The sequence below is a fragment of the Canis lupus genome, chromosome 35 (genome assembly GCF_003254725.2).
Source record: "Canis lupus dingo isolate Sandy chromosome 35, ASM325472v2, whole genome shotgun sequence".
Lineage (NCBI taxonomy): Eukaryota > Metazoa > Chordata > Mammalia > Carnivora > Canidae > Canis > Canis lupus.
In genome coordinates this window covers 8,032,280-8,093,227 of record NC_064277.1, presented here as the reverse complement: position 1 = coordinate 8,093,227, position 60,948 = coordinate 8,032,280, and the positions used below count along the sequence as shown (strand labels likewise).

The following is a 60,948-nucleotide window of genomic DNA, read 5'->3' as shown; positions in this document are numbered from 1 at the left end:
TTATTTCAGCCTATGTAACACCTGGCTGAAATTTTGCACATACAAATGCCAAGGACACATGGGCACGAATGAGCCTAAGTGGGCAAGGTACCTAACCTTTAACCCTATTTCTTCATTTGTTGGAAAGAGACGATAAAACCCTTTCCCCAGGTTGCTAGGATGACCTCAGGTGGCAATGCACGGCAAGGTGCTTTGCAAAACACTGGTGGCAGGTAAGAATAGAGATAATATACTTCTACTACCGTTAATATTATTCCGCGACTGTGTCCCGTCTCTCCCAACCTCTCTAAACCGGAATAAATTCCAGCGGGTCTAAGGAGAAGTAGGAGTTTCGCTCAGCCTTGCAATACCGGCAGCAGCTGCCCTCACCCAACATGGCCGCAGCTGCTTCCCGCAGTTCCCGTCTCCGGCTACGCTAACGCAGCTGCCCGCCGCGGAGACTCAGCTCTCCCCCGCGCGCTTTGATGACGTCCCGAATCCGCGCCCGGAAGGCGGGCAGCGCGGGGCTGCGCAGGCGCAGGGCAGGAGGCGGGTGGGCGGAGCAGGCCGCGATGAGTGGCGGAGGGACGGAGACCTCTGCGGGTGGTGAGGCCGCCCCGGGCGGCGGCGACAAGAAGAGGGAGTCGCTGGGGACGGCGGGCTCGCCCGCGCATCTCATTATCAAGGGTACGGAGTGGTAGGTGTGCGGCTGCGGGCGCGCCCGGCGCCACTCCACGCCCCGGCGGCGCCCTCTGACCCTGGCCGCTCCCAGGGCGCCCCCCCCCCCCGCCCGGGCGGCCCCGCCTTCTGGAGGTGGGAGCGCGGCCGGCGTCCGCAGGGCTTCCTGCGCCAGGTGCCTCCCGGGGACGCCAGCCGACCCGGCCCCTCTAAGCTTTTTCGAAAAAGCCGCGGACGCGAGTCGCGGCCCCGCCCCCCGCCCCCTTCCCAGGCCGGGGACCTGTGGGCGCGGATCCCCCCTGGACGCCGCCTGACGACCGCTCCGCGAGCCCGGGAGCCGGGACGGGCCTGCGCCCCGCTGCGGGTCGCTCAGCGCCAGGGCGGCTTCGGGTGGTCCCGCCGCCGTCGGCCCCTGCGTCGTCGACGGGCAGTGACGCGACGTGCGCGACAGCATCTTGAGCCTTACGGCGCCCCCACGTGCGCCCACGGCTGCGTGTCTGGTCGGCCCCGCGCCGGCCGGAGGTCCCGCCCTGGGTCCCGGTAACAGGGCCTTGGCCGCTTGGATGCTGCGCTTTCTCATCCCCATCGTTCCCCCTCCCCCCTCCTCCTCCCCCTCCCCCTCCCCTCCTTTCTCCTCCTCCCCCTCCCCCTCCCCTCCTTTCTCCTCCTCCCCCTCCTCCTGCTCCTCCCCCTCCCCCTCCCCTTCCCCTCCTTGTCCCCCTTCCCTTCTCCTCCTCCTCCCCTTCCCCTTCTCCCCTCCCCCTCCTCCTGCCCTTCCCTTCCCCTCCTTCCCCTTCCCCCCTCCCCCTTCTCCCCTCCCCCTCCTCCCCTTCCCCTCCTCCCCTCCTCCCATGCTGATCCCGTCTGTCCCAACATCTTGCGGCGTTGAGGCCCCCGTAGGATGCCAGAGTCCTTCAGCGCTGCCAAGGAAATGACGCCCTCCGTCGCTGCCTATCTCACCTAAACCTCCCCTGTGGGGATTGTCGACAGCTCCAGCACAGCTGGCTGGGGCTGTTTCTGAGACTTCAGGTTGCCTCTTAAACCTGATTAGGAGTGTGGGAGTGGTGCGGGAGTGTTAGCGCTAAATTATAAATGTGTATATGTGCGATCTAAGAGAACTGCTCTTTATTTAAAAAAAAAAAAAGTTTTAAAAGATTATTTATTTATTTATTTATTTATTTATTTATTTATTTATTTATTCATGAGAGAGAGAGAGAGAGAGGCAGAGGGAGAAGCAGGCTCCATGCAGGGAGCCCGCCGTGGAACTCGATCCCGGGTCTCCAGGGTCACGCCCTGGGCTGAAGGCGGCGCTAAACCGCTGAGCCACCAGGGATCCCCTAAAAGTATTTTTAACTGCAGTGGAATACATATAACGTAGACTTCCCTTGACCATGTCTAAGTGTACAGGTCAGTGGCTTTGGTACATCCACATTGTTGTGCAGCCATCACCCCATCCATCTCCATAACGTGTCGTCCTCCCAAACTCATTGTACCGGTGAAATACTGACTCCCAAACTCCCCTTCCCGCTAGTCCCTGGCAACCACCTAAGTTTTACTTTCTCTGTATGTGACTACTCTGGGTAATTCATGTAAATGAAATCATACGATATTTGCCCGTTTTGTGACTGGCTTATTTCACTGTGCGTAATGCTCCCAGGGTTTATCCATGTGGTAGCATGTGTCAGAATTTCTTTCCTTTTAAGAGCTAAAATCCTATTCCGCAGAATATATAGACCACATTTTATGTATCCATCTGTGGATGGACCAGGTTGCTTCTACCTTTTGGTTACTGTGAATAATGCTGCTGTGACCATAGGTATGCAAATATCTGTTTGGGTCCTTGCTTTCGGTTCTTTGGAGCATGTACCCAGAACTGGAATTGCTCCATCAAACGATAATTCTATTTTTAATTTTTTGAGCAATCGCCATGTTGTCTTCCCTAGTGGCTACACTATTTTACAGTTTCTCACAGGGCCCAAGGGCTCCAATTCTCTACATCCTCACCAACACTTTTTTTTTTTTTAATTTTTTTATTTATTTATCATAGTCACACAGAGAGAGAGAGAGAGAGAGGCAGAGACACAGGCAGAGGGAGAAGCAGGCTCCATGCACCGGGAGCCTGACGTGGGACTCGATCCCGGGTCTCCAGGATCGCGCCCTGGGCCAAAGGCAGGCGCCAAACCGCTGGCCCCCCTCCAGGGATCCTACACTTGTTATTTTTTATCTTTGGTAGCAGGCCTCCTAATGGTTCAGAAGTAGTGTCTGGTAGTTCCGATTTGCATTTTCCTAATGGTCATTGATGTTGAGCATCTTTTAATGTGCGTATTGGCCATTTGTATATCTTTGGGGAAAGGTCTGTTTGTCCTTTGTCCATTTCTCAATCATGTAGTTTTTTGTTGTTGAGTTGTAAAAGTTCTCTATGTAAACTGGATATTAACTCTCTTGTTCATGGATGACTTGCATATATTTTCTGCCATTCCATGGGTTGCCTTTCACTCTGTTGATTGTATCCCTTGACATAGTTTTTTTATTTTCACGTATTTTTTAAAGGTTATTCAAGTAAAGTTTTTCAAATTAATTGAAAATGCTTTTATTTTAGAGTATGTCTAGAATTTCCTTGGCTTTTTAAATGGGACCATTCACTCTTTTCATTATGAAAATCCGTTTTTAGCTCATCCTTATTTGAAGACCTTCGGTTGTGAACAGATGACTGTTGCTTTTAATTGCCAGAGTCTAGTGAAAAGGAAACCTATATAAATGATTTCACTACTTGTACTCTGGGTCTTTAAGGGTTTCTGGCCCGTGGTTTGGGTGTTAGGAGGTAAGGACTAGGAAACAGGAAGGGATTCCTGGACATTGGAGTGTCTGGTCAGAGTCTTGAAGAGTAAAGTGTTAGCACTTAAGAGGGCAAGGGTGTTTTGGACTGAGTTTGGAACAGCATGAGCAAAGCCAAAATGTGGAGGCCTCAAACAGCATGCCACGTTTGCAGAACTACATGTATTGCTACGACGTGACACTGAGAGAAGTGGAGTGTGGTGGAAATCAGACCATAGCAGATTTCTTGCCTTTTTTTAAGGGGATTGGACTTTTTCTTGAATGACAGAAACTATCTAGCAGTAAGTATGAGAATCGTGTGGTTAAATTTGTATGTTAAATAAAGCACTCATGCAGGTAACAGTGGTTCCTCATCTTGTGGATTGGGTGTTTGTGAATTAATTTGTCTCATTGGTAAAATGAATTTGTAACTCCAAAATCAGCGCCGATGGTGCACATTTGTAGTTGAGACCGAACAAGGCAGTGTTTGTTTTAGCTCTTATACCATAAATAAGTGTCCTGTTTGCTTTTTATTTAATGCCATATATTTCACATTTTTGTGCTTTTTGATGGTGATTTTTCATTTTAAAATGATTCCCAAGGTGTGGTGCTGAGTTTTCCCTGATCACAAGAAAGCTACGGTATGCCTTACAGAGAAAATATTGTATTCTAGAAGTTTCTTTCAGGTATGAGTTACGGTGCTGTTTGGTGTGAAGTAAATATTAATCAGTCAACAATCTAGAAAAAAGAAAGCGGTTCACCAATTTGTGTGTTTGCCATTTCGGAAAGTGTCAAAGTATGTGATGAAGTGATGGGAAAGCAGCTAAATTTGTGGATTTCTGGAATGATTGAGAGAGCGTAGTGGACAGCATTATGGTGAAGCTGAAAGGCACAGAAATTTATAGTCAGTTGGAAGAGATCAGGAAAATGTTAAACGCTTCTGGTCTAGTGCTGGCCGCACTTTCAGACGTGGTGTAGTGTGAACCAAGTTCCACTTGCGGGTGAAGTAGGTTATGCAAGTAAAAATACCAGGTAAGTGTTATACAGGAAACATTGTGGAATTGGAAGAGCGTTTTGGAGCACTAAGACTGACATGTTTTACAAGGATGTTGGTAAACAAACCTGTGTGATACAAATGGCGTTTTAGTTTGACAAAAACGTGACTAGTGGTGTGCAGGAAACTGATCCTGTATTTCCTCTTGGAGCAGTAGTTCAGTGCTTGCTAGTTCAGTGTTTGAGGCAGCTCTATAAACATTACTGCTGCAAGCGACTCGAACTCTGTGTGAAGTGGGTTACAGAGAGGTGTGACTAACTGTTCACATAGTCCTAGTGAGACAAGCAGGTGCGGAAACAGGAATGGATTTGAGAAGTAGTAAGGAAGAGCATCATCTGGTGATGCAAGGGATGCTATCAGAAAAAATTGCAGTAAATTGTTCCATATGATATTACATTAAAGGCCTGGAAATTCAGGGCCAGAGGAGAAACTTCTTTTATTGGGTAATGAGAGAGCTACAGTTGACTGTTTCTCCTTGTTCCATAGCCACAGCGCATATTGATCTTCCGTGAAAGTGCTTATCTCTGACTTTTGTGTAAAGGGATGTTTGTCCAACTCCCACCTTAGAGGAGGAACATCTGGAGGACAAAAGATTATGTCCGACAACAAAAGAATGCTTTGCACATAGCAAGGTTAGGGTTGAACTTATGTGAAAATCTGTAGCTTTTACATTTACACTATCAGACTTGGAGAATTTGTAGCCCTTGGGACTCCTGCATTGTAATGTGCTTCCTTGTTGTTATAGTGTTATAAAAAAAACTAGTTAGTGGCTTAATTTCTTTTTTTTTTTTAAGATTTTGTTTATTTATTCATAAGAGACACACAGAGAGAGAGGCAGAGACACAGGCAGAGAGAGAAGCAGACTCCTTGCAGGGAGCCCAGTGCAGGACTACATCTCAGGACCTCAGGATCATGACCTGAGCCAAAGGCAAACACTCAACCACTGAGCCACCCAGGTGCCCCAGTGGGTTAATTTCTGTGGTAATGTGTTTTTTCTCCCCAGATCTTTACTCTCTTAAATTTTGGGGCACAGTCAGGTTTTTAGAAGGGATCACTATCTTCTTCCAATTATCCATTATCAATTCCAGAATTGAATTCTCTCTCCAAAGGCCACGAAAGTTCTCATTATATCAGGCTGCAGAAGATCTCCCTCCCCAGTTCAGCAAAGCTTAATGGCTTCTCCATTATGTAGAAAATACATGTTAACCCATATATCTTCTGTAGATGATATAAGTAATTTGGTCTGAGATACTCACTGGAAGAGAGATGCAATTTCAGGACAATATAGTGAGTAGTATGACAGAATTGCCCTGGGTGCTTTGGGAGCAGAAAGTAGGGGCACTCCTTGAAACCTAGGAGGAAGCTGAATAGAACAAATGAAAATTTCAAGGACATGTGATGTCTGAGCAGTTTTGAAGGAAGATCAGGGATCGGGGGAGGGTTCCAGAGCATGAACTGTGGCAAGGATGCATGAGCAGCATGATGTGTTTGGAGAACTGCAAGTAGTTCAGAATTGCCAACATCGGGGAGAGGAGGCCGGAGCCAGACATGGAGGACCAGATGTGGCTACTAGGAGGTTTGAACCTCAGCATGTTAGCCACTTGTGTTTCAGGGACACTGGTGTTTATTTAAATGTAAACAGATACTCTCTGCCACATAGGTTCTCTTATCAAATAAGGTCCATAAATTTCTGCATACTGTAGCCCTCACTTGGGCATTAATAATTCATATAAGTAAACTATAGGCTCTCAAAGTGTGAGGTAAAGGAACCTCTCTAACCTGATTTTATCTAATGTTTCCCAAACTTACCTAAACATAGACTCAATCTAATCTAATCTTCTTTCTTTCTTTCTTTCTTTCTTTCTTTCTTTCTTTCTTTCTTTCTTTCTTGAAGTATTATTTTCTTGTAGAGGTGTTCTGGGTAATGAATCATTGGAGGACTTAAGCATAAGTAATACTCTATTTTTTTGCTTAGCATACTTGCCAATATGTATCCTATTAAAACTCCTTAAATATAGAATTGAAATACTGCCCCATTGCCTGTCGCAAAAATAAAATTTGGAGGAACAGGTTATGACAGTCAATGAACATGAATGGTATATGTTCTTATTTGTAGATTTGATTTCCTCCAGGGGTTTTGAGTTTTTTTTTTTTTCTTAAACTATATAGTTTTACAAAGTAGGATGAATAGAATAGAACCAAAAACAGTTAAAATTCACAACTTTTCCCCTTAATTTTAACTTTTTCAGACTTCTCAAAAAAAACAGACCTACAGTGAACACTCACCACCCATCTTAATAAACATTCAGAGCCCACTAGAGTACCTTGCTCTAATTGCATTGCTCACCCTCCTCTCTGAAGGCAAGATTTGGATTTGCTCTTTATCATTCTCATGCATTTTTTCTAGTTTTATTGTTTCTGTATGTGTCCCAAAAGGAAGTGTCTTGCATATTTTTAAAATTTATATAAATGGCTTATCCTTCTGAAACTTGTTTTTGTTGAACCTTATATTTGTGGGACTTATCCACGTTAATAAATGTAACCCTAGTGTATTCATTTTTACCAGCTGATTTATAGCATTCTATTATAGGAGTATGTTAGATTGTTTCCTTTTTTTTCTTTCCACATCACACATGTCATAGTAAACATTTACATATGTCTTCCATTTGTGTGAGTTTCTTTCTGGGGTACACATGTAGACATGAAATTGCTAGGTATACATGTCCTGAGTTTTATCAGTTATTGCCAAATTGCTCTCAGAAGTACCTGTACCAATTTACTGGCAATGGGTGAAATTTCTTCTCAGTCCGAGTCTAAGCTAGATTTTAACCTACATCTATTCATGGGAATTGGGAAGAATAAAACAAACTAGAGATGCTAGAGATTGTGCCACCCAGTGTGGATTAACTCTGAATTTCATTTTGTTTTTATAGACCTTGGAGAAATTCATTCAAGGCTTTTAGATCACAGACCAGTTATTCAAGGTGAAACCCGTTATTTTGTGAAAGAATTTGAAGTGAGTATTTGAAACTATTTTGTAAAAATATTGCCCTAGTTGTTAGTATGTTAATATACAGAAGGGGAATTCTCTGGTTTTTAAATCTCTGATTTCCATTCATGTGTTCATAAAATAGGCAAAGTAAAACTCCTTAAGAGGCATTTACCATTCATGGAAGGAGCATAAGACTAGACAGCAGGAGACCTGGGCTCAAGTTCTGGTGCCTCTGGGGTATTTAGTATCTGTTGAACTCAGTTTTTTCGTCTATAAAATGAGAATATAGTGGAAGAAAATATTTTAAAGACTGATGGATATAGGTCTTCCAGATCCATTTTCTATATTTTTTTCTCAGTTGGAGCATCAGCACCCACCCAAAGCACTCAGGTTAAAACAGTAGACTCATCTTTGGCTGTTCTTTCCCAGTTAAGGCCCACATTCAATGACCATTTCTTTTGGATATTACTCATAACTCACCATCCCTTCTGATTTGTGTGCCTGCCTCTTACCCAGTCAAATCCAGTCTTTACCATGGTGCCAGAGTGCTCTGACATTTTTTCACTTTTTAAAATCCTTTAATAATATTTGCTGTCTACAGGATGAAGTCCAAACATTCTTCTATGACCTGACCCCTACCTTGCTGGCTTTACCATCTGCCACTTGACATTTCATGTTGTGCTCCAGCAATACCGATGGCCTCAGCCTGCCATCCTGTTTCGTTTTGCTGTTGTTTTACACATTGGTTCATTGTACATTAAACAATAACATCCCAAGCTACTGTCAGATAGATGGCAAATGACGTTGCACAAAAATGTATGTAAGCTGGGGTTCTATTTTCAAATAAGACTCCAGCCAAAAAGGAAATCTAAACCTGCCAAAAGGAAAGAACCTTTTCATAAATCCTTTAAAACTACAGAAAGCCTGTGGTGCGGAGCACTCAAGATAGAGGAACAGAGCTGTTCAGTAGACTCTTGTGTAAAAATCTGCGTAATACCTAACTCTCACGGTTGTTGTACAGATTGTATGTATGTGTACACAATGCCTGTATGTGTCTGTGTGTATCTTAGAATATCATCTTTTACCTAGGAATAAATAAGGAAATGGGATCTTTGGTGTGATATGGATAATCTGGAACACACAGAATATTATCCAGACGTGATTCCCTTATCATGCTCTATGAAGATTATTAACAGTTCCTTAGTGAGAATAAAGTCTAGCCATGGCATGGCTGGGTTCTGTGCTTATGAGTCTCTCAAGGCTAAAATCAAGGTGTTGGTCAGACATCACTCTTTGGAGCTCAGAATCCTCTTTCTAATTCACATGATTGTACCAAGACTCAGTTCTCTGCCCCAGTACAGTAAAGTTCCCATTTCCTTATTTGTTGTCAGCCAGGGGCCCCTCTGAACTCCTAGAGGCCACTCCACATTCCTTTGGCATGTGGCTCTTTCCATCTTCAAAGCCATAAATTGGGGGCCTGGTTGGCTCAGTCAGTAGAGCATGTGACTCTTGATCTTGGGGTTGTAAGTTTGAGCCCCACATTGTGTTTTTCTTAAAAAAAAAAAAAAACAAAACAAAACCATAAATCAGTCTCATTCAAGTGATGTCCCTTCCTCTCATGCTTGTCAGGAAGAGCCTAGAGTCTGTAAAGGACTCACCTATTTAAGTCAGACCCACTAAAGATAATCCCCTTTTCTTAAAGTCAGCTGATGTGGGACCTTAATAAATCTGTAGAATATATATATAGTAGCACCTAGATTAGGGTTTGATTGAGTAACAGAGAAGGTGTGTGAACACTAGGGGTGGGGTCTTGGGAGCCATCTTAGAATTTTACTGCCATAAGCTCTTGTAACTACCCAATATTTTTCTTGTTATATGTTTGTTGCCTGTCTTCCTTCGTTAGAATAGAAGTACCATAAGAGTTGGAACTCTTCGTTGTATAAATATACCTTATTTTCCATTGTATTAAAAATGCCTAAACCAATGGCACTTGGGTGGCTCAGTTGGTTAAGTGTCCAACTCTTGATTTTGGTCTCAGATCATGATCTCAGGGTTGTGAGATCGAGCCCTGTGTCAGGTTCCATGCTCAGCGGGGAGTCCGGTTGGGATTCTCTCTCTCCTCCTCTGCCTCTGTCCCTCTCCCTACCCCCACACGTGTGCCTGATTTAAATAAATAAATATTTTTTTAAAATTGCCTAAACCAATGTCTGATGTATTTTGGGTGCTTAATATGATTCAAAAGAACAATCAGCAGAGCCTTGACTAAAACTTGAGTTTTCTGACGTCTAGTGATGTCATAAGTCATCTTTTTCGTAAGTGTGAAAAGTTACACATTGCTAATTGGTGGCTGCCTTATCCATAGGATCTGTGTCGTCATACTTACATCACTGTTCTTTAAATAATATAGATGATTTATGTGAAAGGGCCATCTATATAAGTGAAACTGAGTGTTGAATGGAAAATGAAAGAAGTGTTAGATTTATGCTATTGAATATCTTACGTTCAAAAGCTCACTTCCTGTTGAAGCCAACACCTGTTTTCACTGGGATAGAAGATAGTTGCCAAGAGAAGATGAGCTTGGGTCTGAGAGGAGAGGAATTAACTGTGTTTCACAGTGTGTGAAGCCTTCCGAGGTCTTTCTGGAAAGGAGGGTATGTTGAGGAGTGGGAAAAGAACACGGACCTTGGAGCTTGATATCTCTGGGTTCAAATCCTGCCCCCCTTACTGGCTCTGATAACCTGGTTTACTAAGGCTTAAGGTGCCTACTTAAAAATGGGAACAATGACATATACGATACTGTTTTTGTGAAAATAAAATGGTATGTTATTTTTAAAAATCCCTGACACAGAGGTGTTAAATGAATGTTGTAAACTGTTATTATTAAGAGAGAGATTGTAGCAAGTACAGGAAAATAAAAATGGGTTAATTCAGATTTTGTAAGAATTTGAATGAGGTTGGGTTCCATTTTAGTAATTTTAGGGAAAATAGAGACTTGCTAAGCAAATGGCATAAGCATTATATTAGAAAAATGTTTACTAGAAAATAAGATTACCACACTGGGCATGACAGAAACAAGCTTATTCTGTGTCTCAAGCAGTTATTTTGTGTGAGACATAATGTCAGGAATCAGTGCTGTACTGGTGAAGAAGACTGATACAGACCCACCCTTCACAAAGCATTCTCATATTGTCATTAAAGACTGGCTTCTGAAGGTCTCAAAAATATCTTGTCAGCTAGGTTTAAGTGACTGAATGTAATATAACTCCTTTTCTTTCTATTTTTTTAAAATTTACTTTAGAGTGCGAGCAGTGGGGGGAGGTGGGGACAAGCCGACTCTGCACTGAGAATAAAACCAGATGGGACCCCCAAGATCATGATGTGAACCGAAACCAAGATGACATGGTTGGACAGTGAGGAATGATGAAGCAGAGTTATCAGGACTTCTTATAACTTTCATCTCTCTCAAATTTAAATGTAGCTCACCTTAAGAAAACGTGGCTGATATTTCAAACTAAAGTTGTTTATAGTTTTTATATTTCAAAAAGTTAATGCACAGGGGAACGATCATCTTTTTCTTTACAAAATTTTATTTCTAGAAGAGGGGAATAAGTGCCACATGGTGGCAGCATTACTTAAATTATTGAAGTTCAGTTATATTTAAGCTCTCTTTTTGTTTGTTGGTGTTTCTGGACAGTTGACTGTCTTTCTCCTGACCTTATACAGATCTTTTATATCCTTGATTCCAGTGGACAGAGATCCCAGTAGGGCCTTTTCAGTGTGCATCAGTTTAGTAGTGGGTAATGACATTGTCAGCTGTACCATTAACATTCTAGCCATATAGGAAATGTCATGGCCTCTCTCATGTGGAACAGAGGAAAGACCCATGATAGTGGGCACTTCTGAAGTGCTTTTGGAGTATATGGTCCTGTACAAGTTCCTTACTACCTTTTTTTTTTTTTTTTTTTTTTTTTTAGTTTCACATGTCTCTCTTTTAATGGAAAAACTTTTTTTATTGAATTGTAGTTGATACACAATGTTACACTCATTTCAAGTGTACAACATAGTAATTCAGCAAATCTCTGCATTATGCTGTGCTCCCCACAAGTGTAACATCACCATATCACCATACAATGCTATTACAGTACCTTTAATTATATTCCCTGGGCTGTACCTTATATCTCTGACCTGTTTTTTCATTTTATAACTGGAAGCTTCTGTCTCCTGCTCCCCTTCACCCATTTTGCCCATCACCCCACCTCTTCCCCTCTGGTTGCTTATTTCATTTTTAGCAAATTTTATTCTTTGAATGCTTTAATTGCATACTTACTGATTACCTAGGTATATCAGTAAGGACCGTTTTCAGTTACTAATAACAGGTACTTGAAAAATAGTGTTGTTTTAACAAGTTTTTATGTTTCTTTCACAATACCCAGAGCATAGGACTGGAGTGGTTGCTCTATGATGTCAGCTTTTTCTTAACTTTGCCTTCCACCTGCCTGGAGTGTTCTTCCTATCTTTGTGCTTACAGGGTAGCCTTGGGATTTCCAACCATGAAATCTGCATTTCATGTAGCAAAAAAGAAATGGGAAATAGCAAGCAGTCTCTATACAGGCATATTTACCATTCCAAAATAATATTTGGAGATTGATAGGAAGAAAGGAGAATGGATCCAGAACAAATGAATGTCAAGGAGATATAAAAAAAAAAAAAAAAAGAGAGAGAGAGAGAGAGAGAAAATCTATATCTATGAAGTTTACAGTTTAGGGAGAAAAAAGACATGAACAATGAATTTTAATGGTGGATTTATTATAAAATAAGCACAAAGCACTTGAGATCTTAGAAGGAAACAACTCCAGAAACAAATCCCAACAGAGCTGGAAGGAAAATATTCTTAGAGGGGGTGGTATTTAAGCTAAGAAAGAAAAATGGATGTTAGCCAATAGGAAAAAAAAAGATGGAGAAAATAATTAAAATTAGAGGCCAAAAAAAAAGTATTCAAATAAGTACAGTAATTACAGGAGCCAGGAGGGATTATGTTGATGAGTTTGAATGTGGATTGAATAAGAAAATCCCTTAAAAGGCAGGACAAACTAGAATTTCACTTGACATCCTGATCTCTCATTTTTTGTTAGATTATTAGAGTAACTGTTAGATTATTAAGTATCAGGATAAAGTGTGCCCTACAAGGCATGTAATAAACATATCATACACACAGACAATATGGTTTTAAGCCTTAGGGGACTGACCATTTTAATGTTTGAAAGAAAATTTTAAATTATTGTGTTGGTCTCTCATTTCTTTTCTAATAGTATCAAATTATGTCTTAAATATAAATATTATAGTAATTGCACTAATATTATTAATAATTGGTAGTTTGTTTAGAGGGAGAGAGCCTGTGCAGGGAGTGTTGGGGGAGGGACTGAGGGAGAGGGAAAGAGAATCTCAAACAAGCTCTATGCTCAAAGTGGAGCCCGACATAGGGCTGGATCTCATAACCCTGAGATCATAACCTGAGCTGAAATCAAGAGTCAGATGCTTAACTAATTGAGCCACCCAGGTGCTCTTATTGGTAGCATTTTTTTTTAAGATTTATTTATTAATTTATTTATGATAGACATAGAGAGAGAGAGGCAGAGATGCAGGAGGAGGGAGAAGCAGGCTCCATGCTGGGACTGGGGCCAAAGGCAGGCACTAAACCGCTGAGCCACCCAGGGATCCCCTATTGGTAGCATTTTTAAGCACATAGTGGCAGGCACTGTTTTAAGTACATTACATGAGCACTTGTTATTAATTTCAACTTACAAGTTAACTGTGTGTGTAATATTATGGGGTGTTATACATCAGAAGCCAAGCTTCATTAATGCTGAACTTTGTTCTGAGAATTTATGCCCCAGAATATATGTGTATATATACACAATTAAATGGTAAAGTCCTTGGATTGAACCCCACATCAGGCTTCCCATTCAGTGAGGAGTCTGCTTCTCACCTTCCTCTCCCTCTGCTCCTTCTCTGCCTCTCTCTCTAATAAATAAATATTTTTTTAAAAAAAGATTTTATTTATTTATTCATGAGAGGCAGAGACACAGGCAGAGGGAGAAGCAGGCCCCACACAGGGAGCCCAATGCGGGACTTGATATCGGGACTCCAGGATCACACCCTGGGCCGAAGGCAGGTGCTAAATCGCTGAGCCACCCCGGGATCCCCTAAATCTTTAAAAAAATAAATGGATGTTATAGCTTTCCTTTTTTAATAAGTGTCAACAGTGCACCTTGGTCAAAAATATTAGCATAAAAACAAGCACATACCAGAGAGTAAGTTTAACAGCAGAGACTGTTTTTAATATCCTGTCTTATGTAGCACTATCATTGGGCCTATTTATTCTTTAAATGAATGAGGCTGAAAACTCCCTCTCTACAATGTGAGACTACCAGTTTCCCTGCTAGAAGAAATAACCCTCTAAATAAGTGGTTCTTTTAAAATTTTTATGGAAGTATAATTGATACACATTACATTACTTTCAGATATATAAATTAGTAATTCAACAAGTCTATACATCATGCTGTGCTCACAAGTGTAGCTACCATCTGTCCCCATTTAATGCTATTACAATACCATTGACCGTATTCCCTTTATCCTTGAGATGTACTCATTCTCAAGTGGAAGCCTGTATTTATTACCCTCTTCACTCATTTTGCCCATCCCGTCCTTACCTTCCCCCCCAGCAGCCATCTCTGTTTTCTGTATTTATGGGTTTATTTCTACTTTTTGTGTTATTTTTAAAAATTCTACATATAAGTGAAATCATATGGTGTTTGTCCTTTTTTTTGACCAATCTATTTGTTGGGGAGGAAGGGCAGAGGGAAGAGGGAAAGAATCCTCAAGCAGACTCCCTGATGAGCATGGAGCCTGCCTGATCTGAAGTGTGGGGCTTGATCTCATGACCCTGAGATCACAAGAGCTGGGTGCTCAACCGACTGAGCCACCCACGTGCCTCTGTCCTTTTCTGTCTGACTTATTTCACTAAATAGTACATGCTGGGTCCATCCATGTTGTTGCAGATGGCAAGATCTCATCCTTTTTGTGGTCGAGTAATATTCCAGTGTGTGCGCACGTGTGTGTATGAACACACATCTCACATCTTCTGTGTCCATTCATCTATTAATGGACACTTGTGTTGCTTCTGTATCTTAGCTATTAGAAATAATTTTGCGGTAAACGTAGGGATGTATGTATCTTTTTAAAATAGTGTTTTTGTTTTCTTTGGGTAAATATCCAGTAGTGGAATTACTGAATTGTATGTTGTTTCTATTTTTTTTAAAGATTTTATTTATTCATGAGAGAGACAGAGAGAGATGGAGAGACACGGGCAGAGGGAGAAGCAGGCTTCCCTGCAGGGAGCCCAATGTGGGACTCGATCCCAGGACCCAGGGATCATACCCTGAGCCAAAGGCAGACACTCAATCACTGAGCTACCCAGGAGTCCCTGTTATTTCTATTTTTAATTTTTTGAGGAACCTCTATACCGTTTTCCAGAGTGATTGTACCAGTTTGCATTCTCACCAACAGTACATAAGATTTCTTTTTTTCCACATCCTTGCTAACACTTGGTATTTCTTGTTTTCTGATTGTAGGCTTCTGACAGGTAAAAGGTGATATCCCACTGTGTGTTTTTTTTTTTTTTTTTAATCTCACGGGTTTTGATTTACATTTCCCTGATGGTGAGTGATGTTGAGCATTTTTTCATGTGTCTTTTGGTCTTCTGTATGTGTTCTTTTAAAAAAGGCTATTCAGTCTCTGCCCATTTTTAAATTGAATTATTTGTTTTTGGTGTTGAATTGTATAAATTTTTTTTGTATTTTAGATATAAACATCTTATCAGATATATCATTTGCAGATACTTTCTCCCATTCAGTAGGTTGCCTTTTTATTTTGCTGATACTTTCTTTTGCTGTGCAGAAGCTTTTTACTTTGGTGGAGTTCTATAGCTAATTTTTGCTTTTCTTTCTTTTGTGTAAGGCCAGTGTTAAAGAGATCACTACCTATGTTTTCTTCTAGGATTTTTATGGTCTCAGGTCTCACATTTAGGTCTATAGTCCAATTTGAGTTTACTTTTGTGTACAATGTAAGAAAGTGGTCCAGTTTTTTCCTTTTGCATGTGGCTGTCCAGTTTCCCCAGCACCATTTATTGAAGAGACTGTGTTTTTGTCATTGCCTACTCTTGACTCCTTTGTCATAGCTTGAGCCTATAAGTGTGATTTATTTCTAGGCTCTGTATTCTGTTCCATTGATATATGTGTCTATTTTTGTACCAGTACCATACTTTTTTTGATTATTGTAGTATATCCTGAAATGTGGGATTTTGATACCTCCAGCTTTTTTTTTTTTTTTTTTTTTTTTTTTTCCTCCTCAAGACTGCTTTGGTTATTTGGGGTCTTTAGTGATTCCATGCAAATTTCACTATTATTTGTTCTATTTCTGAAAAATGCTATTGGTGTTTTGATAGGGATTCTTAACTTTATGTCTTATTTTAACTCTGATAGTGTTTCTTAACTTTAATAGGTCATGGTCTCCTTGGAGAATTTTTTTCTCCCAGAAAAATGTATAGAGGACGTATATATTCAATTTGAGTACAATTTCAGGGGGATTCTGGAATCCCAAAGCCCATCCATGGACCTCAGAGTAAGACCTATACTTTGAATAGAACTGCAGACCTCTCTGTTCATGGTCTTTATATTTGAATTGAGAGGCCACTCCTTTGCATCTTGATAAAGAAAAAAAAATGTACCATAAGGAACGCAATAATTTCGGTGTTCTTGATTTATTCAGATTCCAAAGCGATGGGGTTAAGGTGGCAGCAGTTAAGACCTTGGTTTTTTTTGTTTGTTTGTTTGTTTTTTTGCTTCAATCTGTCTATAGAGATAGAGCAACTAGGATAGCAAATTCAAGCAACATCTGTAATAAAACCAGGGGACAAGGTACCCCCAAATACCAAATGACCAAGTCACCAACAGCTAAAAAGCTCCTGTGGAATCAGAAACTGGAAGAAGATGTAGAAGAATGGCCACAGGCCTTATGAAGCCTTGAATGCTAGAAAACTTCAAAATTACCATCAGGAATGCTTGAAGGGCCATTCTGAGGAGAAAGCAAAACCTGGGAGGTGACTTCACAGGCTCTAATTTATAAGTGAGTGGTAGCAGACTCCAGGAAAGTCTAATGGGCTGAAGTTATCTGTGAGTTTGAAACTCACAAACCAAAATACCCTTCCTGAACAAGGCCCTGCACCTTAGAGAAACTAAAGGAAATTGGATACTTTGTAAAACAACGGGAAAGGGGAGTTCTAGAACTTGGAAGTTAGAAAGGCCCTCCTGATCACCCTTCCCCACCTTCTAAAGATAGAAGAAAAGTAATTTCACTGAAAAGTAAGCAGGAGTCAAATCCCACAACAATGTCCTTTAAGGCAATGAGTGTAAGTATGACCACGGAAGGAAGGAAGGAAGGAAAGAAGGAAGGAAGGAAGGAAGAAAGGAGAGAAAAGAAGAGAAAAGAAGAGAAAAGAAAAAAAAGAAAAGAAAAAGAAAGAAGAAAGAAAAAACTGTAACCTGATATTTTAAAGTGAGCTTGGGAAGCATAAGAAAATTATTAGAAGTGAAGAAAGAAAGTGAAGAGAATTATTAAAAGTGAAGAAAGAATCAGAAAAACTCAAAATTGATTGGCTAAAACAAATGGAAAAAAATAGAAGGTAAGGTAAAAAAAATCAGGAAAAAGAAATTTTAAAAATTATTTTGGGAATGAAAACTAAACTAGAAGGAACTCAAGAATGAATAAACACAATGGATAGTCCTTATGTGAAATTTAAAAGACATAGTAAAAGAGAGAAAAAGAATTCAAGAGAAAGGAATAGTTACTGATAGGAAATACAAAAGATGCAATACAATATATGCATGATAATCAGCCCCTAGAGAAGAAAGCAATTGCCAAAGCAATGTAATGTAACAAATGTGAAAACTAAAATTTAAGAAAACTTTCCTGAAATAAGATACTAGTGAAATTCTGTGGAAGGGCACACAGCTGTCAGGAAAAGTTAACCCAGAACAGCCTACCCTGAGAAATTTTTTTAATATATTGAATTTTACAGAAAAAAAATTCTTTTAGGTGGAGAGACAAAATGGCTAAGTTTTTTTTATTAGGGGAGGAAAATCTGATTGTTAACAGATTTATCTGTCTTATGCCAGAAGACAATGGATTTGAACAGCCAGGGATTTTGTCTAGCCTAACTGACCCCTAGCTATAGGGACTACAAATCCACTATTGCTGGGTCTGCAGAACTTCGCAGATATTTTTCAAATTAGCCTTTCCTGAGGAATCTATTACATAATCAACAGAATTTTACGTGACCAAAATGATTAGCAATAGTTGGTAAGCATTAAATATATATTTCTTACAGAACTAAGACTGAATGGTAGTTGTAAGGGAGAGAGTGCAACGTGCACTGGCTCCTTTCTGACAATGCAGACCGTCTGGATCAGAAAGTGGAAGCAGAGGGAAGGGTATATGAAAAGTAGAATATCCTTTCCTGTTGCTTAATAAACATTAACTTAGTAAAAGGATACTGTTTCACATTGGATCCTGAGGGAGTGAGAAAGGCTAGAGAAGATGATCATAATACTAATAGTGCTTATAGTAGGGAACCAGTAGACACTAACCAAAAAGTGGAGACAAAGGGTATTGTGTAAAGTATTAATATAAATGTAACCATGAGAACAAAAACACCAAATTCTATTCAATGCTGAAAGATATACCAAAAAAAATAAATCACATGACCACAGAGAAAAAGATTATATACATTATCTGTGTGTGTGTTTATGAATTTCTCTCATAAAGTAAAATAAGAATAGTCTGTATGTTACCATTTAAGAAGGAAGGAATTGGAAATATGTATATACTTAAATATATATGAATAAATATGACTTAGGGAACAAAGGCAAAAGAGAAAAAGTTAAATTTCCTTAAAACTTAAGCTGTTTTTCAATCATCATTTTGTTGATGCTAGTGTCGTCATTGTCATTTTAGTGAAGTGCCGATAAAGTGAATGGTAGTTCCGTTGATGTTTTGAGAACTACAAAGAAACAGGTAAGAGGGATCTCTGGGTGGCGCAGCAGTTTGGCGCCTGCCTTTGGCCCAGGACGCGATCCCGGAGACCCGGGATCGAATCCCACATCGGGCTCCCGGTGCATGGAGCCTGCTTCTCCCTCTGCCTGTGTCTCTGCCTCTCTCTTTCTCTCTCTCTGTGACTATCATAAATAAATAATAAATAAAAATTAAAAAAAAAACACAGGTAAGAAAGGAAGGTAATTAAAAACCTATTCTTAATTTGTATGTATGAACTTAATAAATGTATCTTTTCATAGCACATAACTTGTTTTGTGGCCTTGTCCACCAGAAGGCCTAGAAATAATGACTGATCAGTAGCAGTGAACACCCCCCTCGTGATCATTCTCTAAATACCGTTCTAAATATTAGTGGTGATTAGAGACCTGCTAATTCTGAGTCCAGAAATGTATAAGGTGAGCTTGGAGCACCAAGTTAGAGTATCAGAAAGCAAAGAGGCTACTAAAGAACATAGAATTTTGTCTAAAGTATTGCAGAATGAACTTGACCGGGCTCCCCCTGGACAAAGATCGAACAGTTTAAACACCAATAAGGAAAAATACTGTAATGGCTTGAAAACTTCAAATATGTTAATTCTGTGAGTCACAGGAATGCATAGAAACAAACAGAAACCTCTAGAGAATATTAGGGAACCAAATCATTTTTTTAAACTGTTAACTAAAAGGAAATAATCAAGTGTTTTATTTTGCCTTTCACATGTAAGCATTCCTCAGAGTAACCAAACAGTTGAGGGGAAATATCTCTTTCCAGAGGTATGCATCCTGCTGAATACGCAGACGGAATGCTACCAACATCCTGCTGCAAGTACACAACCCACCTCTCAAATATTCTTGCAAACAAAAAAACAAAACCCTGAATCTGATCAAGCCTTTCGTTCTAACTACTAATTTACAGGAAAGAACAGACAAAGGGATACGTTAAATTACACCACAGGGATTCATTCAGCCAAATAACAGACTGTGGGAAACTGCAGAATAGATGACTCACTTTTTTTCAACGAGTTGCTAAGGAAAAAGTGATGGAGGAGAAATCTATAGATTAAAAAATATTTAAGAAACATATTGGCCAGTTGCAGTAAATAAGTTTTACTTCGATTTTGGTTTAAACAGGGATAAAAAAAGAACATTCACGGGATATTTGAGGAAATAGGAATATTGCCTTGGAATATAAGAGTATTGAAGAATTATTTTTGAGCGTGTGTGTGAGCATGAGGGAAGAAGGGGACAGAGAGGTGGTCTTCCTGTGTGGTTTTTTTTTTTTTTTCCAAGAGGAATCTTTGTCTTTTAAACATGTTGAAATATTTACAGTTGAAATGATGTGCTGCCTGGGATTTGCTTCAAAAGAATCTAGGATTGTGGGTAGATGTATGGAATGTTACAGAGGGAACAAAATCAGCCAGGAATTGAGAATTGTTGATTGGTGATAAGTTCAGGATTTAGTTTTGATTCTTTTTCAACTGGGTATAACATTTTCATTTTTACTATGGAAGAATTGGAATAAAAATCTGGCCATAGCTGCTCCCTAAGAATGGTTCAAAAGGAAAACACCAGTAATACACCTGATTTATTACTTCTGTACAATCAAGTTTATTATCCTTTTTTAAAGAAACTTTTTATTTTGTATGAATTTTAAACTGACAGTAAAAGTTGCTAAGATAATATAAAGAGTTCTTGTGTTCCCCTCACTCAATTTCTTTCCTTATTAATGTCTTATATTATCATCTAAATGGGTTATGACTAAGAAGCTAACATTGATACGTTGCTATTGATGAAATATCAGTTTATGAGTTTTACTAGTTTTTCCATTATGGCCCTTTTTTTTTTTGTTCTTGGACCTAATCCAGGGTACCACATTGCATTTAGTTGTCTGTCTTTCTTGTCTTTTTTGGTCAGTTATCTCTCTTTCCTTGTTTTTTCATGACCTTTATAGTCTTGAATACTGGCCAGTAGCCTGTAGAATGTCCCCTAGTCTGGGTTTGTCTGATGTTTTTCTTAAGATTAGACTGGGCTTATGGGTTTTAGGGAAGTGCCCTTCTTGTCACATTACATCAGAGGGTACATGTTATCACCATGACATCACTGGTGATGTCAACCTTCATTGTCTTCACTGTGAAGTCATTATTTTTCTCTTTCCCTACTCTGTTCTTTGGAAGCAAGTCACTAAACCTAGCCTACCCTCAGTTGGTGGTGGTGTAGTGTTTAAGTCTGCTTTCTGAAGGGGTGTGTGTCAGGGGTCCTCAAGACTACATCCAGGTTCATGATTGACAAATAGGCCTTAGCATATGGTCATAGTGGTGGGTAGGCTTTATTACAGCAGAAGGATACAGAGCAAAATCAGCAGAGGGAATAGGTGCATGATGAAGAGTTTAGGGAAACCAAGTAGAAGCTTGCAAGGGTGTCCTTCCAGTGGAGTCACACAGAATGTGCTTCATTCCCTCAGCAATGAGCTGTGGCAGCACATGTGAAATGCCTATCAGAGAAGCTCACCCAAGTCCAGGAATATAGGGATTTTATTGGCAGTTGGTCAGGTAGCAGTCTGTGCCTGCATGTATCAAAATTCCAGATTCCCAGAAGAAAAGATGTGTCTTATCATTTATAGAAAGTTTTATACTAGCGTAGGGAACTATTTACTACTGGTCAAGTTCCCAGCCCCTGGCCAAAGGCCAACTTTGCAAGCAGGCCTTTCTAAGGAGAGCAGTTTCTGTATAGGGAGGTATCTACGTATTGTTACCTTTACCACACATTTTTGAGAAAAATAGAATTAGATTAAAAAAACAGCGTAATAATGGGAGCTATTAGATCAAGAGTGTCTACTTTCTTTGCTGTACAGAATGAAATATGTGGCACTTTAAGCCTCTTTTTTTTTCATTTAGTGTTTCTCATGCTCACTTTTAAACATTGCTATAAAAATATTACTCATATTGCAACTTTTGAAGCATTTCATAATAAAAAAATGCCTCCAGGTTGTGACCTCATTTATTGCCAAATAATTGGAAGAAAGCTGTGTAAATTTCATTAATAAGTAATAACATAACAACCAAAACCTGGCAGGAGATCCCAGAAAGTAATTACTGAGATTTAAGACACAGTATGTATTAGTAATTTACTTTCTTTTAATAGGAAAAACGTGGTCTTCGAGAAATGCGAGTTCTTGAAAATTTGAAGAATATGATCCATGAAACAAATGAACATACTCTTCCTAAATGTACAGAAATAATGCAGGACAACTTAAGCCAAGTTCTCCAGAGATGTAAGCCAGCGGTTTTTTTTGTTTGTTTGTTTTTAAATACTTTTTCATTTCAAATGAATGCTATGACAAAATGTATTTCCTTCAGTATTTTGGTAGTAGGTGGGGAGGGAATTCTCAACTGAAATATATAAAATGGAAGCCCTGTCACAGAGAACATTGACTGTCTAGTGATTAATGTATGTTGCTGTTGATGTTAAGAGCATTAATATCCAAAGTGAGATGCGTGCATCTGGGGTACACAAGACAATCAGTCCTTTTAGGATGTGAGAAAATTGCAACATTTTTTGCCTTTTAAAAAAAATTATCCATAAGAAGTTTGATAACTGGGAATTAGGATATGACACAAAACTGCTTTTTCAAACAGGATATTACCGTTTTTAACTTTTAAAAAAATAATCCTGTCATAAATGTTTCTATTTTATAACTTTTTTCTTTAAGCAAAATATTATAATGTGGAGAGAGATTCCAAAAGAATCCTTATTAAACATACCAGACATTAAAATAAAAGAAGTTTTATTAATAACTGATTTTACTCAAGGCCTCCTTGAATCTATATTGACACTATTCAGGTTGTCCAAGGATAGATAAGGCTGGTAAATAATGATGGATTACTGAAAAAATATCTTTCTGGGAGAAAAAAAGAAAACAAAACTAGCCAGTAATATAATGACCTGTGAAGGAAAATAGCAGAGAGAGTTGGTTAATAATTGAATTAAAAGCAGGTCTTTGTATTCAAGTCCAAGTTAGTCTTGTGTACTATAATGCTAAAAGGAGCTTGGAGAGAATTAATGCCCAAGGATTACATTTGGTTTCTTTGAGTGGAACAGTAGAAAGTCTAAAATTGACTGTAGGCTTTTGTACTTTACTTCAGACTGCCCTTGTTTGTTTATACCAATACTTCTTAACCCTGGCTAACATTCTAGATGTTATACTAAAAGTAAAACTTGAATTATTAATAAGAATACGTATTAATGCATTTGAGATACGCCTTGAACTTTCCTTTTCTACACTTTGAGTATATAAAAATAAATTGGGTAAAATTTGGTAAAAATCTGTGGTTACTGTGACTTACTTAATTCTTGGGCTAATGTTCTTATTGATTTGAGGGCTAGCCTCTTAAAAGAAGAGTTCACAATGAAAGAGAAAGATATTACTGGTAGAATGAGATTCAGACTATACATGTATCCTAAAAAGAAGACATGAAACACATAAAATACAAAGTTGATAGTTAAGGTTTTAAGATCTGTGGACTACTCAGGGTGTAGTTAGCTCTATGAAATGGCTTTTGGAGGTGTTTTCCTGCCAGAAGTAAGAAAGGCTTCTTCACTAGGCTTCCACCCAGGAATTTTCTGATAAGTTTTATGAGCATGGGTAGAATGGAGATGATGATCTGCATTAGTTTTAACGATTTACCTGGGCCCAGCTGTTGTTCCTGGGAAATTGCACATTTAAAAATCTGCTATTTTAAGTCAGAGTGCTAGCTTGTTTATTTTCAATACTAATTGATCAGGGAGTTGTACAAAATCATGCAAACAAGCTTATATGGAATATATTCTGCTCTAAGTAGCACTTTACAAGTCTAGGGATGAGTTTTGTTTTGTGCCTGTTAGCACAACTGCCACATTTACCTCTTCCCCATGCAGGGTGAAGAGCTGCGTGCCCAGAATTCTGCAGGTGTGGCCTTAGGCTGGTAGTCCCACATGTTGCACAGAACTAAGTAATTATTGAGCAGTACAGTGGGGACGTCTAGATTACAGGAATGTAGACCCATGAAGGAATCCTCAACTTGGAACTGTTTCCGCTTTGGGCTGGGTAGCCACCCACCTTGCAGAGTGGCTCTGCGTTGGATGACCAGGAGCTTTAGAACAGAAACTGACCTGTGTCTCCTTTAAAATCACGAAATGTATGGGATCCCTGGGTGGCGCCACGGTTTGGCGCCTGCCTTTGGCCCAGGGCGTGATCCTGGAGACCCGGGATCGAGTCCCACGTCGGGCTCCCGGTGCATGGAGCCTGCTTCTCCCTCTGCCTGTGTCTCTGCCTCTCTCTCTCTGTGTGACTATCATAAATAAATTTTAAAACATTTTTTTTTAATTCTTTAAAAAAAATCACAAAATGTAAATGAGAGCTGTAGGAGGGTACAGAAAAAGCAGCCCATAAGGCTGCCCATAAGCAGCCTTTATGTTATTTTCATCCTGAAAACAATAGTAGTGTCTGTACCCGGCTTACGGATTATTTCACAGACTCATGGGCTTCACCAACTTTGTGTCTGGAGATCTCACCATGACCTTGATTTGAGAATAAGAAGGGCAGAGCCTCTGGATTATTCCTTATTCACATTTATTAGCATGCAGTTTTCTCTCATTTCTTGCCTCTCTCTTTTTAAAAAATGACTTTTTGAATCATTATTTGAACAGAAGGATATATGTTTTAAATAATAAGAAAAAAAATGAAAAAGAAGAAAGGAATCAATTACCTTAGTAACCTCCTGAAGATAACATTGCTTAACTCTGGTGAACATCATTTCAGACATCTTTGTGTGTCTCCATATAGAAGGACGGATAGAGAGATGATGGCTGAATGAATTATTAGGAAGATATGAGGGGGAAAGAGTGTTTGATAAAATGGGGTCATACCCTTTTTAAGCTCAGGTATTAATTTTAAAGTTTATTTGAATTTAACAGAACAAACACTTAAAGCTGAGGGGAATACCTTAAAATAAATGTTTCTTTACTGTAAAAGATAGTAGTTAACTAAAAGATCAAAGAAAAATAATTAGAAAAACAAAAAAGTTATAAATAACATTCAGAAGTTAGTCGTGTTGTTATTTCTGCATTGATTGAGGCCCCAAGAGTTGGAGGCGTTAGGAATCTCACTGCTCCTCTCCTGCCTTTCTTCCCCAACTTCTCACTTGTGAATTTTAACTTGATTGAGGTTTATAGTATTTGCTTTCTGTCCTGCAGTTCTAGTGCTGCCAATTGTTTATTTAGCCTTAGACCATTTAGTTCCTTCTGATTTATTAGATCTGTAATGGTATTGTCACAGTTCTGTTTCCTCAGCACTGCAATTTCATTTTTCATTTCATATGATGTGTTTGCTTTCTTTTAATACGCTCATATTGTTATTTTATATAATGAGGTACTTACGGAAAACTATCAGTTTTTCTTTCAGAATAGGTGCTTTGTCTGTCTTATCTGTCTCTCAGCTATCATGTGCTTTCTCCACCCTCCAAATCCATTTCTGTACAAATTAAAGCATATTAGAGTTCTAAGAATTTTGTCAACTCGTTTTCTTTTTCTAACTTTTGCGAGATGAGGTAATTACAGTGGGGTTAGGAGTCTGAGTTCTTGGCCGCCACATTTCACACTTTATAGTATACAGTTCGGATTAGTCGGTTCAGTAAATCATGGAATTTCTTACCTTTTGTTTTTCTTAGCTTTTTATTTATTTTGTGCATTATTTAGGGGACTAAATTTGCTTGGTTTTGCTTTCACTCTGTCTCTACCTAGAAATCTTTAGGAATTCAACAATTTAAAATACTAACCAGTTTTTTTATAGCACTTTACCAGTAAGAATTTTCACCAGTATTTTGTCTTTACTGCCTGCCTCTTCCTCGCTCCATCTCTGTCCTGATTCTGGGGTCCTGGGATTTAGCCCCATGTCAGGCTCCCTTCCTCCCCCTTTCCCTCTCCCTCTGCCACTTCCCCTGCTTGTGTTCTCTGTCAAATAAATAAAATCTTAAAAAAAAAAAAAAAAAAAAAAGGAATGAATGAGAATTCAGCCAACATCTTCTGATACCAAACCAAAATTATTTGCTTATGTATGTATTTGAAGTTTACGTATACACATTGTGGTAGAATGTATTTGCTTCTCTTGTGTGAGGACAGTTGGGATGTTGTTAGCTGTTGTCTGTGGCACAATTTCCATATGTGGTGCTAATTTCAAAAAGTTTTGGTTTAGAGAATATAATTTGATAAATTCTCGATGCTTTAAGATCAGTACAGTCTCCTAAAATACTGAGACAACAGGGGAAATAGCTTCCTACTGAATTAATATAACCAGTAGAAGTGATAGGAAGGTTTGCATAATACACCTTTTCCTCTTAGGGTCTCTAATCATGAAGAAGGAATGTTTGGTATAGTCACATGATTTTCTTGTATTTTAGAAAAGCAAATTGCATGAAATTTAGAAAGTAAACCTTTATTAATATGTGGCTAAAGAATTAAAGTCAGTTAGTTCTAAGGGACTGAAATTTCTAAAAATGGTCATTCTGTCTGAGTATAAAGACAATCCCTATAAGAACAAAAGTGTGCCTCTGTCAGATGTGTTCTAATTAAAAATTTAAAGGACATAACAAATGACAAAATAATGTCATAGTTTTGTAGCTCTTCTTTTAGATTAAGCCCAGAATGATTTGAAAATGATAAAGCACCCAAAGACTACAAAATGGATTTTTTAAAGTTATGTTCAGCGTCAGGGGAAAAAATCCAATCAGGAAATGATAGAACCACTGCTTGGGAAAGATGATGTAATATTAATATGCCACAGAAAGAAGGCAGATCTAATCAGCTCCCATTTTGTTTTGTTTTCATCTTTTCTGTTAGAACAAACAATGATTGGGAACATAATTTTCAGTCCTAAAGTATTATCTTTATATAACTAAAATAAATAGTTACTGATAAAAACATTACTTTTGAAAAGCAGAATCCTCCTCTTTTACCATATTCTCACAGGGAGGGACCTAACATTTTTCAGAAAGGGAAATCACAGTCCCTGCCCTGTTATGGAATTTGTGAGCTATTTGGGGCTAGGTTTGGGTAGGATAGGAAAGCAGAATTATAAGACACTAGGCAAACCTCTGTTGAAGCAAAGGCAAGATAAATGGTAAGATGCACACCTACCTGATAAAGGAATTTCAAATAAGAGAAAAATTCTTCTAGGGAAAGCATTAATCTGGGAGGGCTTTATTATGAAGGCAGTTAACCTTGAACTGTTCTTTGAAGACAAGTAAAACATTTTCATTAGAAGAAAGGAGTAAGGAAAGCATTTTCAGTAGGGATAGTACAGTAAGAAGAAAAATAGTAGTAATCACATTCCTTGACTGCTTACACTGTGTGCAGAACTGTTACCAGGGGCATTAATATTTCAATTATTTGTAAGCTTAATATCTTATTTGATATCAATTCTGAAGTCCTCTTATTAGTTGTTAGGTTCATTTTACAAATGAGAAATTAAGGCATCAGGAACAGCAACAGTCAAGCGCCTGGCACATAGTAAGTGCTCACTCAGTATTTGACAAGTGAATGAAGGAGCAGGCACACATGCTAAGTCATGCAGCTAAGTCCTCAACTGTAGATTTGACTCCAGTTCACTGTTAACCGGCATGTGAAACAATGAAGTAAGTGAGACATTTGTGTATGGAAATACTATGGATTCAGTCAGTGAAGAGGTCTGAAAAACTGATGGATGAAGACCAGTTTGATTGATGAGGTCATAAGAGGAGTTGAGTGTTGAGGAGAGAATTTTGAGCCAAGTTTTTAGAGGTAGTGGTTGGATTTTAAATCCTGCTCTCTGTACTTACTAGTCGTATTACCTTCTCTTTCTACCTCGTTTTTTTTGCCAAAAATCTGTAAAATGGGACAGTGATCCTCTCCTAAGAGGAAAGTGGGATTAAGAAGAATAATACATGGCAGGTACTTAGCATGGGCCTGGGCACAGAGTAATACTCAGTAAATAACTCTAATAATTATTACTAGTAGTTGTGGTTCATTAGGAAGGGAAATCACTCAATGAGAATAGTGCAGGGAAATTTGAATCTGGCAGTGGCAGCCAGGGTGAATTAGCAGATGAGAGAGCAGAAGCAGGAATAGAAAGTTGTGGAAGTGTTGTACATATCAAGTACTGTCTGCAAGAGAGAATTTTGTATGAATGAGGAAAAGGGGAGAGAGAGTGAATGAATCGGAGAGACACTGTAAGACTAAAAATGTAATGATAAATTTTTTTTGGCATTTTACATCTTTTTTGAGAATTCTGAAGTTTTTGTTGACAACTTGTCACTAGAATTAGTTAAATGCTTTTATCTCAAGGCTCAAGAATGATGGTGGTTCTGATTATGACATCCTGAATATATTGGCAAAACTGCTTTTTTTCCCTTCTAGCCACGACCAAAATACTATCATATCAGTTCTTTTGCATAGTCTCTTAAGATCTAAAACAGTCCAAGTTTCCTTTTTTTTTTTTCTTTTCTCCAGGTGAGTCTTAAATATGAGCTGATTGAAACCCATTGTCTGTTTTATTTCAGTGCAAGCAGCTTCTGACTCAGTCTGTAGACTCCAACAGAGGGAGCAGGAACGAAAGAAGGTAAAAGTAGATCATTTGGATAATGGGGCCTATAACTCATATTATTAGCAGTTGCTTTGATTTAAAAAAAACTCTAAATTTGTTTTCTTTATGCAGTGATTTAAAAATATTTAAAAATGGCTAATTCATTGAAGATATGTTGAGGTATGAGCACATGATTGCACCATGCATATTTTTATAAGTCAAATTGCAGACCTTTTTTTTTTCTTTTTCAACACTTCCATCTTTTCCCTGAAAGTAGTGTTCATCTGATGGAGAACAAAGAGTAAGACTTTCATATGGAACAAAAAATACCCACCAGATTGGAAATACACATTTTTTCTTTGAGCCTGAAACATTGATGAGCATGTTATATATATTTCTTCTAGAAAAGGAACCATTCATGCCTGTGAATAGGTTATTTAATGAAAAGTCCTATGAGTATGTGAATCACTTGCTGGGTAGTGCTTTGCTTATTGAAAATATATCTTAAGTAAATTCAGATGTGGACAAATAGCACAAAAATTTAAGTTCCTGTGATAATTTGCTCTTTTCACTTATAATTTCCAAAAAATATATTTATAACTTATTCATTGTTCTAAACTAATAAAGATATATTTTTAAAGAAATGTTGAAAATACGAAATCACTCTGAATGGAATGCCTTTTCTGTATCAACAAGTGTTGCTATCTCCATTTCTCTGGAATGTGTTGTGGTTAATCTACAATAATAGTTCAGATCTGCACTATATAAAAATACAGTGGAATAAATAAAGCTTGCCAGAGTTTGAGTTTCTACCCCCTCAGTTCAACTGTAAATATTGATACAGAGTTTTTAAATGCAACAATTTGATGAATTAGGCCTTCCTGAAAGGACTCAACATTTCAGGCAGGTGGGAAAACTGCCCAAGAGGAGGAGGGTCCTAGCAGGCTGGGTCAGAGAGCAGAGCCACTGAGCATGTTGATAAAATGGCAAGGTACAGCCGTGGCCAGGAAAATTTGTCTGGGTGTAGTACTTGGATAGTGTCCACAGAGCACTTATGCAGGCACGAGAGCTTAACGTGGGCAGTGCCAGACTGGAGAGCAGATATTGTGAGGTGCCACTGGGGAGGAAAGATTTTGGTTTAAGTTTAAGGCTGTTCATACACTCAGGAACTAATGGTCCAGAAGAGGATTCCCAAACCATTAATGCTAGTATGATGTAGGATAAAGTAACAGCTGTTGGTCAGGTTACAAAGAACTTCATAGGATCTTGGCAAAGGGGTAGTAATAATGTGTGAGGAAAAATGGTGGCATTCCAGCCCAATCTTGGTCAGTGAGTAGGAATTCATTTAGTGTAGGGTGAGGGATACAGTGTAAGCAAAGACAAAAGATATGAGAAGTCAGTAGTCTCACATAGCTGTATGTGAGTATCTAAATGGATATTTCTAGAGATGATTGTGGAGAATCTTCAGTGCTACATTAAACAATTTGTTGAGGGCACAAGGAGCATTTCTGGTTTTGAGAAACAGAAACACTCTGATAGAACACTGGCTGCACTGGCTTTTACTCACTGTAAATAAGCAATTCTCTATATTTTCAAAATAAAAATGAACAGTGTTCTGTGTAGCATGTTACTGTGTGATTTAAGCAGATTCATGTGAATATGCACTCATACATTGTTGATCTTTCTTCCTAAGACATTGTCAGAGCAGTTATGATTGTGATAAAATGTCAATTCTTGTCATTCTTGAGCAGAACTAACCTAAAATTAAATTATATTTGGAATAGTTCCTCTTGTCATTTGGAACTTTTTCACATTTGGTATCTTAACTGTATATAAGTATGAAAATGACCAGCTTAGATGAAAAAATATCTAGAGTCTTCTACTTCTGGTAGTTCCTTTTGTTGGCTAGCTGTATGCCCTTACATAAATCCCCTTGAGCTTTAAGCTCCTCATTTGCAAAATAAATACCATTTCTACTTACCAGATAAGTTTTATTATATAATCTATGTGAAACAGCTTTGCAAATTGTATATGGCTCCAGATGGAAGGCACAATTTTTCTCCTCCCAGATCGATTTAAGATGCAGGCAGTCACTCTATGGATAAGAGCCCTGCTGTTGTGTCTCTTAGAATTGGTGAATCACTTGAGAATCCCACCCATTCACAGTTTCATAAATTAAAAGGTACTAAAATACTGTACCACGGTTTGAATAAAAACGGCCTCAGGAAATAAAGTTCTTAGATTATGTTAGTCTTAAATATATTATAGGTATTATGTCAGAGAATATTACTAAACTTTTGAATGTGGAATATACATTAAAAATTAGTATTTTAGAATGTACTAAAGTGTGTTTCACTTAGAATTAGTATGGCATTTATGAAACCTACATGTATAAGAATCCACTCTGATTATTTTCTTTTTTCAAGATAATTTAATAAAATAAACCAGCTGAATGTTACACAAAGTGCATTATCAGAGCTCAGAGAAAAGTAAAAATTCTTTATATTTTGCAGGTCAATCTTTTTTAGTGCTCGTATAGTTAGTAGAACATTTGAAATATGTATTAAGGACTTTCTGGTTTTTGCTGAAACTGACATGGTAGAGATTTCAGTATATATATATATATATATATATATATATATATATATAAAGATACAGACATGAAGCTTCATTTTTCATCTGGCAAATGTGTACAAAGCAAAATTGACCTCTAGCTGCGTTTTACAGTCTAATGTTAATTGTTGCCCTTGGTTATACTGTTGGCTACATATTATATATTTGAATGGTTCTCAGAACAAAGAAAGATGGGAGTAGTAATGGAATAAAATAGACTATTGCCGTTAATCTTTAATTCTTTTATGTCAAGACAATTTGTGGAATTCTGTGGGAAGTAAATTATGATAAACGTCATTCATCCAAATTATACTTCCCACAATTGATACCTAAAAGTACATTCAGAAGAACAATAAATGCACATTCCCCAGTTGTTTGACATGTGTCTTGAAAACTACCCATTAGTACAAAGTTGCATTTTGAAAGCTGGCATTAAAAGTAGTGAAATGAAAATACAACTAGTTTAGAAAATTCACTGACTCTTAAAAATATACCACCAAAGGAAATGAGCTGTGAATATCTGTCAGTAGTTTAAACTTAGGTTCATGCACACATGTCAACTTTTGAAGCCACATTCAACCAGACTAGAGATAATAATAAAGTAAATATGGATCCTTTGATTCATCTTGTCTGCAGATATTTACTAGATTTAGTTCTACTCCTGCATGATTTTTTTCATGAAAGCAACAAAATAGCACATACATTGTTTGTGATAGAGTCTGAAAATACAAAGGAATAGATCAGTATGTAGTAGTCTGTTTAAAGTTGTTACTGACGGCTGTTATTCTGAGACTTTTTACGAAAGTAAATTCTGTTTTATTTATTGGTGTAAGTCCTAGGTAAAATTAATGACAGCGTATTACTGATAGATGTTTGAAAGGGCCTTTTAGGCCTTAGTTGGCTTATTCAGAGTTTCCCTATAGACCAGGGTTTCTCAAACTCTGCCCTATGGACATTTTGGAACAGATAATTCTTTGTTGTGGAGGCTGGCCTGTGCTTTGTAGGATGTTTAGCTGCATCGTTGGCTTTTACCCACTAGATACCTATAGCACTTCCCCCTAACCTGTGCTGTGATGACCAAAAATTTGAGGGACAAGAGGGTTATAATACACCCCCCACCCCACCCCCCAGTTAAGAATCACTTAAAATTTTGTGTTTATTATATATCCCAGAGTTCATTTATAGAACCGTTCCTAGACACAGGTTAGCCTCAGGATTGGCTTCTCTTTGAATGTATCTCTAATGAGATATATGTAAGCCATTTTTTATTACTATTTCTTTCTCTCTTGTAGAAAGAGACAAAATCATCACAGCTAAATACTCTCTGTACATGGTTGTAGCTCATTTATAAACTTTCTCTTCATTTTCTTTTAAAGTTGGCATTTTCTAATTTTATCTTAAAAGCAAATGTATCCACTCATTTAAGAATGAAATTGATTCATTTAGAAAGGACTCTCTGAAACCTGATTTGAGAATTTTTTTGTTGTGGTAAAATACATACAACATAAAATTTACCTTTTTTATTATTTTTAAGTGTACAGTTCTGTGACATTAAGTACATTGACATTTCTCTACAACCATCACTACCATCCATTTCCAGAACTTTTCATCTTCCCCAATGAGACTCTGTACCCATTAAACACTAACTCCCCCTTCCCCCCTCCCTTTATTCTTGGCAACCACCATTCCACTTCCTGTCTATAATTTGAGTAGTCTAGGTACCTGTTCTAAGTGGAATCATACAACATTTATCGTTTTGCCACTGACTTATTTCTTTAATATAGTGTCTTCAGGGTTCATCAGTGTTATTGCCAGTATCAGAATTTCATTCCTTTTTAAGATTGACTAGTATTCTTTTATATGTATAGTCCATATTTTACATATCCCTTCATTTGTCTATGGATAGTTGGGTTACTTCCACATTTTCACTGTTGTGAATAATATTGCTATTATCCTGAGTGTACACCTATTTGTTTAAACCCCTGCCTCCAGTTCTTTTGAATATATACTCAGAAGTAGAATTACTGGATCAAATGGTAATGCTATTTTTAATTTTCTGAGGAACTACCATCCTGTTTTCCACGTTCGCATCATTCTGTATTCCCAACTGCAGTGTGCAAGTGTTCTATTTTCCCTACATCCTTGTCAACACTTCGTTATTTTCTGTTTCTTTGGTAGTAGCAGTCCTAATGGGTGTAAGGTGGTATCTTACTGTGATTTTGATTTGCATTTCCTTTTTTTTTTTTTAAGATTTTATTTATTTATTTATTTATTTATTTATTTATTTATTTATTCAAGAGACACAGGCAGAGACACGGGCAGAGGGAGAAGCAGGCTCTCCATGGGGAGCCTGATGTCAGGACTCAGTCCCTGGACCCTGGGATCATGCCCTGAGCTGAAAGCAGACACTCCACTACTGAGGAACCCAGGTGTTTCTTTTAATGATTAGTGATGTTGAGTATTTTTTTCCTTTGCTTATTGGCTGTTTGTGTATCTTCCTTGTAGAAATGTTCATTCAAGCCCTTTGCCTATTTTTGGATCAGGTTATTTGGTTTTACTGTTGTTGAGTTTGTAGGAGTTCTTTATACATTTTGGATATTAACCTCTTACGATATATATGATTTGCAAATACTTCCTCCCATTCTGTGGATTGACTTTTACTCTGTTGATAGCATCCTTTGATGCACAAAAGTTTTTAATTTTGATGAAGTTCAATTTATCTATTTTTACTTTTGTTGCCTGTACTTTTGGTGGGATAGCCAAGAAATCATTGCCAAATCCAATGTCATGGTGCTTTCCTTCTGTTGTCTTCTAAGAATTTTATGTTTTAGGACTTAGATTTAGATCTTTGACCTATTCTGAGTTTATTTTTGTATGTGATGCAAGGCATAAGGGTCTGTTTTCACTTTTTATTTGTATATGGTTATACATTTTCCCAGCACCATTTGTTGGAAGGATTGCCCTTTTCCTACTGAATGGTTTTGACACCCTTTATCAAAATTCACTCGACCATATATGTGAGGGTTTATTTCTGAACTCTTCTTTTCTGGTGGTCTCTGTGTTTTTCTGTATGCCAGTACCACACTGTTTTGACTACAATAGCTTTGTGGTAAGTTTTGAAATCAAGAAATATACTTTATAAAATGTAGGTTTTATTATTAGATATGGTAAGGCCAACAGATAAGGGGATGATTGCCATAGAAAGATTGTTGATTATAGTTTCCAAGAGGAGGATGCATGTCATACCATGCCACATAGGACCATATGAGGAAGCATCAGGGTTAGTCGGGGGGTGGGAGGCGGAACTGGTTATTTATGGTTTCAGCAGGAAGGGAAATGTAACAGGTAATGTTTAGCAGGCTTAAGATTGGCTAATTTGAATAATTTTAGCACACTCTGGGGGATAGGGGTTGTCCCTAGCTGTCTGGCCTTGTGTAATTAAGACAAGTAGATAGTGGCCAATAAAGGTGGTTGGGGTATAGGCTCTGGATTGATTGACTTATATAAAAGGTACACTCACAGGGGAGTCATGAGTCCTATTTCTAGGAATAGGCTAGCCTGGGAAGGACAGTCTTTCCAGGGTTAGTGAGGCCCCAGATATCAAAGCCTTATGAATACATGGTTAATACAGTGTGAGACCTCCAACTTCCTTCTTTTTTCAGGATTGTTTGGGGTTCTTGGTGTCACTTGAGATTTCATATGACTTTTAGGATGACTTCTCTTTCTGTTAAATAGATGAATTTAATAGATGACTTCTATTCCTGTTAAAAAAATAAAAAACACCAAAACATTATTGGGATTTTAATAGGGATGCCATTAACCCTGCAGATCACTTTGGATAGTACTGACATCTTAACAATATTAAGTCTTCCAATCCATGAACATGAGACTTATGTCTTTATTTTTTAGGAATATTTTCTAGTTATCAGTGTATAAGTCTTTTGCCTCCTTGGTTAAATTCATTTCTAAATATTCTTTTCAATACTATTGTAAACAGAATTTTCTTAATATCCTTTTCGGATTATTCATCATTAGTATATGGAAATGCAACTGATTTTTGAGTGTTAATTTTGTATCCTACAGATTTTCTGAATTTGCTCATTCTAGTAGGTTTTTTTGTGAAACCTTATGGTTTTCTACATACAAGACTATGCTGTCTATAAGCACAGATAATTTTATTTCTCCAATTTGGGTGCCTTCTTTTTTTTCTCTCCTAATTTCCCTAGCTAGGACTTCTAATACTATGTTGAGTAGAAGTGACAAAAGCAAAATTTTGTCTCCTTCCTGATATTAGAGAGAAAACTTTAAGTTTTATACCTTTGGATATAATGCTAGCTGTGAGTTTTTACATATTTGCCTTTATTCTGTTGAGATAGTTACCTTCTATCACTAGTTGTGGAATGTTTTTATCATGGAAGGATCTTGAACTTGGGATAAATATGTTTTCTGCATTAGATTGAGATGGTTATGTGTTTTTTTTTTCCCTTCATTCTATTGATGTAATATATTTTACTCATTGATTCTCATGTGTTTTAAACAATCCTTACATTCCAAGAACAAAATAGTCTATGACCCTTTTAATATGCTGTTGAAGTCAGTTTGCTAGTAATTTATTGAGGATTTTATATCAGTATTTATCAGAAATACTGATCCGTACTTCTTTTTTCTTATATTGCCTTTGTCTGGCTTTGGTCTCAGTACATTGCAGGCCTCATAGAATGAGTTGAGAAGTCTTTCCTCCTAGTCAAATTTTTTGAAGAGTTTGAGAAGGATTAGTATTAATTCTCCTTTAAATGTTTGGTAGAATTCACCAGTAAACTCATCTGGTTCTGGAATGACTTGATTTTTAATACCACATGCTTTCATATTTTCTCTTCTTAGAAAAACTATTTCAAAGTTAGTTGCACTTTGTTTTGAAAATTCGTGGAAGCCCCACATATAAATCCCAAAGTGGCTTATAGTGTGTGCCTGTAGACTTTTTTTTCTGCCTATTCAGGCATATTCAGTTAGTTTTTTTAAATCTCTTAATTACTTTTGAAATTGAAATGTGAAATACTTGTTAGTTTCTGTCATTTTTAAAAAACATTGCCAATCCTAAGAGCCTAATAATTTAGTATAGTTGGTTTAAACGGCATTGTATAGCTTTTAGAAAACTGGAGTTTTACTCTTGATTCTACCCTGTTCTCACTGTGTGTGTGACTTTTGGAAATATGTCTATATAGGAACAGTATATGTACCATATTTGGCACCTAGAACAGACCATTTTTTAACACTCCCCCCAACAAAATTATGTTTAATAATAAGCCTGATATTAAAGAATAATGACAAGAACAAAAATGCAGGTGGTGGTGTTTTTAACTTCATGTATGTAGTCACACCGGTAAAAAAATTTAAAAAGTACTGTCACACTAGAGAAAAAGTAAGAGATTAATAAATTTAAGTACATTGATTAGTTTTGGGGGGAAAAAAACTGTTATTTACGTATTGGTCTATTGTAATGAGTAATAATATTATAGTTTGCTTTTGATTCTTATGCAGATTTGTTAATAACGTCATCAAATTTGACCTTTGACTATTCAAATTAAATAGTATAGACAGATTTATTAATCTAGTTCGACTCACAGTTGATTAAAAATGCTTTTTTAAATTATGATTTTGAAAAATTTCTTTCACATGAAGCAATAGATACATAGTTCAGGAAAGTTTTAAGCATAAGAAAAAGTCTGGAAGAGCTTCATAAAAATCACATGTCACAATAAATTCCAGAAATTGCAATACTGTCTTTGTTCTTTGGCAATCATTCTAGTGGCTCCCAGTATCCCCACAGGATAAAAAATTTTAAGTACAAATAAAAACATAGGCAAATTTAATTATTAAAAAATGGTAATATAGAATAATGGATTTGAACCGATTCACATTTTATCTCCATTTGCTCTACCATCATTGTTTAAGTCAATAAAATTTATTACCCAGGAATTGGAGGGGCTGAATGGCCTAAAGAAAACTGAAATGATTCTGGACTCTTTGGAATTTACTTTTGAAATAAACATGTATAGCCGACTTCATCTTGGTGCAGGACTGGCTATGTAACTGGAAGTCCTCTAAATTAACTCAGTGTAAAATACAAAATTTATTAAAGGATAAACCATAAAAATGTGTTAATTAGAAACATTAAAATTCAACAGTAACCAATTGTTTAGAGCTTTAGACTAAGGAAAGATTTTTGGTTTAGGAGTATTTTATCACCTACATTTTTCAGTATTGTCAGTGCCTGGTGATGATAAAAAACAGTCTTTCATTTGTTTGTGTCATTGATTTAAATTCTATACAGACAATACACCCTCTTATTGCTTGCACCCAGGGCAGAGCTCTCCCACCCTCCTGCTGCTGCTGTGCCCCTGGTACATATTGTATCATTACTGAAGAGGGAAAGCTGCAGACCATCCTGTGTAATGTGACTTCATTTTTTTTTTTTTTTTAATGTGACTTCATTTTGTTGTTGTTAAAGAAATATGTTTGTACAAACATCAGGAAATCATCTTTAGTACTCATGAACTATTAATAATACCAGGAAAAAGGATACTAGAGAAAGGATTTGGTATGTATGTAGGGGAGCTATGACATCCTATCAGACTTGTATGAAGCTATTTGAATATAACTGTAATTAGATGGGATCATTGTTTTTCAAATGAGGGACACCTATTCCAGACTAAATCTCATGTAGGACCCCATTTCTTAAACATAAATGCAGAATTGCTGTTGCTGGAAGTGATGTGCACAGGTGATAATGGTCTACAGCTCCCTTAGTATTTACAAAAGATTTTTCCTTATTTCTGAGAGTTCTTTGTAGGTATGAACAAATTCATTGGTACATCAGGCTAAATCCTTGGATTTAGTGACTTCCTCATGTGTGAACTGGGGTGCACACCGACTTGAGAAGGGCTTCAGTGGAGTTGAGGAAGTATTGTGGCAGACGGTTAGGAGGCGGCATATGTGCTGCTTTCGATTAAGCAGCTGCTCAGCTCCTTGTCATTCTATTCCAGGAAGTTACAGCTGAGCCAGACTGCATTTCCCTGCATTTTGAGTAGCTGTACCCTAGGATAACCTTCACTCCTGTCGGCTTAGAATACTCTCTTAATTTTTTGTCTAGGTGATATGTAATATACAGATAATTGGGGATTTTTCTGCTGTTACATACATTAAAACCTTGTGTGTCTAGGAATGTTAGAAAAATGAATCATTCCATCTAGCCAAGTTTATCACAAAACTGAGGTTTTATCTTCTTCAGGCACACCACTTTTATAACTTTATTTTGGGTAGAAATCTTTAAAAATATATTTCATACTTTTCTAGTTTTCACAAAAAATGCATTAAATATTATAGGCTAAATTTCTTTATGAATTAAGAATTGTTGAGAATAGGCAGTTTTACATTATGGTGAATATGGGGGGTGGTCCTCAAGGAATTAAAGAGAATGAGAGTGTTTCTCTGTACCAAATGCCCTCAAATACTATGTGTTTTAAGTTTTTTTTTTTTTTTTAAGTTTTTGTATCTGTGTTCTCCTTCCCCATAAGGCTGACTATAATTTCTTCCTATCTCATTTATCAGCATTTTTTTTCTAATTTGTGACTTTTAATAATATAGTATACTTTTGGAAACCAGTTAATTAACATGGTTAGAACTGTGTGTAAAGTAAAGTAAGTCGATTCAGGATCAGAAGAGCTTTTCATGAATACTACAGTATTTGTAATTGGACTTGTTGGTATCTTTTTTTTTTCTTTTGATAGTTTAAAAGTCTTACCATATAGTTCTCAACTAAGTTTCAGGTAGATGTTATTTCCAGGTAGTCAGATTTTATTTATGTAAAGATTGTGGTATTGTCAGTATACATGAATGTATAAACTGCCCCTTTTTTCTTTACTGTTTGTTAAGAGGAATGCAAGATTATGTAGCACTTACTGTTCTTAAAACTGAGAGGCTAAGATAAAATAAAAGTGATTTCAAGAACTTGATCAGAAAGCAAAACTAGGGGCAGCCGCCCGGGTGGCTTAGTGGTTTAGCACCGCCTTCAGCCCAGGGCCTGATCCTTGAGACCCAGGATCGAGTCCCATGTCGGGCTCCCTGCATGGAGCCTGCCTCTGCCTGTGTCTCTGCCTCTTTCTCTCTCTCTCTGTCTCTTTCTGTTTCTCTCTCTCTCTCCTCTCATGAATAAATAAATAATCTTAAAAAAAAAAAAAAAGAAAGCAAAACTAGATTTTCAACTGAGTTAGAGAGTAGTCAGCATTCAGCTTCTTTTCATCTGAACTGTGAGGCCAAGAACTGATCTATCATATATGCAAAAGCTTAGAACTACAAAATAAACATAATGATATTTAGTGACATCCTAAAGTCTTTTTTTAGAGCCAGATGGTAAGTAGTAGAATCATCAAGGAAGATTGAATTGAATTTAGGAGTGAGAAGGGGAAACTCACTTTTATTTGAGTTGCCTGTATTCAAATTATTAGAAGAATCTATTGCTTAAATTAAATTACAAAATTAGGAGCACCTAGGTGGCACAGTCTCAAATTAAGTGTCTGCCTTTGGCTCAGGTCATGATCTCAGGGTTCTGAGATGGAGCCCCACATCGGGCTCATTGCTCTTTGAGGAGCCTGCTTCTGCTTCTCCCTCTGCCTCCCCATCTGTGCATGCGTTCTCTCTCTCTCTCTCTCTCTCGAAAAATAAAATCTTTTAAAAAATTTATTAAAATTAAATGACAAAAAAATGGAGAGGATAAAAAGTGTTTGATCTTCCTTTTAGAGGTTTTGCTTATAATTTGTATAATAATGATAATTAATTTTCATTAAGTTCCACAGGCACTGAGCTAGGAACTTGACATGTATTACCCCTGGTCTTCATAAATATTTATTTATTGAGTGTAAAGTATTATTTTCCTCATTTTAAAGTTAAAGAAACTTTAACTTGCTCAGGGTCATGCAGCTGGTAGCAAATGAACCAGAATTTGAAGTGACGTTTATATGCCTCCCAAATCTTCATTTTTCCATTGAGTTGCGCTGGAAAAAGTGCTCTCTAGTGGGAAGTGGAATCAGGGTTGTTGCCTTGTGGTCCAAATCACAGGGTCGGCTGAGCCAATTGTGGTGCATATCTTAAAAGAATAAAAAGAAAAGAAAAATCTATTAAATAGCATCTGAGTGTGCATAATTTTTCTGTACTTATTAAAAAATAATTTACAGCTAAAACAGGATCCTATTTTGAGGAAGTTTATTTTCATCTTCTTCTCTCTTTAGTCTGACTGTGGCTTTTCTCTTAGAATATAATAGTTTTTGCCAAAGTTCCATGAAAAGAGTTTAACAAACTCTTCATGTTTTATTCATCTTTTGGAGAATTACAGTCCATGAAGCTGTAAAGTTAAAAAGTAAAGTTTTGAGTTTTAACCTATTTCCCAAATGTATTGCATCAGCAAACCCCTCCCTAACCCTCTCCCCCTCACTGTAGAGCCTATGTGGATCCCAGGGGTCTGAGGCCCATATTGTAAGGGAATGTTTGACTTTAACACAAACTTCAGACTCACTTCAACCTCTTTTCACTTGGAAAGCCTCTGTGCAGAGGAACAGCTGATCAGATTGGCGGAAAGAGCTCTCACAATAGTTGTTTTTGTCTTGTGAAAGAGACTTCTGGCTACCTGTGTAAACCTTCCTCTGGAAAGATCCAGTTTGCACTTTGAATAGAAAAGGCATAGATCGGGTGTCATGGAGACCTAAGTTTGAATCAAAAACGTAATAGCTGAGACCATGGAGACATGCATTTAGTGTCCTTTTCACCTTAATTTCTTTATCTGTAAAATGAAAATAATGTAATTTTATAAGAGCAGTTTTTAGGAGTAGATGAGATACGCAGAACAGCTAGCAAAATGTGCATTTCATAGATACTTGGAGAACGATGGATTATCCATCCACTTTTCATCATGCTTATCATGTCAGATGAAAGAGAAAATGGAGCAGCAAGGACATTATGACAGCAGGAAAGCAGTTTCCATTTTTTTCCTAGCTATCTTTTTGGTATGACCAAGCATCTGGGCACCAGTATCTGAGTATAGTAGGTGTCCTCTTTTCATGAGCATTTCTAGAATTTATCATGACTTCGGGTGCTTTATAACTTTTTTTTTTTTTTTTTTTTTTTGCCTTATAACTTTTTATGGTATGTATCTGTCACAAGTTTTTTTTTTTTTGTTTAATAGGATTTAGTCTGTATCAAAACTTCTAAAGACATGTATGTGGGACATTTAAAGACAGGGATATAAAGTCATTTTTCATACTCTTCCTGTTTAGCTCCTCTTTGTTGTATAATAATTGAAGATAATTCTTGAAATTGTACTAAGCTTATGTCTTTTTCACTTATACATTATTTTATCTTTATTGTTGTGGTACTCAAAAGAAAATTTTTTCTTCTTCATATTGAAATAGTAAGAAACATCTCAAGAAGAGCTGAAGATAGTTGCACAGATGCTTTTGGTGTTCATTTGCTTTAAGGAACGGAGCTGAGCCAGAAGGGGATGTCTTGAGCTCTCGTCCAACGATTAATAATCTATGCATTTTTAGTGCATCTAAAAAATATTTTATGTAAGACACGTACTTTACTTTCTCATAATAAGGATTTTTTTAGTATATATTCTTTAAGCTTGATTTTAAAATTACATACAGTTACATGGAATTTGAGGAGAAATAAAGGCATGAAAATTTACCTGGATTGTGTTTGATTTTATCATTTAAAGATATTTGACATTATTGAAATTTCAAAAATATGATTACCCATCCATGTTCAGTCATAGTAAGAGAAGCCTTAGATGTTTCTAATTTATTAGTCATGTTCTTGTTGGACATTAAAACTGTAATGCAATTTTAGCATTGTGACTTTCAAATTGATTGCTGTAGTAACCAAATATCAAGAGGTAAAATTATGTTTGTCTCTTCTGCATAGAAGAAAAATTGTCTGGAAAATGTTATATGATTTTCAAATTTCTTTTCTCAGATTCTTAATGACCATTTAATAGCTAGCGAAAAACAGCATATAATCCAGTGGGAAGATTTCATGAAAGAACAACACAGCAAACAGGCTGAAGTGGATGAAGAACACAGAAAAGCCATGGAGAGGCTTAAAGAACAGTATGCCGAGATGGAGAAGGACCTAGCAAAATTTTCCACCTTTTAAGAACTTTAACCACAACGGTGACAAATTAATAAGAGAACATTGAGTTCCCTGCAAAAAACTGTTGCCACCAAACCATTTAGCCTCTGCTTCAAGCTTAGCAATATATTCAGTGGCACTCTTATATCAGAAAAAAGAAAGTTCTACTAGTCTTTAGACTCTGTTTAATAGAAGAAGAGTGCTACATCTTCCCAGTTTTAAGTGCCTATATATGATTATTTGAATGGGGAGGAGTAGGAGGAAAAATGAGATAATTTTTTTTTTCTTTTTGTTAATCAGAATTGGGTCTTTTCCATTGATTATCTCAGAGGACTGTAAGTATAGACTTATTAGAAAAATGATTTAATTCATTCTCACACAGGGTGAATATTAGTTATTGTGGCTTAGAAGACAGATGTAATAGCTGCCTGTCATAACGTCCTTGGCTATATTATAAGAATGTATACAGTATTATTCCATGGGCAATGTGGACAAAAACAACTGTCTTTGGAGCAGAGATCACATTTAAGAGAGGCAAGTGTCAAAACCTTTTCTCTACTGAAGCAAAGATGGCCACGTTGGTCTTTGAATTGCCCATTGGGAAAGGTTACAGATTTTGCAGTACAGCATAATACCATGTGTTTCACTGAATGACAAAACACACTTGTTAAGTTTTGTGGCCTTCCAGCACTTAATATTTTCAGCTTTTAAAATATACTTAGAAGGAAAAGCTTACCAAAAATATACTTGACGTTCAGCCTTTCCAAGAACCATAATCTTGTCCATAGTATTTACCTCATTTTTGTCTGTTTTGCTGTGGGTAAGCTTTGTAAGATAAATAATGTCTATACATGTTTCAACTGTTTAATGAGTAATCAGCAAAATCTGCCAAGGAGTCCCTCTGGAACCATATAAAGATTCTGGCTCTGAATAAACCAGAAGTGTTTGCCCACATGGCAAATGATCCATGTTAAATGTAAATCCTTTTTTAGTGTTTAACGTCTGTTCTCATAAGCAGGTGTATTATGATGAAACATGTACCAATTCTGTCATCACTGTGATCTTTAAAAAATCTGCATTTAATAGTCTAATTAAGGAACTAAGTTGATTTTTTTATTTGCCGTAAACCAAGCAAAATTAAATGCAATAATTTCTGAGACTTATGGCAAATGAATTGGAGGTATGGATAAATCTTTCAAATATTTTTTACTGCTCTTCAGTAAAGAAAGGCACAAGAAAATACCCAACTCTCTTGTGTTATCTCAGTGTTGCTACTGCAGAAAAGTGACAATGCTTACTTGTGTAAATTTATGGCTTACTGTCAAAGCTTCATTCTTGGCTGCATGTTGAAAATGTGATTAAAGTTAATAGAGGAGATGAAATAAGTATTTGAGATTTCTTTCAATAACACTGAACTTCTGCCAACTTTCTCTGTCCGCTACTGTAGGCTTGACAGGTTCATCAATCATTCTCTGGTACCTGGACTAAAAAAAGAGCACTTGCTGACACTAAGGCATGTTGGAATTTTCTTAATTCTCTTTCAGTGGATGGAAAAAAATAAGACCTTACTTCCAAAAATAGCCCACACATGAAAAGGGAGGGGAACCTTAAATGAAAATTCTCTTTGTACTGTAGGCAGTGTTTGGAATGCTATTAATTGCCAACGCACCATTTGAACAGATGTTATAACCAAGAAGTCAGGACTGTGTGTGAGAGCAAATGTGCTCTTAACTGTGGTTACTCCACTTGTGCAGCGAAGGTTTCTGATGGTATATGTTCCTCTCATATGAATAATAAATACCATACAAGGTTGTATATTTTATATGAGGATCTAAAGGACTTCCTAAACCAAAATAAATTGGTAGGCTTTTTGAACCATAAACATTAAGACAGTAAATTCTTCCTTTGTAACCTTGTTAGCTCATCAACATAGTGTATAAATAGGACAGTTGATTTGCCTTCCCCTTAATATTTTCACTTATATTTCACAGTTTCCAAATCATTTTTGATATTTTATTTACATATAAAAATCAACTTTAGTAATTACATAATTTACAACATTTCTGTTTATGCTGTTGAGCAGAGATAATATGGGTTCTGTGTAGCTCACAGGATTATTTTGTAATGAGCAAGTGAAGTAATGTTCTGGCCTTTTAAAGTACTATAGAAATATTTATTTTTAAGGTCTGAGTATTGTCTTTTTTTTTTTTTTTTTTTGACTTACATGTTTGTGGGTTTGTTTTTTTTTTTTTTTCACTTCTTAACCTGTAGATTTTTAAATTGTTCTTGTTGATTTAAGCTTCAGTTGGATTGTGGTTAGAGAATAGGTTGGTATAAGACCTATACATTGAAATGTGTTATCTTATGACCTGTAAAGTATTGTTAATTTTTGTGTTTCATTAGTCCCTAACATAATGGTGTTTTCTAGTTGTTGGGTATCCATTAGACAAAACTTACTCTGTTGTTCAAATAATCCCTTACTTTACTATTGTTTTCCTTCCGTGTAATCCCTGAGATGTGTTGAAATTTCCTATACTAGTGAATTTTCTAATTCTTCCTGTAATTCTATCAATTTTTTTCCTATATTTTGTAGCTTTGTTACTAGATACGTAACAATTTTAGAATTTTTTTTATCTTTCAAGCTTAAAATTGAATCTTGTAGTCATAGCCTCTATTTCTAGTAATGTTTTTATTTCATTTTTTATTGCTTTTAAGTTCTATAGGCTACACACATCAGCTGGTTAGTATTTGTAAGTTAAAAGTTATAACTGGGGATCCCTGGGTGGTGCAGTGGTTTAGCCCCTGCCTTTGGCCTAGGGCGCGATCCTGGAGACCCGGGATCGAATCCCACATCGGGCTCCCGGTGCATGGAGCCTGCTTCTCCCTCTGCCTATGTCTCTGCCTCTCTCTCTCTCTCTCTCTCTGTGTGTGACTATCATAAATAAATAATTAAAAAAAAAAAGTTATAACTGGATTTTTTTTTCTATCTAATACATTTAAATTTGTTGAAACTATTAATGTATTAGGACTCATTTGTATCATCTTTTGTGCTTTTTGTTCTACCTTTTCTGTTTCCTCACTGCCTATTGTGTTGGTTTTTGTTTTCTTTTGCTTTCTTGAAGATTAATTTTTATTTGCTTTTCCCATTTATTCTACCTCGACTAGTTGAGAGGGTAAAACTCAGTTTTTAACCTTTAATGCTTACCAAGAAATTTAACCTGCATAGTTTAAAAAATCTAAAGTTAGTAACTTTACTGTGTTCCTAAACATGGGAGACTTTTGGGCAAAGTTTGATTCCTCAATTAATTAGTGTCTAAAATTTTAATTTATCTCAGTTTAACTCTAAAAATAGCTCTTTTATTTTATATGATCGGTATTTTTTAGATTTACCCATGGTTTATCATTTTATTATCCTTGAAAGTTAGCTGGGTCTACAATTCTAGATTGATGGTTATTTTCTCTCAGTATTGAGTGATATTCTTTAATTATCTTCTTGTTTCAGTGTTGCTTCTGAAATCTCAGTTTTAAGTCTGATCAGTACTCCTTTGAAGCTAATCTGTCTTCTCTCTCAGGTTTACAGTCTGTATCTTTGGTGTTTCATAATTAAAGTCCATATAATAATATGTGTCTAGCTGTGAATTTTTTAATTATTTTAATTCTAGTGTTTTTAAGTGTTTTGAAATTTCTTTTTATTATCCTGTCCACATTTTTTGAGCTTCCTAAACCCGAAAATTAGTGGTTTTCATAAATTCTGGAAACTTTGAACCATTATCTCTTTTAAATATTGTGTATCACTCATTCTATCTGTTCTCTCCTTTAGGAAGTCATCACACCCTGTTCTCTGTATCTCTTTTATATCGTTCCATATTTTCAGTCTCTTTCTTTAGTGTGTTGAATTCTGAATAATTTCTTAAAATCTGTTTTCCATTTCCCTAATTCTTGTGTTCTCACCATCTCTAACCTATTTATAACCTGTTGAGTTTTTAATTACAGGTGTTTTTTTTTTCTTTTAATTTCCAAAAGTGTTGTATTTTTCTTTCTCAAACATTCCTGATCATTTGGGATAGTTCCATTATTTCCTTGTTTTCTTTTCTTAAAATATATTAAATGTACTTATGTTCTATATATGATAATTTCACATTTTTCTCTTTTTGTGGCTGTAAATCTACAATTTGTTGTGCGTTGTTTTATTTGAAACAAGTCTATGGTGATTTGTTTTCTAATAAGATCAGTGGTTGTGAGTTGGTATCCCTCTAAGCTTTATATTGGGAGATTTTTGTTTAAAATATGTTCTTATAGAGAAGATAGTTTTTCTTTTTCTTGAACTACCAGTTTCTTGTGGCATGACAATCCCTGGATCACTTCATTTTCCACTGCCCTTCAGTGCATACACATACATTTACTCACAAGTAGTGTGAACTTCATCCTCAAACATATGTATTGGCATTCCCCCCTTCACAGATCTACTTAGAGTAAGGAAGGGGACATTTGGGTACTTTCTGGTTTACTCATTGAGAGTACTACCTTTTGGGGAGTTCACCAGTCCTGCTGCTCATTTAGGTCTGTCCCTGTTATGAACTAATTGTGCCCCCACAAATCATTATGTTGAAGCCCTAACCCCCAATGTGATTGTATTTGGAGATAGCACCTTTAAGGAGGTAACTAAGGTTAAATGAAGTCACAAGGATGGGGCCCTAGTCCTATAACACAGTGCTCTTATTAAAAAAAAGAGGAAGAGACAACAGAGCACTCTCTCCACTTGCACACAGAGAAAAGGTTCATAAGAAGATACAGCAAAAATTGGCCATCTGCAAGCCTCACCAGAAATCAGATTTTCTGGAATTACGATTGTGGACTCACTGCCTCCAGAACTGTGAGAAAACCGGTTTCTTTTGTTTAAGCTACCCCATCTGTAGTATTTTGTTATGGCAATCAGAAGGGAAGAATACAGTACCAAACTGTAATTCCTGTCCTCTATGCAAGCATGGCTCCTTAAAACTGGGGCCCTTCTAGGATAGTTACCAATTCCCAATCTAAATTATGCTGTGGATTTTCACTTTTTTCTGTCCACCTTCAGTTGTTTACCATTACTCAACCAGGAATAAATGTTTTCTCCAGTGTTTTTGATACTCAGTAGCTAGTGAGATTTCTCTGTACAGAAATGTTAGACAAGTATGTGTTGATTTTATTAAAATCTACCTCCAAAAGAAATGTCCATATTCTGGAATTGAAAAGTGATACTTTTCCTTTTCATTATTGTGCCAAATATTGTCCATTTCATTATTTATTTTCTGTGAACTAATTATTCCTGTTACTTCTGTTGGATTCTTTCCTTTTACTATTTGCAAACTACTGAAGATAAGAGCATAGTAGTCTTGTTCTGAACCTACGTCACTTTTATCTGAATACTTCACTTGGATTCTTTTCTGTTTCGGACATTACTGTGGTTTGTGAATATGTAAATAGATATTATCGATACGTAGATATAGGTGTACTAGATCTGTGGTATTAAACCTGACGTGCCACGAAAACCTGAGGAGTCACAAATGCCTCCAAAATACATCATAAATTCTCATAAGGTTTCCATCTGAACACTTCCATTCACTTTCTGAACTGTTTCTTAATGTATGTGTATTTTGATGTATTAGGTTCTGGTTGCCATTGCAAATTAAAAATAGAGGGTTTTATTGCTTTGGAATTTAGCATAATGACTGCCTTTCCCGAAACTGTACCCTAAGGCTCTTATGTTGCCATTTGATGCTGTAAGTCTGTATCTCAGGATGAAAAATACCAGAAAAAATATTTTAAACATTCATTCCGTTGAAGTTACCATTATAGAAAATATATTTTCTAATAGTTTGTTCTTATTTCCTCAGAAAAGTTTTATGATCATTTAATTAATTTTCAACTCCAATAAATATGGATATTAATATTTTATTGATTTAGGTGCAATTCAAGGTCATAGAATGGAGAGTCAAAAGCAGTCATATCATTTACTTCATGCTCTTCCTTTTCATGTTTAAACTTTAATTGCTAAAAACAGTGCTTTCTTATGACTGATCTGGCAAAATTAACAAAACAGTATTTCCCTTTGATATTTTCATATTTATAAAAAGAGGAGAAACTGACATTTTCACATACAATGCATTGCACAGAGTAGCAAATTAATAAGAACACAACATCTGATCCTCACAAAAATTCAAGATTCAAATGATCTCTGCAGAAATAATCAAAATCAATTTAAGGTAAGTAGTCAATTCACATTTGTATAACCCAGCATATAGCTTACAGTTTACATTGCACATTTAAGTTATTTAATCTTATTTCATCCTTGTAACCAAAACTTACACACTTTGTTCTTTTGGAGGAAAAGTAAAATAGTAGAAATAACAGGGAATATATTGTTTTGCTCACCTAACATTGAGCCAGCAGCATTAGATAGATAAGTAATACTTTTATGTTTTTTAATTCCATAAATGATATCATGAAAATCCACAGTATAGATGTGTCCCCTAATTTTTCTTTACCATTACATAGTTGTTGTTTTTTAAATGCTTCATGTACTACAAAGATTAATGGTCAATATGTAAAATTTCAGTTTTCTAAAATCTTCTGAATTACTAAAGGTATTTACTGTTTCTGACTGTGCCACAGGATAAAAATTATATTAGTGTGGCCAAGGTTAAAAGGCAGATAAGTGCCAGTAGGGAACAGACCACTGTGTGACTTGAGGTCACTGAGAACAGTCAACAAACACACCAGGTCCAAATGGTCTAGCCTTTTCTTAAAGAAGAAAGGGAATACAAGAACCAGCCCTTTGCGATGCAGTTAGCCTTCCTGGCCACTCCATAGCCAACGTGGTCAATACTATACTTTATAAAAATGAAAGTGAATACAGATATGTGATTCCCATTATTCCTATAGAGTAATTGTTTTCCTCCCTTAAAGAAAAAAAAAAGTGTAATTGAGGCCAGATGGGCATGGATAAGTTTAGCTTTCATAGCAAATAATCACCGTGTATGGTTGAAAAATTTGACTATAAAGGAAGTCAGTGTCATCTGCAAATACAGTTTTACTTCTTTCGTGGTATTATATATATAGAAAACTCCTGGCAATTTCAGCAAAATACTGTTAGAACTAATCAACGAATCCAGTAAAGTTATAGGATACAAAATAAACACATGAAAATCAGTTGTTTCTGTACACTAACAACAAAAAAGTAAGAGAAATCAGAAAGTGAAATTAAGAAAACAACGCCATTTACATTGCATCAAAAAGATAAAATACCTAGGAATAAATTTAACCAGATGTAAAAGATTGATAAACTAAAAACTACCAGACATTGATGAAAGAACTTGAAGAAGACATAAATAATTGGAAAGGTAATTCATGCTGAAGAATTAGAAGACTTGAACAATTTATAAAATGTCGGTGCTACCCAAATTCAGTGCAGTCACTGCAGATTCAATGTAGGCCCTAACAAAATTCGCATGGCACTTTTTTCACAGTAACAGAACAACCCTAAAATTAGTATGGGACCACAAAAGACTGAATAGCTAAAGCTATCTTGGGAAAGAAGATCAAGGCTGGAAGCATCATACATCCTTGTTTCAAAGTATGTTACAAAGCTGTAATAAAACAATATGGTATTGGCCTAAAAACAGATAAATCATTGGAACAGAATAGAGCGCCCAGACATAAACTCATATGTATATGGTCATTTAATTTATGACGAAAGACTCAAGAATATACAATGGGGAAAGGATAGTTTTCTTCAATAAATAATGTTGGGAAAAGTGGACTGCCACGTGCAAAAAAAAAAAAAAAAAAAACTAGATCACTACTTTATACCATACACAAAAATTAAAATGGATTAAAGACTTGAATGTATATCCTGTAACCATAAAGCCCCTAGAAGATGGTATAGCAGTAAGCTCTTTGACACTTGATGATGATTTGGATTTGATACCGAAAGCAAAAAGTGAGACTACTTTAAAAAGTTTCTGTACATTAATAAAATGAAAGTTATGGAATGGGAGAAAATATTTTCAAATCCTATCCAATAAGAGGTTAATAATCAAAATATATAAAGAACTACAACTCAATAGCATAAAAGCAAAAATTCAAAAAAAAAAAAAAGAGGACCTGAGTAGACAACTTTCCAAAAAAGTCATACAAATGGCCCACAGGTGCGTGATGTGTTCAACATCACTAATTATTAGAGAAATGCAAATCAAAAGCACGGTGGGACATGACCTCACACGTGTTAGAGTGGCTACTATCAAAAAGTATTGGCAAAGATGTGAAGAAAAGGGAACCTTGTGCACTGTTGGTAGGAATGTAAGTTGGTGCAGCTACTATGAAAAATAGTATAGAGGTTCCTCAAAAGATTAGAACTACCATAGGATCCAGCATTTCCACATCTGGGTATGTATTTACAGGAAATCTTAACACTATCTGGAAGAGATAACTGCACCCTATGTTCATTGCAGTACTTACAGTAACCGAGATGTGGAAACAACCTAAATCCTCAGTGGTTGAATAGATAAAATGTGATCATATACACACAATGGGATGGTAAGCAGCCATAGAGAAGAAGGGTTATTTTGTCATTTGTGAAAACATGGATGGGCCTGAAGAGCATTTTCTACCTATATGTAGAATCTAAAAAAAAGATCACAACAAACTGAACAGATTGGTGGTTGCCAGAGGTGGGGGTGGGGAGTGAATGAAATGGGCAAAGAAGATCGAAAGATACAAATTTTCATTATAAAATTAAGTCATGAGATGTACAGCATGGTGACTGCAGTAAACAGGACTATATTGTGTATTTGAAAGTCGCTAAGAGAATAGTTCTTAAAAGTTCTCATCACAAGAAAATTTTATAACTGTGAAGTGGTGGATATTATTGTGGTGAACATTTGCCAGTATATACATATATCAAATCACATTGTACACCTGAAACTAATGTTCCATGTCAGTTACATCTCAATAAAGCTGAGAGGAAAAAGTCCATATATGAGGTTAGCTAGATTGTATTTAAAAGTTTCTCTATTACATAGATGTAATTCTCAACTTTTATGAAATTGCTTACATTGCAAAAATTACAATTCTACAAAGTATCTTGTAAAGGTTTAATAAAATGCATTCCCTTAAAATATATTTGTAGAGAATTTGAAAAGGAAGCCACAAGGCAAATTACTTTAAAAAAAAAAGTCATGTACTCTGAAAGGCTTACACAGCTTTTTTGAAAATGTATCTTTTTTAAGAAAATAGTTTATGGGGGTGCCTGGGTGGCTCAGTGGTTGAGCGTCTGCCTTTGGCTCAGGCAGGGAGTGATTCTGGGGTCCTGGGATTGAGTCCCGCATCGGGCTCCCCGCCCTCTGCCTATGTCTCTGCCTCTCTCTCTGTGTCTCTCATGAATAAATAAAATCTTTAGGAAAAAAAAAAATGGTTTATATAGTTACAGTAAGATCACTGTCACAAAATTTTAAAAATGTGCTCAATTGCATATTAAATATTAATTTTAAAATTAATTATACATCAATTTATTAAGATGGAAAACATTAATGTTTAACTTTACTAAGCACAATTTTGATGCTAAATGGGATCTGCCCTTCACTTGGAATCTAAAATTTATAACTAAAGCCAGCAGGTGTCACTGTGATAACAGATTTTTTTTTTTCCTCCTTCATCTAAGCAGTTCTATATACCATCTATGAACAAAGATGTGTAAGAGATAATTTAAGTTACATCACTGGACAAAAATACCAAAATGCAGGAAAGTATGTGCTGGATTTCAGGAGAGTTAGGATTACTTTTGAGAATACTTTTGAGAATTATATTCTTTCTTTATTCGTGTTACAAACCTAGATTTCTTTCATTATATTATTGATGTGAGGGTTTTATTAGTGGTAACAGCGTATAGTGAAAGACCCCAGGTGATGTTTTGGACTTTATACTGAAGTATAGACTAGTACACAGATGATTGGGTTTCAGCTGTGTAACCAAAACCAAATCAAGAAACAGCATTCCCAGGAATGTTTTCAGATGAATTTTGAAAAGCCATTGGTCTTTTCCTCCAAAGTAAGGTAGAGTAATTTCTAAATGAATGTTTAGAGACAAAAATATGTAATCAATGGAAAATAATAGGAATTGAAGAGCTGGTTGTGAGGGCAATTTTCCCCTACCTGATATGGAAGCCAAGGTAAAATTTAATGAACATCTGTTCACTGAGCATTGTGTAGTGTCTGGATTTTATTCCAAGAGAAATATAGTCAACATAGTCCTCAATCTTAAAGGAATTTATGATCAAGTTGTGCATATATAATAATAAAATAGATCAAAACAATAATATGAATCAAGGACCATACTAGTATGTCAAAGACCATTTTTGGCATATATATATGTGTATATATGTATGTATGTATACACAGACACACACCCCATTGTATACAAGCAAGTAGTTTAAGCAAATTCCAGGTAGGGACTATCTCTGTGAATTGTAATCAGAGAATCGTTCTATTATTAATACAGGTAGAACTTGAATTCATTAGGATTTAGAGAATGAAAAGGATGGCAAAATATTTCCAGTTCAGTTTAGTTCAGTATGCATTTATGGAGGACCCATGTTCCAGCCACTCTATTCCGGCCAAAGAAGTGAGTAAAGCTTGGTTTCCACCCTTGTTTACTGAAAACACAGGAATGCTCCTGGCAAATTCGATGGGTAACTTGCAGACTCTTCAATGTGGAAGACGGTGATAGGGAAGACTAGGAATTGGAAAGCTCACTGGTTTGAGAGCCAGAAGACTTACGTTTCAGCCATGCTTCCATCACTAAATTTATACAGGGACTTAAAACACATCACTTAGAAAATTTTCACGTCATTTCGAACCTGAGTAATTTGTGTTTATCCTGTAGGCAATGAGACTGTTAGAATAAGTGGCACTGTGAAAGTTACAGGAAGCTTATTCTGTGGACTCAGATGTATGCCTGATTGATAGAGGAAATTACTAACCTGCTCGTGGATTTTGAGAATGTAGCTGAAAACAGCAATTCCTAGTCTAGACAGGGCAGGGCTAGAGATGAAGATCTGGGTTTGGAATTTAAGGTAGTGGGAGTTCTTAACATCCATATATAGATACATTTGTGTGCTGTTTGTATTACGTATGCCAATCACTAGCACAGCTTCAGATTTAGATATTTCCTTTTCATATACATTCTTAATTGGTACCCAAGTGACCAAATTTTTGCTTTTGAGAATACCATCACTATAAGTTAGCAAAGTAAAATGGTACCAAAGGGTCTTCTCTTCACCTTTTAGGTATTTTGCTTTTATATAATTAGTGAGAAAGTACGATGGGGTTTTATTAAGCAGCTAACCCCTCATTAAGGATTTCCTGTTTCCTTTCCCAGAAGACTAAATTGTTCAAGGACAAAGAATGTGTTTTACGCTATTTTATATCCCATGCCGAAAACATGTGCTAGCTATGTAGTAAACAAGGGAAACTCCCTACTTCAGAGCTAGTCATGGGTTTGGTTAAGGAATATTTGAATTATCCTCACCGTTTACACTAGTGTTTTACCAGGATTGAATATGAAGAAATACGTAGACTCGATTAACGTGTTCCATTATTTTTAGTCTACACCATCAGGCTTCTGGTCTATCACCATCTAATTTATAATATTTGCTATTTTTCTTAGGAAAGCTTTTAAAATGAACTATCTACTGCAAAAATAGAAACATGAAATCTTACCTTTTTGTGAAACACACACACATAATTACTCCCAATTAACCTATATATATTTTTTTTTTTCTAAAAATTTAAGTCATTTGTTTGGAACTTGAAATGGATCTCTAGATGGAAACAATGATGTACATAGTGATTAGGCTCTTAGCTAGCCCACAAAAACTAGTATGTCTCAAATATCATGGTACCAATAATAGTGCCAGTAATATGTAATGCTCTAAGCCACTATGTTTAATTTTTTTTTTTTAAGAAGTCCAGAGTTTCAACTTGAGAGACCTGCAATGAAAATATGTTGCCTGATAGGGTCAGAGGAAGCAGGAATTCCTCAGTTCCTGAAGAGGGACTAATACAGTATAGGCCAAACCCTTCTGTATCCTCCGTCCTGGCCTCCCACCATTCTGCTTGCCTCTCTATTGTTCTACTCATTGTCTTGAAACAGAATGTTCTGCATCTCATTTCCAAATGAAATCACAGTTTCTCTCTTATCTGGTGTTGAAGAGATTTTGGAATTCTTAATAGAATTTGTTGAGAAGCAGCAGCAGATGACAGAAGAGAAGCACCTTTCCCTACCACCACCATGCACACTCACACACTTTTGTAAATGTACCCGGGTGACAATGATACTTTTTAAAACCCTCCACTGGATAAAATAAAGGTATCTTCATTTGCAGATTCGATGAGCTTCATACATTTTTGTCTGAAGTTCTCTAAGTGTAGGATGTTCTGTGACGTGGCTGAGCCAGCTGTGAGGTTGCTGCCTACAGGCTTACACTGGAGCTTGAGAAACAAGTGGCTGCAGAGAGCAAGGGAGTTGCTCCCAATTGCACTACTTTAGTTTCTTCCTTTCCTTCTTGCCCAAACTGGTCCTGCTATCACAGACCTAGGTTATCGTGAAGTGCGTTAGATTGGTGGTGGAGATCCCAGGTCCCAGTGGCTATAAGATGATAACAAAACACCTTCCTGTATCTGATATATGACGTGTAGCTCTTGTGTTGATCTTGGGTTTATTGTCTTATAATCTCACATAAGTATCTTCTTGAGGACACAGAGTGAGACTGTACTTGAGTCCTGGAATGCGTGGACATTACTGCCCATCACCTGAGAAAGCGGAGATTCTTAGGACCGGTGGGGCTGAGGACCTCTCCCCCCCCACACCCTCCGTTTCTCTTCTGGATTTTCAGAAATCTAGTTACACTTAGCATTCCTGGTGGGTTGGGGTTACAGATAACCCGTACCACATGGAGCTAGTCAGGGAGTCCTCTTGATAGGAGTGCTTGAGCCTAAAATGAGTGAGATTATTTTATTTTTTTTTTTATTTTATTTTAATCTTATTTTATTTTATTTTTTTGTGAGTTATGTTTTATAAACCAGATTATCTGATCAGGGAAAGGAAAATGATTATAGTAACAGGAAAATAGGAGGCGATACTCATAGTTGCTGCGGCCACCTGACTGGCTGAGCCAAGTCTAGATGCCCATTTGTATGCTACCTTGTATTTTAAAAAAGCAACAAAACAAAACCTTGATTAAATGTATGCAGAAGAAAAATGCATGTTTCAAACATTAGTTAAGTTAAACTAATTTTATTTCTTTTATTTCCAGTTTTTCAGATGAAGAGAGAAAAATTTAGAGACCATTGCAAAATCATTAATTTAACGAATTACAAATGTGTTAAAACTACCACCTAGACCCCAGATGCCCTCCAGAGGCTCCACATTTACCCTTAGCTACTGCTCCATTTATCTGCTCACATTTAGAGTAAAATGCCTGAATATTTGCGGCTGTCTGCATTTACCTTATAGTCCCTTGAGGCCTTTCTAGCCTCCTTTTCAGTACCACTCCTCCATTGAACCCCCTCTTGTCAAGGTCAGCAGCAACCCCTATCAAGCCAAATCCAATGCTTGGTCCTGAATTCATAGTAATCTATCTCAGCAGTTGACACAGTTGATTACTCCCTCCTTCTAGAAACACTGTCTTCACTTGGCTCTCTGATCGCCATATATTCCCAGTGTGCCTTCCGCCTCTCTAGATATTCCTCTTCTTTCCAGCCTCTAATTTTATATGTGCCTCAGGGTCAGACCTCCAGCCTATTCTCTTCCCAACAGCCATGACTTTAACCAGCCCAATTTATAGCTGACTCTTCCCCTCACCCATTCAAAAATCTGCCCGATGAGCATCTCTACTTAGATAGCTAACAGGTATCAAGCTTCGGTGTCTAAACAGAACTCTTGATGCCTCTTGCTCCCAAACTGTTCCTCCCCCAGTCTTCCAAATCTCAGTATGAGATCCCACTGTTTATGCAGTTGCGTGGATCGAAATCTAGGCAGTGTGCTTGGTTCTTCTGTCACACACCACATCCAGGACACCAGGTAGCCACGTTGGCTCTGCCTTCATAATATATCCCAAATCTAACCGCCTGATTTTACCAGCTCACTGCTGCAATTCTGGTCTAAGCCACTATCGGGTTTTTCTCCTAGACTCCTGCTTCTTAACCAGTCTCCTTGCATTTGCTCTTGTTCCCCACTGATTCATTTCCCTCACTGCAGCCATGTGTCTTAGAAAGCATTGTCATGGTCATTCACCTGCTTAAAACTAATGATGGCCTCTCCCACTCAACAAAATCTATACTCATTGGCATGGCCAGTGAGGTCCTGTCTATGTCACATTTTATCTTCTGTCCCTGTGCACCTTGCTTAGTTTCATCTAGTTACACTGGCTTTCTTGCTGATCTTCAAACATACCCAACCCCATTCCCACCTAGGTGCCCCTGCCCAACATGCTTTTTCACCATATCCAATTAAGACTCCCTCCTTCACTTTCTTTAGCTCTCTGTTCAAACATCACCCCCTCAGAGAGGCCTTCCTGGATCACTCAGTCTAAAATAGTTCCCTCACATTTGTGTTTAATGTCCCCTGACTGAAATATGAGCTCCATGAGGGCAGGCCCCTCGTCTGTCTCACCCGTTCTGTACTCTTAGTGCCTGGCATATGGGACTCATTGATTAGATGGGTGGATGGATGGATGGATGGATGGATGGATGGATGGATGGGTAAATAGTTGGGTGGGTCGATGGATGGAAGGATATGCTGTAGTCTAGCACTCTGAATTTCTTCACACCTGATTTTTTTAAAGTGTAATATGGAAGAACTGAGGGATTTCTTAATAACTTAATTCTGGCTCAGCGGTTAAGCGTCACCTTCAGCCCAGGGCGTGATCCTGGAGACCCGGGATCGAGTCCCACGTCAGGCTCCCTGCATGGAGCCTGCTTCCCTCTCTGCCTATGTCTCTGCCTCCCTCTCTCTGTCTCTCGTGAATAAATAAATAAATAAAATCTTTAAAAAAAATAACTTAATTCTGCATTTGGTAATGGATTTTTTAAAAACCTTTAAAGGTAGTACATCCTTAAACATTTAATAGTACATCCTTAAACATTTGAATGACAATGCCAGGCCTGGATACTTCATAGAGATGGCTTTCTATTTGCTGACATCCTACCTATAGTAATATACTGTTCAAAGGGAAATGAATTCTCTACAACAACTATTGGAAACTAATGTTGAGTCATAATAGAGAATAGAGACTCCAACTAGAAAATTTTCAGTACTTCCCAATTCATTAACAAACCAATCTATTAGGAGATACGACTATTGTCTGAGTCAGACAGAAGTGTCTGAGAACCATGAGAGATGGGATAACTGAGGTGGTGAGAGTATTCACTGTGAGTTCAGTTCTATCTTGACTCCTTATTAATTAGGGGACCATGGGTAAGTTACTTTGCTGCTCTGTACCTCAGTTTCCTTATCTGTAAAATAGGGGTGGTAAAAGTATCAAAACTTACCTCATAAGTTTGTTCTAAGGGTTAAATGAGCTAACTTATGTAATATATTTACAACATAGCCTGACGTATAAGTGCCATATTTAATGTTTGTTTTTTAACAGTTTTATCATCATCAGCATCATCACCATTGATTCTAGATGTCCATCTGGGAATTTATTCTTTGCAATCCATCCATAAAAATGTTGATAGATCATGATTGTAAACAGTTTAAGCTTCTTAAAGTGAAGTCCATAGCAGTTCCCCTTGAGGCACTTAGCTGGATTAGACTGCTTTCTATGATCTTAAAATACATATTAAAGCAAAAGAAATACTAGTTTTGTAAATCCTTAGATGGCACACCCATACAGCTGGTACCACAAATGATGTCACATTTCAGGAAGATCGGCTAATATATTCCATGGAATCAAAGGTACTTCTCAGGATGAAATGTTTTACTTCTAGCTCCCAGGCTGGTCTTTGATTCAGACCCAAATTAGAGAAAAACCTCGCCTTTCAAATAGGTCTTTGCTGAACCAATTTTGACAGCACTTAATGTACCAGCGTTATTTATTACCACATTTAGTAATTTTGGTGAAATTTCTCATTTCTCAAAACAAGTTTTGCTTACACCCTTTCAGAAGAATGTTATTGGTATGTGGGTAGGTTGTCTGGGGCCAGCCTCTTATCTAGAGCCCAGATTCAAAAAGTCTGAGTTCAGCGAAGTGACTTAGACTGCGTGCTTTTGTTTTGTTTTGTTTAATAAGCATGTATGGGTCTTGCTAAACCACAGAGCTACCCCCATCCAAGAACAATGCCGCACACATCATTTCCTGAAATAATGGAGTTGGAAGGCAATTATCTACTCCCAAAACAGGCTGAAACAACAGTTCCTGATATTCTTCTCAAATACTTTAACTTCCCAAGGAATCCGGAAAAAATAATTCCATGAGCCGGTGTTGTGAATGAAGGTATGACATTTCAGTTTCCTCCGCTGGAATCCAGTGACCAGCAGTAATGAATTACTACCCACTTGGCGTTACTAAGAGGGGCTCTGGCTGGGTAAGTTGTTTGTCTTTGCTTTGGGAACACCGCTCTGCGTTATTTAGCCTCTTGTGAGATGGTGGCCTTGGGTCCTTTCTTGTCCACTTCTGGGAACCATCTCAGAGATTACCTGCAGCTTCTCGAACTATGCTTATTTATGGCATTGTTTTTCTTTTACTCCTTAAGAGAATTTGGGGCTCCTGTTTCAGGCTCTCCAAAAGAAATGTACACTTTCTAGACAGCATTACTATCCATTTCATCAAAACATGTTTTTGAGTAGTGTGAGAGCTTTTTGAACCCTGTGGGTCCTTTATCTTTAGTGCGGCTTGTGAGATATTCACAATAAGAACTGGCTTCTCTGTGATCCTTAACAATCTGGACATCACCGAGGTAGCCTCATCGTGTTCATGGCAAACAAGAGAAATAAAGACTTCTAATATTTAGACATTGCCTTCTGGAATTCTCATCTGAAGGAAAACTGGCATAATAAAGGATTTCATCACAGGTTTTCTTCTTTGTGTCCTGAAAACCTGGGGACAGTCGTTTGGACTTTGAGCCTATATACTTTGGACTATGCCAACTATATACCTTTGGAAACTTCCAGAAGATTGCCTGTTTGAAATTTTATCTGAATACTGGCCTTTATATCGACACACTCCATTGACGAAATAAGAGGTATAATATATTGTATGTAAGTGTCACAAGGAGTGACATTTAGCAGAATGAAGAGAAACTCGCGACACGTTACATTACTTAGGGAGGTTGCGTACGCTGTCTCCGAAGTTTTTCACAGTAGGGTAGACTAATTTCAGTCTGGCTTGTTTAGGTATTCATCCATCTTCTCCCTGGAAGCAGGGGTATTGATTTAGTGTCTCTTCATTATGATCCATCAGAATCAAATTGCTGGTCATGTTCTGTAGCGAAATATGTAACTTTTAGAAGTGTAGTGTGAAATTTTGCATTTGAAATTATTTATTTCTGATTGATTTAGAAATTGACCAGCTCTTCAGGAATAGTAGAAATAGCTATATTGAGGTTTTCTTCCTTTAAGATACCTTTCCATTTAGCCTGGCCCTTACTTGGCCAACCAGTATGGTTGGCAGCCTTCATCTAACTCCTCCTGTTGGTCCTGTGTCCACATGAAAGAATTCCTCACCCACTTGGTCTTGTCTTTTGACTCCCACTGACCCTTTTCAAGCCAAGAGACTCAAATTGAGAAACTGTAGCTGGAAATGGTCAATTAGAAATGGTAATAGATAAAATTAAGAACATCTAAAGAAGAGTCCATGACAACAACTAAAAACAAAAGTAGGGCCTGTGCCATCACACAGGACTTGAGGGAAAGCAGACCATGTGTGGATTGTGGTTAAAGTAGTCTTTCTGGGTGGAAGAGAGCCAGGCAGGAGGTCTTGGCACTTTGTTGCTTCTGTGGAGTGTGCCGGGCCAGGTTTTGGTGGTCTTCAGTCTAATTTAAGAACTTAGAGAGAATGGACTATGTCTGGAGCCTTAAATCAGTTGTCTTTGTTGTTTTGGCTGTGGTTTGTATCAGTGGAATCATTTTTGGCCTCTTATCTTGGCTCACTCCCAGGATTGGCTTAACACAATAGTTAGCCAATTCTACAAATTCCAGTTACTTTAATAGTCCTTATAATTACCTCAGAGGGAAATCACCAGCTATGAATAATTAACACGTCCATGAAGCCCTGAAATCCTAATTGCTGCCATACATATTTAAGGATGGGTGCTATTAATGTTTTCTAGTACCGACATGGATTCCTCAGTAGTACAGTGGTTCAGTAATAGAGTATAGCTTCCTAGATACCAAGAGTTTGTTAGCCTTCAACAACCAGGTACACCACAGAAAGAAAGTTAAATTAGAACTTGTTCCTCATTTTCAACTCCTTGCTACCCAGGCTGGATAAATGATAAATTATGAATCTATATTGACCATAATACTTTTCTATAAGCATTTTCTAAGATAGAATGCAATTGTTCTAAAGCAAGATCTATCTTAGTATCCAGGGGGCTGCATTGCTGGTGCAGCCAACATTTATCTAGTTCTTATGATGTATTTTGCAAAGCACAGGGGACGTAAATGAAGGTAAATAGGTTGCTACTGCCTAGAAATTATTTTAGATGGAAAAGCAAAAGCTAACCTAAATGAAATAGTTGGAACACAATTTAAAACTAAAATTTAGAACTCTTGGGTTATACAGGAGGGAGAAATCACTGTAGGCTGGAATAGTTCATTCTTTCTTCCAAGGAGGCTTCATGGACGTGACTGAATGTGA

The 60,948-nt window shown here is 37.1% G+C and overlaps 1 protein-coding gene across 2 annotated transcripts; it reads left to right on the top strand.

Moving 5' to 3' along the window:
• The first annotated feature begins 506 nt into the window (after nucleotides 1-506).
• Nucleotides 507-43,435, top strand: BLOC1S5 (biogenesis of lysosomal organelles complex 1 subunit 5). 2 transcript variants are annotated; one of them, XM_049106030.1, is made up of 6 exons: nucleotides 507-666; nucleotides 7,459-7,541; nucleotides 21,806-21,935; nucleotides 28,234-28,292; nucleotides 33,168-33,298; nucleotides 41,895-42,032. In XM_049106030.1, the coding sequence occupies exons 1-5, from the start codon at nucleotides 552-554 to the stop codon at nucleotides 33,261-33,263; spliced, it is 483 nt and encodes a 160-aa protein (XP_048961987.1). In that variant the 5' UTR covers nucleotides 507-551; the 3' UTR covers nucleotides 33,264-33,298; nucleotides 41,895-42,032. The 2 variants fall into 2 exon arrangements, with proteins under 2 accessions (XP_048961987.1, XP_025300625.1); XM_025444840.3 differs by lacking the exon at nucleotides 33,168-33,298 and having other exon boundaries at nucleotides 41,895-43,435.
• The last annotated feature ends 17,513 nt before the right edge of the window (nucleotides 43,436-60,948 follow it).

Coding starts and splice junctions, on each gene's coding strand:
- BLOC1S5 (XM_025444840.3), top strand. CDS start 552: ATGAGTGGCGGAGGGACGGAGACCTCTGCGGGTGGTGAGGCCGCCCCG. Junction 667..7,458: donor CGCGCATCTCATTATCAAGG/GTACGGAGTGGT, acceptor TTGTTTTTATAG/ACCTTGGAGAAATTCATTCA. Junction 21,936..28,233: donor AAGCCAAGTTCTCCAGAGAT/GTAAGCCAGCGG, acceptor GTTTTATTTCAG/TGCAAGCAGCTTCTGACTCA.